The sequence below is a fragment of the Euphorbia lathyris genome, chromosome 3 (genome assembly GCF_963576675.1).
Source record: "Euphorbia lathyris chromosome 3, ddEupLath1.1, whole genome shotgun sequence".
NCBI classification, from domain to species: domain Eukaryota; kingdom Viridiplantae; phylum Streptophyta; class Magnoliopsida; order Malpighiales; family Euphorbiaceae; genus Euphorbia; species Euphorbia lathyris.
Genome location: NC_088912.1, coordinates 23,253,494 through 23,325,582, shown reverse-complemented (window position 1 = coordinate 23,325,582; position 72,089 = coordinate 23,253,494). Strand labels below are relative to the sequence as shown.

The window sequence follows — 72,089 nt, the reverse complement described above, 5'->3', positions numbered from 1 at the left end:
AATGATACTATGATATACATGATTCTTCTTCTTTAGAAAATGGGCGATGATAATCAAAGGCTGAATCTTTTGGATATGGGATGTCAAAACCTTCCATAATGTCTATGTTGATAATTATGAAACATGGAGTTATTGTCAATTGCTGTCAATACGGTTCCTACAATTCGGGATTTAAAAATTTTCAGAATTGTATTTAATAAAGTCAATAGTACAATTCACTTCGGTCCTATAAAATAGTCAACAGTTCAATTTAATTTTGGATCTTTTTATTCAGGTATTCAATCCTGTTCAAGAATCTCCAAAATACACGTTCGGTTCTAACTGCCATCTTCTTGCTACAGCTTGTCCCAAACTCGTGATTTATCATGTGCGGTGGCAAGCTAATTCAGTTGCAGATGAAGCACTGTTTTTTTTAATCAAAACGAGGACTATGCTTGTCGACATTTGTGAACCGATGATTTTTGGATTTGATATTGCGAAATTGGACCATTAATGATCTCAAAATAGAAAATTTCAAGAATGTGATAATATTTTAAACAATTTTAATTCTTCAACTTTTTAGTTATGAAATCATTTAAGTGTTGTTCAAATTCTAAAAATAATGATTTTGAAAAATAAAAAATACGATTCCATAGTAAATATGATACTGCACTACATTAATTCTTAAAAATTTCCATTTTGATATCGTTAACGTTCAAATTTGGCAATATCAACTTAAAAATCTTCGATTGACAAATATTGACGAACACACTCTTTATTTTGACAAAAAGATAAAATACCACTATCCTTATATCCACACGCGGTTTCTTTTGAAATTAACTCTATTATTATTATTATTATGACAGAAGATGGACCATCCTCCCACTGTTCACCTGGTTTGCTATAGATTCATGGTTTTCTTAATCCTGAATTGAGTGGAAGTAACTTTTTTTTTTTTTATAAACAAGGTCCCAATATAATTATAATTATTAGAGCATGCTTTAAAAGGAACAAAATAAATAAATATTTGCTACATATATCTTCCATTGCACAATATTAATTTAAAAAAATTTAGAACTTAAATTAAAAAAATAATTATATTAAGGATGGAGGTGAACACAAGAAAGCCATCCTGCTTTGATATTCCATCTTCATAGTCAATAAGAAAATCAAGAGTGTCGGTAGGTAAGATTTTAATTTAAGGAAAATTCTAGGAACAAAATATTTATTTTAAAAGATAAATCAATGTCCGTTTTGAGTTTATAATATATTTTTAAAAAGATCTTATGGCATAGAATACGTTGATATATTTCAATTTATTCTGAATTTAATTTATTCATTATATATTTAAGACTAAAATTAACAAAAAAAAAAAAATAACAAACCAAAAGTTGTTTATAATTTATTTTGGATATATATAATGTATAAAAATATTTTTAAATTAATTATATATATTTAATATATATAAATATTATTTATTTATTTATTACGTCATCCGGTTCGACCAATCCGAGCCATACGGTCCGACCAAGTGACCTGTGACCCAGTCATCAATCCGGTTTGATGTCCGGTCCTGATAACATTGATATTTTCTTTAGAAATAATATCTCGAATGAAATGGTACTTCACATCAATGTGTTTCGTTCTTTCATGAAACATTTGGTCTTTCATCAAATTATAGCATTTTTGCTATCACTGTTAATGACAATCTTCAGCATATTTGAACTGCGCTTACCAACCAAACCTCGTAATAAAATGGCTTCTTTTACAACTTCAACTACAACCATATAATTTGCGTCAGTAGTGGATAATGCAAGGACAACCTATAAAGTAGATTTCCAACTGATAGCACTACTACCACAGGTAAACACATAACCGTGATATATATATTTTTCTGTCAAGGTTACATGCATAGTTTGAATCAACATAACCAGCCATCATGTTTTTAATCCTTCCAAATTTTAAACAAACATTAATAGTACCTTTAAATATCTCAGAATCCATTTCACATCATTCCAATGATATTTTCCAGGCTTGGACATATATTCTACTAACTATATTGAATGTGCAATGTAAAGACGAGTACAAACCATAATTTACATAATACTACCAACAAACTATAGTAAGGTACATGTGACCTATAGTTAATATCATTTTTGGATCGTGGACATAGAGCAATAGAGAGTTTGAAATGAGCAGCAAGTAGAGTACTTACAAGTTTAACATTTTTGATACCCAGTCGCTCCAACACATTTTCAACGAAACTCCCCTGGTTTAAATAAAGTGTTCATGCAACTCTATCTCTATGCATCTTCATACCAAGTTTAACGTCGCACATCTGTCCAAGGTTTTGACAACAACATCATGCATTTTGATTTTGACGATACCAATACCAAACAACTTTACAAGGATGATCGTTTCCCATCAACAACTCCTTATTTACTGATTCGTAAGAGGAGAACCAATCTACATGGAGATAAATGTGAAATGAGCAAGGAGAAATGATCCATCTTTTTCTTAATTTAGCAGCAACATCGGACACGATATAGACTTTACAATCTAGTTCATCTTCTAGAACACTAGCTTTAGTATGGTTGTATTCTTTATGACTTTTTTCTCTATTTTTCTTTTGTAGCCTCGAACATTTAGTTTTGATGTGCCCTTTCTTTTTATAGTAATTGAATGTCCAATTATTGTATTTAGATTTAGATTTAGATGTGGATCAATTGTTGTTGTTGCTGTGATCTCTTGTAGTCGATCTCCCTCTAATGACCTGACTTTGTACATGACCCTTTTTTTTTGTCATCAAAAAGCTCTTTATCTATTGGATCTTTTAATAGAAACTCTTTAACCTCATCCATAGTTAGAATGTTTTCACTATAGATCACAGTCTTTCGATTTTTTTTGAAAGACGGAGGTTAGAGATCGTAACAAAATAAGAGCTTCATATTCTTCTTCATATTTAATATGTATCAAGATCTAGAAGAATGAAACTGGAATTATCAAGGTATGGCTTTAGGGATGTACCTTTTGCCATGTTGAACATGTAAAGACGATGTTTCACAACAAGTTTGATGTTGAGGTTTTTGGACATATAGAGAGACTCGAGTTTCTTCTACAAACCTTGTGAAATCTTCTCATGGATGACTTCGTGCATGACCTTGTTCAACAAGCATAATTGAATGATAGTCAGAGCTTTTTCCTCCAAATCTTGTTTATTCTCCTCTATTACCGTGGCAAGTAACTCGTGTGATATCACCTTGTATAATCATTCTGTATTAAAATAGCCTTCGATCTGACTTACTATGGAGTAAAACTGATAATATGATCATACATTTTGATATCAAGATACACTAGTTCTATTGAAAATTCATTATTTATATCATAAAAGAAAATAATATAATTAATTGGATTAATATATCAATTCATTCCATAGGACGAAATTCTAATTGGAATATGTATTTAGAAAGAAGCATGCAAGTTACTATTGGAGTAGAGGCTATAGAATTGTTTTTGTTAACCTTTTTAAAATTGCTTAAAATAACTTATTTGTTACCTGACAGTGACTTATAATTAGCTCTCTCAACTTACTTATAGTGATTTATTAGTCCCATGAATGCTTAAAGTGATTAGATTTTAGTTTGTCCAAATTCTATCTTATACTGACATGTAGATTTATGAAGTTAATCATCTCATTTTAAACAAATTAAGAGGACTAACATGATACTCTATAAGTTTAGGACCAATCACTTTTTTAGTTAAGTATAAAAATAAATATCTGTCAAGACATGTGGCCCAATGAGATGCTATCCGGATCCCCTCAAATTAGGACCCTTTATTTTCACATAAGATTAAGGAATCTTAATTCGGGTATATTACTAACTACCTAAAATACGTTAACGACTGAGCATATGACACCTGTTTTTCGTAAAATCTAATTAGAGTTTTAAGCATCGACTAGCAGATCTACCATTGGACTACCTATAAATAGAGTACACCTTCGCTAGTTAAGATAAATATACACATCTATTGTAATTACTTTTAATTACTCATACTTTATCTATACATCGCTAACTTATACATGAGAGTGAGATCGCTTGGCAACGACCTCATGTTGATTATATTTCTATCTTATCTTAAGCATCGTAAAGATCTCTTCAGATAATGGAGTGTTATTTCACAGATTCTCTGATATCAAATATAATAATAATAATAAAAAACGGATGAATCCTCTCAGTTGTTTTAAAAAGTTACAATGTTTCAATATGAAATTAACAATAAGTTAAAATCAAATTCTACCATAAAAATATGTGAAAAATAATAATTTGCACTTGAAATTTCAAGGAAAACAAAAAAAGGTCTAATAGAATAATTTAGCATTATTTAAAAACTATTAATTTTTGAAGTAGTTAGAAGGACATAAAAACTTATATATATTTAAGAAGGCAATATTCTTTAGAAAAAGCAAACAAGCAATACAAACAAGGAAATATCATGAAAACCATAAATGTAACATCATTCTCTCCACTATACGGATAAGAATAATATGAATACCATTCCTCATATATGTGTAAAGAATTTAAGGATCTTCCCTTGTACCAAATTGGAGAAATTACTCTCTATCACTTCTTTTTAGATTCTTTATATAATACCACGGTTTACTATTTGTTGTTGCTAATAGATACTGGATATTAAAATTAATTAAAAATAACCATTTCGTATTTTTTTAATACTTTTTATCTATTGTTTAAAATTAAAAGAAAAAAAAACAGACACTAATATATTTTTTTAATACAACACATAATTTCTTAAATACTGTTTTTTATTTTTTAGAAAATAATGTTCTTATTTATTAGAAAATACTGTTTCTTATTTATTATATCCAAAATACCAAACTTTTTCACTATGGTCAAATCATCTGCACTTAACTATAAAAACTAGGGATAAAGTATCAAAATAAACCTATGATTTTTAGGGAAATATTAATAGGTTCCACGTACAAAATAATATCAATGTAAGCTTAACGTCTAAAAAAGAATATTAATTTAGATATCGATAAAGGAATGTGACACTCCATTTATATTACTCGATTAAGTTCTAATTTCTCTCTCAACGCATAATTGACAGAACTTAACGGAGCAATATGAATAACTGTCACGTTCTATTATTGAGACCTAAATTAGTATCATTTTTTAAATGTTAAACCTATATTAATGCTATTTTATACCTAAAGCCTAAATTAATACTCTTCTAAAAACCATAATATACATTATCCTGAAAACTATAAAGGAAACATAATAAAACTTTTATACGTTTTCTCAAACAAATTTAAGATTATTTTGATACCTTATAGTATTTTTATTTACACCCTGATGTGGTAAGTAACAACTCCTATATTTTCTTTACCGAAACTTTAGCATAGTCATTATTTTATCTTTATTCTAGAAACTCACTTTTCTATCTTAAAAAAGTATTACGTTCGTTTGGGTCCCCAAACTAAAATTTCAAAGTCAATTAGAACCTTAAACTGTTAAAACCATCAACCAGGTTTCTGAACTCATCAATTGAGTTATCATCTTATCCTAAAATCAGAAACTGTGACTATTTGATATAAACTGTAATAATCTCTGTGTTGGTTTAAAATGAGTTTGGGGAAGAGAGTCTGAAACTGTTGAATCAAATGATTTTTAATGAGGTCTTAATTGATGAGTTTTGTTTAAAATGAGGACTCAATTGATGATTTTGATAGTTTAAGGTTATAATTCACTTTGAAGTTTTCGTTAAAAGTAGACCTGTTCATGGGTTGGACTGGACCGGGCCTAGTCGGGTTTACCACATATTTATATTGTCCAAGCCCAGCCCAGCCCGTATTATTTTCACATCGGGCTCGGGCCGGGCTGGGTTGAGTTAAAAAAATGAATTCCCAAGCCCAGCCCAGCCCGTCCAACTAATATATATATTAAAAAAATTAAAAACAAATATTAATTATAATTCTAAGAAATAAAATCATAATGTGTACTGGTAAAATGTAAATTTATATTGAAAAAAACTCACTTTTCTAAATTCTAATTTATACCTTCTTCTCCTTTGAAAGTTTTAGTACCACAAATTTCACTTTCAAATTTTTGTCAATTTATTTGATAAGAGGTCATTCCTAAGACTCGAACCCGTGACCTCTTGATCACACGACAACAACGTTTACCGTGCGACAAGGCTCACCCTGTTAAGAAAATAGGTATGAACAACTCTTTTTCAGCCCTAACATAAAACTTTTACTTTATTGTGTAGAATAAAAAGAAGCACACAATTTGACTAAAGTAAAGAACCAAATGACCACTTATATTATTATTTGTATATAATTATTATTATAATGACATGTGATTAAAATGAGGTTAAAGAATATATATATTCATTAAAAAAGCTATAAATATGTTGAAGCAAATAAGAAACAGTGTGTTTTATCTTTACAATCTCCTTTTCTCCATTTCTATGGGAACCTTAAAACCCAATTCATCAATGTCAATTATTCTGGTTATGTTTTTTGTTTTTGGTTCATCATTGGGCAAGACACTTCACCATAAATGGGAAGTGGCCTACATGTTTGGAGCTCCAGATTGTTTGGAAGACGTAGTCATGGCTATTAACGGTCAGTTTCCCGGTCCGACCATCCGGGCAAAAGCCGGCGACACTGTTATTGTTGAACTTACTAACAACCTTTTTACTGAAGGTGTTGTTATTCACTGGCATGGAATCAGACAGGTTTCTTTCTTTCTTTTTCATGAAATTAAGGAATAAATATATCATTTTTGAGTTAATTAATGTTAATCCTGTTGTTGTGTTGTTTGGTTTTTTACAGATTGGTACACCTTGGGCAGATGGTACTGCTGCAATTTCACAATGTGCTATTAATCCTGGAGAATCCTTCACCTATAAATTTCTTGTTGACAAGGTCAATTCTCTCCCTCTTCTCATTAATGGTTAAACGGACAATTTAAAAATCTTTAGTTTTGCTAACGATGACGATTTCAGTGTTTTTTTACGATAAAAAAACCACATATACTCATTTATAAATCAGCGACAAATATTATGTTTGAAAATTTTCCAATAAAGTATTTACATAATTTCTCTATTTTTAAATAAAATATCTTTTAAGATTTTGACATATAAATTAAAAACTGATTAAAATATCTTAATACGATAAGTGGTACGGAATCAATTGATCCTTAACCATTTAAAAGATGACACATAAATAGTGGTGTCAACATTTGAATGGTTTATTTTCCTTAAATATAAATATATGAAGCAGAGATTCCCTGCTTTTATAAAAATCTACTTTTCAGCTACAAAAAAACAAGCATGAGATGTCTAATCAAACACCTAAAATTTTTATTTTCAAATTGAAAAGATAAACATGAGATCAAAAAGCAGTAACCAAATATCCCATAGTGCTATTTTACTAAAATATTCTTAATATATATATTTTTTGAAATGGAAAACACTTTAATCAAATATTAAATGAGGGGATAAATTTGGAAAATTTTATTTGCAGTTTTATAAAGTAACAAAAAAATTCTTACATTACATTATATCTACATATAGATAATAAAAACTCCTTCCATCCTAGGATTATAAATATAAATTCATCTTTTTAGCATCCTAGGAATAATAAAAATATATTTTGTAGAATTAAATTCTTGGTGTTAATGTGTGTCCTTAATGAAGAAAATAGATTTTTTTTATACTAACAAGATTCATGAATAAAGGTATAAACTATGGTATAAAATTACAAACATTTCTATCCAAAAATGAAAATTACAAGAAAACATAGTGGCCAGCCTGCTCAGTTACATATATATATATAAAAAAAAAGTGTCCATTTACTATAATAATTAAAGTATTGTCATAAGAAGTGGGAGTCCAGCTCAGCTCAATTATGTTATATAAATAGTTTATTAATGTTACTATAAAAAATAAAAAAGTAAAAAATATAGTGGTGTGGTGCAGGCAGGAACATATTTTTACCATGGGCATCTAGGAATGCAAAGATCGGCAGGGTTATATGGGCCATTAATCGTTGACGTGGCAAAAGGAAAGAAAGAAGAATTTCATTACAATGGTGAATTCAATCTTTTGTTGAGTGATTGGTGGCATGAAAATGTTCATCATCAAGAAGTTGGACTTTCTTCTAAGCCTTTTCATTGGATTGGTGAACCTAATGTAAGTTCTTTTTTATTTATTCATCAGTTTCGTTTTGTTTCGGTTTTTCACTTCAAACAGTAAAAACACAAATGTTTTGTTAGAATTAAAAAACTACTGTTTATAGTCGTTAAAAAAGGGGTAAGAGTCCGTTTGTTTGATATGCTGTTTGCTGTTGGAAAAAGTTGATTTTTCAAAAAAGCAGAGATTTTCTACTTTTGTAAAAAGCTACTTTTTTTTTAGGTAAAAGGTAAACATGAAATCACTAACCAAACACGAAAAAATCAACCAAACACCATCTAACTCCTGTTATCTACTAATAATTAATCCGCTCGAGATTTATCAGAAGATTTATCTGAATTTAGTAATTTTGATTGCAGAGCCTTCTATTGAATGGGAGAGGGCAATATAATTGTTCATTAGCTGCAAAATACATGAAAGGTAAAAACTCAGTTGCAGACTGCAATTTTAAAGGGAATGAAGTTTGTGCCCCTTCCATCTTTAGTGTGCAACCAAACAAGACTTACAGGCTACGAATTGCAAGTGTTACTGCCCTAGCTTCCATCCATTTTTCCATTGGGGTAACTTTTCTTTTTCCATTCCTGCTTTTTACTTTTTAATTATTACATAGATATTTTATTTTTATTTTCGGAAAATATAATACACGACAGGTCCAAATTTATTCTTAACATTTTTCGAAAAATACAAATAATATACTTCTGAATCTACGTAACAGTCTCGTTTTTATGAATATATTGAGATTATATTCCAGCTATAAAAGACAAACAAGAAATGTCTAACCAAACACATAATACTCTGTTTTTTAAAGTGAAAAGTATGTAACCAAACATCTCTTAATATGAGTAAGAAAGGTGACAAGTTGTGTATAATATATACTATTTAGTAAAAGATATTCCACTTTTTTCAGCACAAGTCAAGGCATAAAAAATAAATAATTATAATCCGATATTTCTATATTTTTATTGTCCTAAAATTCAGGGAATCAGATTTCTTTTGGGTTGTTATAATTGACCTTTTAAAAAAGTAAATTAGATGGTTAATTAAAATTAATCAATTGTTGATCCTTTCCTTTGAATGAAAGAAATCAGCTTTACACACAATTAATTCCCTCATAATATGTTTTCTTGCTACAATAAGATTAGGAATCGAATAATTATTTTAGTATATGATGTGGTGGGTTTGGTAGGAGATAACACATTTGGGATAAATAATAATTAAATTAGTCAAAAGTATTCAAATTAAAGATAACGTGTGCCCAAATCAAATCCCTTTCTGCCAAATATTTTTATTTATAATAAGTTTCATGATTTGAATTATTTTACCACAACCGATTTATCAATAATTTTATGGGAGTAAGAATTATTTTATCTTTAATATTTACAAGTTGTATCAATTTTAATTTTAAAATAGAATTTAAAAATAGATTATTTTCAATTATTATTAACATAAATGAATAAATAATGAGGAATGTAATGTTATTTTCCATAATGAAATAGGAGCATGCTTGTTGAGATTCATGATCATATCATATAATATAATTAATAAATATAATAATGTAATCCCACTTTCTGGAATTTAATTTTATTAGGTTGTCACTATAGTATCTTCCACTACATACACTACCAAATATAGTGACAGCATTTTGGTGCAATTTCATGTCAGATGGCCATTCTTTCTCCTTTTACTTGTTCAACCATTTTCTATCTCAAGTTTTTTTTTTTTTTTTTTTTCCAATCAATTTTCCAATTCTAAGTTATTTCCATTTTTACATATTGAATTTTTGAATCTTTTAACTTACCACGTTGAATTTTCAATCATAATTACATATTTTGGATAAAGGGTCAGTTTGATGTTTAAAGTTGGCTAAAATTAAATTTAGAAATCAAATTTTGTCATTTAAGGTTTTTTTTTTTTTTTTTTTTTTTTTTTTTTTTTTTATGAAAATGTCTCCATCTTCAAGAAACGAAAAGGGTAAAAAACCTTACAAAATCCACAATGGGACGAAAACGACTACAAAGAGCAATAAAATCCATCAAAGGTACTATAAAACATACACAAAAACAATAACACATATACTTCTTTGAAATCATAATCCGTAGAAAAGCAACTGCAATCGAATCTTCATTATTTAGGCCTTCCGAATATTCAAATTTGAGTTATTTCTTCTGTTGCAACCACGCAGATATATTGATCCACGTATAAAATAAATCGTTTCCGCTCTTGCTAAATCCGAAAAGGGTATAAACAGATAATAGATAGTAGATACAATTCAAACGGATAAAGAGATCTAACAAAATATATAAACACAAACTAATAAAAATACAATAAAAAACAATACAGTAAATCTAACCCGGCGAGAGGAGGAAGAAGGAACTTCCTTCTTCCTCCTTAACGTAGATCCACACAAAAGAAGGCTTGCAAAATAACACAAAATAGTTAGAAAAAGAAGAGAAGAAAGGAAGGAGGCAGTTTTTGTTTGAGAGGGAGCAGTTTGAGCAGTTTTTGCTCTATAATTTTGTCATTTAAGGTTAAATTGGCATAAAATAACACTTGTTAATACTTCATCTGTTTCATATTACATGTCTTTTTAGAGAGTTGTATAGAAATTAAGGATATTGAAAAAAAAAACATTGTTACCCCTTATTTATTGATTCCAATATTTATTTATTCTATAATAAATTCATTATTCTAAATAATTTTCTTAAACCCGTATTTTATAGCAGAAAAAAAGATGACTTAACGTGTACTGATCATATAAAATCATATAAAATGACATGTAATATGAAACAAAAAAAATAATCTCTAAAAAGACATGTAATATGAAACAGAGGTAGTATATAATTAGGAGTTACATGATATGTGTGTTATTTTCATACTTGCATGATACTATTAGCCAACTTTGAAATTATTTCACATAGATTTGGTGCAATATACAAATTTATCCATTTGGCGATTGAGAGAGAAGATGAATTTAGCATTCACTTAGAAAACAATGTAATTTTAAACTTAATATTTACCAGTTCGTGCAATTTCAAATTTAATTGACGAAATTTTTTTTTTCATCCTCAAACTTCTAACGTGTTGGCTACCTAATAATTAAGGTTTAAAACTGCACATCTTCTATTAATGAAAAATATAATTCATCGATTAAACTTGAAAGTACGCCTGTTGATAAATGTTGAAATTAATATTGCACTGTTTTTGGGTGGAGGATAAATTTGTTCTCGCCATTAAAAATAAACTAAATTTATACATTATCTCTATATACTTTGAAGGTAATTCAACATGTAGATTGAATTAGTATCAATTAAATTATACAATTTTGGATATTTCTTTTTATAAGGCCGAGCACAAATCTCGAAGATTCTCAAACTGTAATTAAATATTTGAATAAAAGATCCATAATTAGATTAAATGATTGAGTTTTTCTGTAGGTCTGAACCAAATTGTACCTTTGCTTTTCATTAGATATGCAATTTTAAAATTTTCTACCCGATTGAACCGAAATAATCTCGCTTCTACTCATACTTGAATCCTACTAGTAACTCCTATATCATGTTGTTTATTAGGTGCTATTTCATAACGAGCAACTACATCAATTACATATCTATGATTTTATATAGAATTGACGAAACAATGTGAAATATTTAACACATATACTATGTTCTTACTTGCAGGGTCACAAAATGATGGTAGTAGAAGCAGATGGAAACTATGTGGAACCATTTGAAACTGAAGAACTCTTCATATATTCAGGTGAAACTTACTCCGTCCTAATCAAAACAAACCAAAACCAATCACACAACTACTGGATTTCAACTTCCATAATAGCAAGAAACGCATCCGCCACTCCACAAGGTCTGACAATTCTCAATTACCTCCCAAACCCCTCTCTAAAATTACCAAACTACCCTCCTCCCACACCTCCAATTTGGAACAATTTTAGCAAATTCAAGTCATTTTCAAACAAAATCTTATCCAAAACAGGTACCCCTAAACCTCCAACAACTCCCAACCGTAGGATCTACTTACTCAACACCCAAAATTACATTGATGGTTACATTAAATGGGCACTTAATAATGTTTCATTAGTCCTAACTTCAACACCATACTTAGGAGCAATGAAATTTGGTCTTAAAAATAGTTTTAATCAATCAAATCCACCTGAAAATTTTCCCCCAAATTATGATGTAATGAAGCAAGCAATTAACCCAAATAGTAGCTATGGAAATGGGGTTTATAGGATTAATTTTAATTCAACTGTGGATTTGATTTTGCAAAATGCTAATGCTTTGGCTATGAATGTGAGTGAGCTTCATCCTTGGCATTTACATGGCCATGATTTTTGGGTTTTGGGGCATGGAGAGGGGAAGTTTAGTGAAGGAGATTATGGGAAATTGAATTTGAAGAATCCTCCCGCGAGAAATTCGGCTGTGATTTTTCCATTCGGGTGGACGGTGTTGAGATTTGTGGCGGATAATGCTGGAGTTTGGGCGTTTCATTGTCATCTTGAGCCACATTTGCATATGGGTATGGGTGTGGTTCTTGCGGTCGGGGTTGACCGGGTTAAGACGGTACCTAATGAAGCTATGGCTTGTGGTCATACGGCTAAAAGGTTCATGAATACGAAACACCGGTGAACCTAATTGATCACATCATTTCTTTTTATTGAATTAAGGATAAATTTGGTTTCTGAAGTTAGTTAGAAGAATCAATTTTTTTCGAAATCAAATTTTAGTATCAATTTAACCTTTGAATTTGGAATATAGAGCCAATATGATCCTTGAAGTTGGTAGGTTGGATCGATTCAGTCCAAATCGAATTTTAGGTATCGAACTCAATTGTTAAATAGCAATATTTGACAAACTATTCCAAATACAATTGTAACATTTGGGTTAATTTATCAAATGTTGACAACTTTAGAATTGAATTGAATATATAAAATTCGATTTGAGGTAAATTGGTATTTTCAACGGATTTTAAGGTCTATTTTGACTCTTAATTCATTTAACTTGAATATTAAGTGACATGTCACGGGTTAAATAACATGTTATTTTAGACTTATTTAAATTTAGATACTAAGTTGAAGAGTTAAATTGATACTCAATTTGATTTTGGATTAAATTCATCATGTTAGATAACTTTGAGCAACCAAATTTATCCTTAATTATTATTTTTTATTTGTACCCTAATATTTTGTATTTGTAACATAAAATGAGAAAGGCTTTATTTTTGCTATATGGTTCTAATTGTTAATGTTTGGATGAATAATATGTATTTCATGAGGTTTGAGTAAATTATGTAGTATAGTATCTACTCTTATTTTCATCCTATTATGATTCAATTAATTTAAATGATTATTTTCATGACTTCAATTCAACTAAACTTAACTCAACAATTTTTTTTTTTTTTAGATTTTATGGTTACTTATAAAGTAACCATTACTTTGCAGATTTTTATAATAATTTATATAAAATTAATTCAATAATATAAACACAAAGTATAAACAAAATAGGACTATAATAAATTAAGGGTGTTGTTAAACCCAGCCCCAAATTCCTACCCCTAGCTCCGTGAAAGGACGAAAATACCCTTTCATGGGTTTTGGGGAGGAAAAAGCTATTTTTTTTGCTCTCCCGACACGCGGGCGTGTGGCTATCACGCCTCACCGTGTGGTCGGGCGTGATAGCCCCACGTCTCACCGCGTGTTCGGACGTGTAGCGATCACGCCTGAACACACGGTGAGGCGTGATAGCCACACGCCCGCGTGTCGGGAGAGCAAAAAAATAGCTAGTCCACTATTGAATTAAATCCGTAAATACCTGTTACGTAAAAAAAATTAGTCCGCTGTTGAATTAAACCCGTAAAAAAATTAGTCCGCTATTGAATTTAACCCGTAAATACCTGAATTAACAAAATAAAAATTTAACTAAAATTAACAAAATAAAGATTTAGTTAAACTAAATTAAACAAAATAAAATTTACAACATAAAAATTTAGTTAAACTAAATTAAACAAACTAAAAATTAATTAAATTTAACTAAATTAAAAAAAGTAAATAAATAATTGCTCATAAACTCATCGTCATCCTCACCCTCGCCATCACCACGAGCTGCAGACTGACGAGCTGCAGACTCTCGCAGTACTTGGGCTACCACCTCCAAATAGTCCTCCTCAGAATCGCTATCACGATCTCCGTCATCATAATCCGTCGCCTCCTCTACTCCACGTATATCGGGCTGATCCACAATCGGACCCCTCCGCACCTGTTCCGCCGCAGCCCCTCTCCGCCTACGACTCGATATATCAATATCACGCATTCTCGTATACCGTGGTGTATCCTCCTCCTCGTCCATATCTAGACGACGAGCAGGTGACGAGACAGATTTTCCCCCGATAGTAGGCCGCTCCGTCTACAAAATTACACTAAATTAATCTAAAAATTTAACATATAAATTATAATCAAATTAATATCAAAATTTCACATATAAATTAAACCCCAAATTAATGTAAACATTTAACAATTTAATTAAAACGTAAATATAATTTTTTTTTTTTAAAAAATTTCAAAAACCCCTCGGGCGTATGAACATCACGCCCGAACCATAGGTCGGGCGTGATAGCCTCACGCCCGAACCACAGGTCGGGCGTGATATTCATACGCCGGAACCGTAGGTCGGGCGTGATGTTCATACGCCCGACTGCGATTCCGGCGTTTTTAAAAAATCACCCACAGATTCTGTCACACCCGACCCTAAACTACCTCAATCGGCATCGGGCGTGAAATAGAAAGATTATAATCAATACTTAGAAGTCTCCAATTATCCAAATATCATTATATTTTAATTGCAATACCAAAGTTCTAACCATAATTCTAACAATAAGCAACAACTTCCGATCCTTGCCTAATCGGTCGGTAACCTTCTCTCTATCATGTACTTTCTCACCTAAAAACATTAAAACATTTAAAAAGGTGAGACAAAAATCTCAGTAAGAAACTATCAACTATAAAAACCAACTTTATTTAACATAGCTACATATATACATTTATAAAGGGATTTAATCCAAACCTTATAAAATATACTCAAAACGTAAATTCATAATATAGTCAAAATAGTAAACCAAAACCATAAAAATATATAATCTTGTATCCATTCTTAAGTTCAAAACCTTATAAAACATTGTAATCAAATAAGTGTTTTATCAAACCAACTCGTATTTAATCAAACGTAAAACCTTATATCAAAATCAATCATAACCGAAAACATAATCCAAATGAACTTAAAACATTGTATCCATCCTCGAGTTTCTCCCCTTAAGTATCAATCTATAACCACATATATAGTCGAGACGTCTCTTAACATTGCCTATCCCATATGGTCTTACCCAACACTTCGTTGCCATACCCAATAGGTCTTCAGACTGTGTACACAGGCCATGCCCCTCACTGAACATGGTCTTCAAATATAAAACCACCGATCCGGATAACTCTCGATGGATATAAAATCATAAAATCATAATGTGTTCAAATATCCTTTCACAATCAAATTCCAAACTATTTCATAACCATAAATCATTTGGCTTCAATTAGACCTTTTGTATCAGAAAAAGTATATTTGGACTTCAATCCAAAATAATAACAACAATAACCGCAACAGATTTCTCAATCCAAAAACAATCCGTAAGAAATCAACAAATTCATTTTGTTCAATATAGATATATATTGAAACCAAAAACATATATGTATATATGTAAATCAACCAAATTAAGCCTTAAATCAACATAATCAAGTAAAATCTGAAATTCACATAGAAGCATAGTCAATAGCTTCATTTGAACCATAGTTTCACAATAAAAAGCAAAATCGTGAAAAACCTCAATTTTATAAAATTCCTGCAGAACCTTCAAATATCAATTTCTGAAACTTCTTTGATTATATATATATCTATATACATAAACCTCAAAATATAGTTGATAGTTACTTACCTTGGCTACTAATTGAGGAAAACACAACCGTTCAATTTTTCTCTAAATTCTGTCTAAGACGTTTCCTCCAAACACTGTCGAAACTCAAAAACTCTTCGGTTAGGACTTAGATCTATACATAAGGATGCTATGGTTCCAATTTCGAGTGATTCGGACGGTCGAATCTCCGTAAATTAAAGAAATGGTGGAAAAACGGTTCAAAGAAAACTGATAAATCTAAAAGGAATAATAAAGAAAAGAAAAGGAAATAAAGATAGATAAGGATGGTGATCATCGAGTATCTGCTGGAATATTTGTCAAAATTTTTGACAAATATCACGTTTGATCCTCCATCTTTCTATAATCTTTTAAAAATTATTCTAAACTTTTAATTTACACATAAAACCATCAAATTAACTCCAAACTTTTCTTATAGCACCAAATAAAAATCACCCATTTAATAATTATAATATATATTAATATCAAGGTATAAATTCTTAAAATTTAGACACGGACGTGACAATTCTCTCCATCTTAAGAAATTTCGTCCTCGAAATTCACGTTCTCTACTTTAAATTTTCTTCCTCAAATGATCTCCAAGATCACAAACTTATTTCACATTATCAAGATTCCTCATAATCATCTTAAGACCATAAATTCTAATGTTGCCTTCCATTAACGTCATCATTTATCAATATTGACATCTTTGTAACAATGATTTATACATAACTCTTAGTGACTCTAAACTTCAACCTAGTCAATTCCATCACCAATAAATCCACAATAAAACTTCAAATATCATATATTCAATTTTATATGATATGATACACTTTATATTCGTATTTTCCTAACATATACCAAATCTCACTTTAATAAATTTAAATCACAATTGATTCCATCAATTGCATATATATCAAATATATTTCATCTATCTCCAAGTTCTACAATCATTAGCATCAACATCATCATCACTCTTATAAGAGTCATTTCATAAACCTCAATATCAACATCACCAATATAAACCTCATTAAGATGATACAATTTCCTATCAATAATACTCATTTCCATAAAATCTTAATATCAATATCACTCTTATAATTCTCCATTTAACTCCTCAAAATCAATTAAACTAACATGCTATGTTTTTTTCACCACTATGTATACCATCAATCCAACCAAATAAACTGCAATCGTTTCTCCAAACTATATAATCAATAAATATAGAGTACCTAAATTACGATAATCAATGTTTTTTTTTCTGTCTTCTCCAAACTCCAAATGATATCTTTACCCATATAGAGTCAGTAAAATTTATAATACCATCCAATTTTCTTATTTGACCTGTAAACTCTTAATTTGATCCTCATTATATAAACTTACACTATAATCCTCCAACTTTCAATTAAAATAACTTGACTATGATCAAAGTACCATATAAATTTAAATGTCAATATATGTATCCTCAACTGTGCTTAAGATCAAAAAATTTTATCCTCAATATTCATATCCTAATTATTTCCTCAAACAATATTTAAGCCTACCCACTTTACTTCTCATTCATCACTAACATCGGTATCTCTCTAAACATAATTTATATAACTCTTAATAATTCTAAACCTCAACCCAATGAAGTTCACCAATAAAATAGCAATTTAAATTTCAGATCTCATTTATTTAACTTAAGATTCTATAATACACTAACTTTCTGTTATAATCTCCCAATCATTAATCAACTTCCAAACTCATTCAATGAAACCTCCATATTTTCTCTTCTCGATCTCATATCTATTATCTTCAATTTATCACTTTCTCATTTCCTCAATCTCCTATAGTCCTAAGAAGACCAACTTATCATGTAAACCAGTAGCAATGTCTCTCAAATAAGGAGAAAAATCAAAGCAAAAACCAAATTCTGGTTTAACGCTAAAATGACCAACATATGCCGTTTTCAGCATAACTTTTTCATACGGAGTCCGATTAAGGCGATTCAGAAACCCCTGGAAACGTAAGATAATAATAAAGAACTTTCATGTAGGACTCCATGACAAATTTGGCCTCTATCTGGTCGAAAAATGCATCACAAGATTCAGGTACGAATCTGATTTCCAGCAGCACCTATATATACAATTCTCTATATCTCTAGCTCAAAGCTATGACTTACTCATAACCCATATCACCAAATATCAAATAATTTACTATTTGTCATACACCTAAAGATTGCTAACCATCAAATCTCATTTTTACACCTCATTAGCTAGCTACTTAATCCTCGAATAATTCCAAATTATTTCTTAGCTATCACCAAATATCCATATTCCTCAATTACTCTCGATTATTTCTTAGGTTGTACCAAATATCAATCTTCCTCAATTACTATCAACCTTAGGTCCGAAGAATTTAACCTAGAGCTCTGATACCAAACTGTCACACCCGATCCTAAACTACCTCAATCGGCATCAGGCGTGAAATAGAAAGATTATAATCAATACTTAGAAGTCTCCAATTATCCAAAATAATTATAATATATATTAATATCAAGGTATAAATTCTCGAATATTAGACACGGACGTGACAGATTCAATTTTTAAGCTTAAATAAAAAAACAAGAACGGTAAATCTTATTATTTTCGCTTTCGCTTTCCCTTTACGGTTGTTGTTAGACTCCATGTTTTGGTTCACAAATTAGTCCGGATTTGATCAAAGAGTGTGTAGGGTGTTTGAGAGGTTTTGAGTTTTTTCAAATTTTGGGTAAAGGGTAGTTTGGTCTTTTCACAGGGCTAGGGGTGGAAATTCATGGTTGGGTTTAGTAATCCACTAAATTAATCACATAAAATAATTTTTTTTCAAATAAATAAATAAAAAACATATTTTCTTTTACTTGATAGATAGTCAAATTTCAAACTGATTAATATGTTATAGGTAACATAGTGTATGCACTATAATGGTGTCGGTGGGTTTTCCAATTATTGAAGTTAGTGATCTGGAGTTCTAGTTTTAATGTAAATGGTAAATTTTAAATTGGAAAATATTTTCATCTATAGGACGTCTGATTAGTCTCAAACTAAAATCAAAAAAATAAAATAACGGTGTTAAAGAGTTTATTATAGACATGTTGATTCGCCCAGTGCTCCCGGACAAACTTATTTGACATTAGATACGATCCAACCCGAGCCCATAGATATACACACAAATAAATTGGACTTGAAATTTCTCTAAAAAGTCTGATCATAGTTTTTGATGATATACCCTTCTTTTATTTATAACCCTACAACAATGAATTAATTACGCTAAAATCATAATTAAACTTTTAAATTTTTAAGATTTTAAGAATTAAGGCTCTGATCATTTATTTTTCTAGACCGACATGCTTTTGAACTTTTGCAATATTAGGTCTTGATAAAATTTTCACACACATTAAACTCCTTACTAATGGTTTCATTAGCTAAGTCGTTGGTGAGGGGCTTAATGCGTGTCAAGATTAAGAATCAGGGTTAATAAAGAAAAATTAGAAAAACCAGAAGATTAATTAAGAAAACTTATAAAAGATCAATGAATTATTAATATGATTTTCACCTATAATATTAGTAAGGGTAAATTATAAAAATAGATCAAATGGGAGGCCCATTTACATATTTAACCCATTTACTCAACCTACTACATATCTAGACTGTTTTTATGTGACTTTCCCATAATACCCTCATTATTTACGCGCGTCTATCTCCCTCCTGTCTGACTTCGCAGATTCGATCATATGCGAAGCCTGCGAAGCTAATCAATGAGTTTACTTGATGAATTTAATTAGCATATGGGAAGCTTGGATGTGTTTTGAAGCTAATTCGCGAAGTGGTATATAACAAAAAATGCCAAACAACAACGGATTCTGACATTAAAATCATAACATTATCAAAATTTACAACAAGATTGCCACAATAACAACATTATCAAAATTTACAACAAGATTGTCACAATAAACTCCTAACAAATCACTTTAAAGTGAACCTGACTAATCTAGACGGAAATTTTTCTCTCTACAGGAAGTCCAGACCTTTTGGGATGAGAAATGGAAGTCCATACCTTTTGGGATGGACGTGTCCCATGGTGCACACCAAGATTGGCACAATCTCTCCTAACCAATCATTTCAAAGTCAATGTGTCAATCTTGAGGGAAATTTCTCCATATACAAGAAGGAAAGTCATCTCCCCTGCAACCCAATACGCCGCCTTCCAGAAAGGGATGTTATGTGATCAACCACCTTTAGGAAAAATTAATCGTGTTAGGCAGGGAAAAAGACGATTTTGGCTTCGCAAAATGAGGATTAGCGAAGCATGCGAATGTAAATGTGCAGGGAAAGAGATGATTTTACTTCGCTAATCGATGTTTTCGCGAAGTATGTGAGGTCTGAACCGTGACGATCTACGTCGCATATCGATTCTTTTGCGAAGTCTGCGAGTGAAATCATGAACTTTTCTACCCGCAGACTTCGCGAACTAATCGATTCGCGAAGTAGATCGTCACGTTTCAGGCTCTTTCTCTTTGCAGATCTTCACGAAATCATCGACTATGCGAAGTGTATTCATGGAAAAACACAGAAAAAACAGCAGATACTTACATTTTTCACGCCTTTCACCCTTAAAAGTGACAATAACAATATGATACAACAACAACAACAACAACAAAGCCTTAGTCCCGAAATGATTCGGGGTCGGCTAACATGAACCATCATATAAAACCGTGAAAATCAAGTCGTGTCAGCGACACAGATTCGCTCCCTCCACTCCGTCCTATCCACTACCATATTTTCCTCAATTCCCAATAAACTCATATCACTCTCGATCACCCTCCTCCAAGTTTGCTTAGGTCTTCCCCTACCCCTCACCACTACATCCCTTTGCCACTCTTCGGTTCTCCTAACCGGCGCATCAAGCGCTCTACGTCTCACATGGCCAAACCACCTTAGTCGGTTTTCTCTCATTTTATTCTCAATAGATGTAACCCCTACTTTTGTCCTAATTATTTCATTACGCACCCGGTCCTTTCTCGTGTGACCACACATCCATCTCAACATACGCATCTCCGCCACCGACATCTTATGGATGTGGCAGTGTTTCACTGCCCAACACTCCGTACCATATAACAATGCTGGTCTAATTGCCGTCCGGTAGAATTTTCCCTTCAATCTATTAGGCATGCCGGGATCACAAAGGAAACCCGTAGCACTCTTCCACTTCGACCAACCAGCTTTAATCCTATGGGCAACATCTCCATCTACTTCTCCATCCGTTTGGATAATAGATCCTAAATACCGGAAGCAATCCGAGGCCTGAACAACTCTCCCATCTAGGGTGATTGTCCCTGCCTCCCTACTCCTACGGCCGCTAAACTTACACTCCAAATATTCTGTCTTACTTCGACTCAACTTAAAGCCTCTAGATTCTAGAGTTTGCCTCCATAGTTCCAACTTCATCTCCACTCCTTCTTTCGTCTCATCAACCAACACAATATCATCTGCAAACAGCATGCACCATGGTATACCATCTTGAAGTGAACTTGTTAGTTCATCCATAACGATGGCAAAAAGAAATGGGCTTAGTGCGGAACCTTGATGCACTCCAATCGTAATAGGAAACTCTTCAGTTTTCCCAACACTAGTACGTACACTCGTGCATACTCCCTCATACATGTCCTTTATGATGTCAATATATTTCCGCGAAATGCCTTTCCTTATCAAGGCCCACCAAAGTACTTCCCTTGGTACCTTATCATATGCTTTCTCCAAGTCAATGAAAACCATATGCAAGTCTTTCTTCTTATTTCGATAGTGCTCCATTAATTGTCTCATTAGATGGATGGCTTCCATAGTTGATCTTCCCGGCATAAAGCCAAACTGGTTTTCCGAGATCTTCACCGTCCTCCTTAGCCTTTGTTCAATCACTCGCTCCCAAAGTTTCATAGTGTGACTCATTAATTTGATTCCCCGATAGTTGGCACAATCTTGGACATCGCCTTTGTTCTTATACAAAGGGATTAAGGTACTTTTCCTCCATTCTGATGGCATCTTATTGTTTCTCCAAATTTTGTTGAAGAACGTCGTCAACCATTCGATTCCTCTTTCTCCCAAACATCTCCAAATCTCAATAGGGATGCCATCAGGTCCTACTGCTTTCTTCAACTTCATCTTACTTAATGCCATTTTGACTTCACCCTTTTGAATTCTCCGCAGGCATTCATGATTTATCACATCGTGATGGATACTTATATCTCCAACATCTTGTTGGCGATCTCCATTAAATAAGTCATCAAAATAGGACCTCCATCGTTCCTTGATATCCTTATCTCCAACTAGGACTTTCTGGTCCACATCCTTCACACATTTAACTTTTCCGAGATCTCGCGTCTTCCTATCTCTCATCCGAGCAATTCTATATATGTCTCTTTCCCCTTCTTTCGTATCCAATCTTGTATACAGATCCCGATTCACCTTTGCTCTAGCATCTCGTATGACCTTCTTTACTTCCCTTTTAGCCTCTTTGTATTTTTCGTAGTTCTCGTCACTCCTACATTTCCCCAATAGTTTATAGGATTCTCTCTTACTCTTTACTGCTTGTCGTACTTCTTCTGTCCACCAAGATGTGTCCTTACCCGGTGGCATGCTACCTTTAGATTCCCCTAGAACTTCCTTCGCTACTTCCCTTATACTATGCTCCATCTTATTCCATATTGAATCTATATCTGAATCCATATTGCAAGTCCAAATATCTTTTTTGGTCATCTCATCCACAAATTTTTGTTGATTCTCCCCTTGCAATTTCCACCACTTAATCTTAGTCTCTACTTGAGGTGTTTGTTTTCTTATACATTTCCTACTTCGAAAATCTAGCACCACTACTCTATGTTGGGTTGTCGTACTCTCACCAGGGATCACCTTACAATCAATATAACTCTTTCTCCAAGCACTCCTTACTAAGAAGAAGTCAATTTGGCTCGCATTACCGCCACTCCGATAAGTCACTAAGTGGGATGTTCTCTTCATAAACCATGTGTTCATGATACTCAAGTCATAGGCTGATGCGAATTCCAAAATATCATTTCCTGCTTCATTCTTATCTCCAAAACCATACCCTCCATGAACACTCTCAAACCCATCTCGCCTAGAACCCACGTGTCCATTGAGATCACCCCCTAGTACCATTTTTTCATCCCTAGGAACCTGTTGCACCACTTCCTCTAAGTCATCCCAAAAAGCTTGTCTTATAGACACATCTAATCCTATTTGTGGCGCATATGCACTAATGACATTCACAACCTCATCCCCTATCACTAGCTTAACACTCATAATTCTATCGCTCTTCCTAGACACCGCTACTACCTCATCAATATACTCCCTATCAATAAGAATACCTACTCCATTTCTACCCTTATCCTTTCCTGAGTACCAAAGCTTATAACCCCAAGGAGCTATCTCTCTAGCCTTGGCTCCAACCCACTTGGTTTCTTGTAGGCATAATATATTTATTCTCCTCCTCTTCATAACATCTACAATTTCAGCTAATCTTCCTGTCAAAGAACCTATGTTCCATGTCCCAAAGCGTAACCTACTACCCTTACCCCTACCCCTACCATTACCGTGGACTAGCTTATTTACCCGCAACCCTTGCATATTTGACACCACCCCCGGGTCCTGGGGTGGCGCGCCGCTTCGGGGCGACGACCTAGCAACCCTTGCACATTTATCACTACACCCGGGTCTAGGAAGTGCAGCGCGTCGCTGAGTAGGGAACGCCCCAACGGTATTTATATTATGGTTCATGTCATAAGATGTGGCTAAGTTTTACGCTGGCCGCCACAAACCTACCGCAACCCTCCTCCTTTGTCCGGGCTTGGGACCGGCTGTAAAGGCCACCAAGTGACCCTCACAGGCGGAGTTAATAACAATATGATAAATTGGGAAAAATGATGGAAATAACGTAGAATCACCATTTCTTTGATGGTAATAAGAGGAAAGAAACCAAGTAACGAGCATGAATAGGAAGATGAAGAACCATGACTTAGTTTTATAGGATTAGGAAGTTGCAGAATCAAGAGATGAAGAGAGGAAAACGAGAAATACATTGTGATTTGGAGAAATGGTGCAGATTTCGTGCAATTTAAAGAAAGATAGAAAGATCAAAAGTCTTGGAATCATTAGTGGAGGAGCCAACATCCGTTTCGCGCACCCAAGGAGAAGAGGGGAGAGAACGTTCGCGTAAGGGGAAGTGGGAAGGTTAGGGGTATTATGAAAAAGTCACACAAAAAAAGTCTAGATATGTAGTATGTTGAGTAAATGGGTTAAATATGTAAATGACCCTCCTACTTGACTCATTTTTGTAATTTTTCCTATTAATAATACAAAATGAGTATAAATTGTAAAGACTCAATTTATTATAAGTTAACTAATATATCGCATTAATTAGTATAATCATTTTTACCAATATATTATTGTTGTTGTTGGCCCACAAAATAAATTTTTGTTTTGTTTTATGTAGATAAAAAGCATATAATATAAGTTAAATAAGTCTGGTGGCACACCGTGTGAGAGGTGACACGCCGTGTCAGGCTGCTCCTGGACTTTACTCGTCTTGGCTTTTTTAGTGGAACACCGTGTGGAATATGGCTTGGCGTGCCATATGACTTCTGCCCCCTTCTTCTCTTCAGCTCCCTTGGTGACTATGGTGGTAGAGATGTCCTCATCAGTTTAAAGTCAGAAACACACCTGGATGATTTATTTTTCACTTTAATTTCTTTAATGGTAAATTCCAAAAAAAAACCCATGTGGTTTCATATTTTTCAAAAATAAATCATGTGGTTTGTTTTTACAAAAAAAGGACCGTGTCATACGCCGTTACAAGAATTATGGAAAATGACATAACACTGTTTAACTTGATGACGTGGCAAAGGGTAAAATGGTCCGAATATAAGCACCAGATCGTCTTCTTCTTCCCCCCAAATTGGTCGTTCCTCCTGGTACTAACTCTTCCGCCGACGCTGGAAATGTTTCTCCGTCCTCCTTTTCCACTACTTCCTTGTCCAAACCACTTAACGAATCAACAATTCCAACTTCACCGGACAAACCTCTCGAAGTCCTTCCTCGGAAAGAGGACAACACATGCGCTGACGGTGGGCCCCCTTCTTCAACTACGAGTTCAATGGAGTTTAATGAATCAGCGTCGACGCTAGATGAAGAGGAGGAGGAGGAGGTTATCGAATTAGTGACCGTCAAAGAAGAGATCAAGGATGATCACGAGGTGGAGGAGGAGGTTACTGGAGTTAGTACTGTTGATTCTTACGGTTTTGGTACTAAAACGTTGTCGTCTTCATCTTCTTTAGTGTATTTTTTCTTTAGTGTATTTTCCTAAACCAATTGAGGGTTTACATGAGACCTGTCCCCCGCCGTTTCTAAAGAAGACGTTCGAGATGGTGGAGGATCCGGAGACCAATTCAATTGTGTCGTAGAACGAAAATGGCGATAGTTTTGTAGTCTGGGATGCCTATGAATTTTCGAAGCAATTGCTTCCTAAATATTTCAAGCATTCTAATTTCTCCAGCTTCATTCGTCAGCTGAATACCTATGTGAGTTCTCTATTTCGATTGTTTTTCCTCTTTTAATCCAATTTACATGACTGCCTCCGATCGTTTTTTTCTCTTTAATTCCAATTTATATAACTGCCGACATCAGAAGTTGCTTTCTATGTGTTTGATAATATGTTTGAATGGTCTGGACTTCGTTTCTTATGGTGCGTAAATGGTTTGAGGGCTTTATAGAAAGAAATGGTAATTTGGGGGGGAAGAAGAATAAGATTTGGTGCTTATATACGTCCCCCAACTAATTCGGACCATTTTACCCTTTGCCACATCATCAAGTTAAAAGGTGTTATGTCATTTTCCGTAATTCTTATAACGACGTATGACACAGTGTTTTTTTTGTAAAAACAAACCACATGATTTATTTTTGAAAAACATAAAACCAATCGTTGGCCATAAATTTATATATTCAAAATTAAGAAAGAAAAAAAACTTCAAGATTAAAGGCAGTGAACTTTTGTAACTTTAAGAATTAACTCACTGGTCTTTAATTTTCACACACCTGGATTCGTTTACTAATGGTTTCGTCTTAGTTTTTTTTTAAGAATGAAATCCTTAGTTAAGGGTTCACTGTTGTGAACATTAAAGAATATGAGCTTAATTCTTAAAGTTGTAAATGTTTAGTTCCCTCTGACTCAAAAGAAAGCCAAAAATCAGAGTCACAACCAAAATAATGAACCAGAAGTTCCTAAAGACTTCGTGGCCGAGATGGTGGGCAACATTGAATGGGCCAATCGGCCTCCACCGCAGGAGTCGACCCCAATCGATTTTGATACGGCTCTACGAAACATGGAAAAATACATGAACATGATGATGCAAACACGTATGGCTAACAACGAGGGCATTAAAAAGGAAAATAAAGTGTCAGTCCTATAGGAGAGAATCGTTGATCTCACCAGTGAGGTTACTAAGATTCTAGAGAAATGTGCTGAGATTCTCTCTCAAAAGTCAACATCCCAAGCAGCAGCAGTTAACGTGAGAGGAGTCTCAATTGCCTACGCCGGTGAAAAGTGTATCCCACATTCGGCTCGTGAAGAAAACATAAGGTGTAACGAACGAGGAGACAAGATTAGCCCTGAGCGCGTTCTAGTGCCACCACCATAACAACACTTTAGGTCTTATGTCGGACCTAGTAATCACACAGAGCACTACCAAGAAAACCATATTCGTAATGTGGGGGCAATAGAAGAGGAGGTGGTTTCAACATACACAGAACGACGAATGCACGGGTGGAGCCGATGCACAATACGAATAAAGAACGTCGTTTGAAAGAGCTACGGACAAACTGGGAGAGAGGTGTACCATTCTGAGTTCCAGAAGCCATACTCGACAATATGACCATCCATGTCTATATTACCATATAATACAATTAAATCAATAAATAGGACTGTCATGAATCGAATCTTAGACTACTTAGTTAAATTGGCTCTGATACCATTATTATGAAACCAATTCAGGGTAAATTACATACGTGGTGTACAACCTTTACCTGTTTTCACAATTTGGTGTACAACCTTTAATTTTGCACACTAAAGTGTACAAACTTCAGGTGACCTCCCACTAAAGTGTACAGTCGGTAATTATGACCGGTCAACCCAAAGTCAACATGCCACATCATCATTTTCATCCTATCCATTATAAAAAGTGGGGCCAACTCCTTATGAAAGTACAAAAACACTCTTTACTCTTGTATAATTACTAAAATGTCATTGTCTTCTTCCTTCCTCCAATTTTTCTCCATCTTTCTCTTTCCCTTTCTCTCTCTAAATCTTCTCTCTCTAACTCTTCTCTCTAAGTCTCTCTCCTCTCTCTGTCTTCGATCATCACAACCTGAAGTTTATTACCATTCATATGCCAAAAGGTGAAACCTTTCATATGCACTTATGTAATTGTTCCTACACAAATTAATGAATTCAATCTAATTTATTACAATCCTTCACATTCAATTAATTTATTTCATACTTTTGGAATTCTGCATTTAGCTTACCAACATGTAATTTTACCCACCAAAATTGGAAAACTATTATTATTATTATTATTGAGCCCAAAAAGTAAATATTTACTGCAAAAGCCCATGAATTTGAATAATTATGAGTAAATATTTTCTTGTTTAGTGGAAACCGATAGCACATTATCATTGCCCTCAACATATGGCCAATATTAATTTAATTTAATTATCTTTATAGTGAATTTGTAACCAATTTTTAATGGGAGGGCGACCCTATATTGTATGAGAAGAATATTATAAGTTAGTATATATACATGTATGTATGTATCTGTTTTAATATATATGTCCTATATCAAATAAACAACTGAGTATGTCTTGATTAATTAATGATAGATAAATATACTTTTATTTGAACGATTAGCTTATTTTGCGTAACTATGCTACTCTCATCATCATACCACTAATACAAGATCAATTAATAATATGAGACGATTAAATTAATAAATCAAAGAATTTTAATAGGGGACGATTTTCGTCGGTAAATCTGTAAGTATGGTCATTTTTTAGCGACAAATTTGGAGAAACGGTACGTAAAAATTAGTAGAAAATTTTTTTGTCGCTAAAAGATTTGATGTGATATTTTATAGTTGAGGTGACATGTGAGGTGAAGATATTGCGCTATTAGTACCATCATCAATGTATTTAGCTGTTTATTTGATATATAGACATATATACAAAAGCATATATACGTATTAATCCAATATTATAATAAGAAGAATATTATAATGAGAAGATGTTACACTCATACTTTAATTAGGATTGATTCCGTATAAATACTTTTCTTAGCCTAATTAAATAATTTTTGATTTTTTTTTGTTTTGGAAGAAATTGATTTTTGATTAATTAGGCTAATTTTTGATTAATTAATTAATTAATTTAATTGAGTTAGTACATGTAGAATTAGTTTGGGAAAAATTGGTAGGAGATTATGTTGGATGTGAGTTTGGTTGAAGTTGGTGGTTTGGAGAGCAGTTAGCCATATCTCATAGCATTCTTGAGAGATGTGGATAGTGGAGTCAAAGTGTTACTTAATATATTTTTCCACTTGAATGAATTTTTTTTTTTTAACGAAGGGCAACCTTATTCACTATACGATAGATAAAAGAAATTTTAAAAGTGTGATTTTGGACTAGGATAGCCCAATAACCCTGAATCAAAGAATCAAATTCAGACAAGTCTAAGGTAGATGAATTGATGCCATCCACTACGAGTTTAGTATCCGTTTCAAATTCAATTCGATTAAAGTTCTGGCTACTCAACCAAAGCAAGCTGGTATGTACCACAAGGGCCTCAAGAATTTTAGAGTCTTTGATCCCATGGATGACACTGTTCCTGTTTGGTTTACATGTGGTTTGCTGTTGAAAAAAATGATTTCATGTATAAAACAACAACATAGTTCCTCAACTATACACTTAAAACTCTCATTTTTAATATAAAAAGATAAATAATAATAGAAAATGGAGTAAACAAATATCCCCTAAATTTCTATCTGAAGTCAACACATTAGTAGTATATCGAGGGGGCAGAAGGTATGCTAACCTAGCAATGTATAGGTAACGCTTGAAGTTCTGTTAAAGGACTAGGCCTATTCTGTAAGAAAGAATTTTAGGTTACAGAAAAACTTATCTGAAATCGAACTGTGCCGTGGGTAGTACCACTGCCTTGAAAGCGATTTCGGCAGACGGAGGTGTAATCTGATAGTCCGTTCACTCCCCAAGGTTAACACAGAAGGGTTTGAAACTTGTGCACTCAAAGTTCAAACCAGTGGAACAGCAAAGAAGTTTTAATTGCCCAGAAAAGTGATTGAGAGAAGAAGAAGGATAGGAAAAAACCGTGTCTCACTTCTGAGATAAAAAATCAGATTTATAATATTTGTGGAGAAAGAATAGGAGGAAAAATCTCTGACTAAATCATTCTGATTTTGTTTGTTAGATAAAATTAATAAGTTGAGGAAGTAGTCAAAAGGGTAAATTAATTATGAGAAAAGATAAAATTCGGGCTCGGTCAGGACGGGCCGACGTCGCATGAACGAGCGAGTCCGTGTGGTATATATGCCAAAACCCACTAAACACAATTTAAAAGCTCATAAGGCCCAAGACAATATAAACCCCTTTATTCTTTCATTTCAATCCGAGGTGGGATAGAAAAGAGCTTTAAAACCAATAAAGAGTTGTTTCACACCAAAGGCAAAAACCATAAGCCATTTCCAACAATCCCCCACAAATGGCTTTATAGAAAACATTTTAAATAAGAATAAGGAAGATATTTTCTGGGCAAATAAAAAGAATAGGATAAGGTTATGGAAAACTTAAGTATCAATGTCTTTCGATTGAATTGATACGTAGTGAGATGAGGCAACATAATGACGTTTTAGAAGTGAATTGCTCTTGAACTTCTAAAACTTCATCTGAGACCCCCACAACACGTAAATAACCTTAAAAACTTTTGCTGTTCCGCGATAAAAGATTATAACGCTTTTGAAGGCCATGCATACACCTTGGGTCTCATGAGTGCTCTAGAAAGACTGCCCAAGTCTTTCATAGAAGGCGGCCCACCTCCACACTCAAGTAGGTGATCTCAAAATGAGATCATTAAGAGTTTCTCGTAACTCAACCTTCAAGACACATCCATCAAGTCCATGATCATGAACCACCAGTTAACGGGCTATGGATTACACACGCACTATTATTTGCCATAGGAATAGGAGAAGTATAGTGCATACCAAGGACAATATGGCTTCGTTTGACCACAAGTGGTGCCCACCATATTTCCTTTAGTCAATGGGCTTTAGTCCCATTCCCCTCAACGACTCAAGTACGACTCTTCTAGGTAACCCTTTGGTAAAAGAATCTGCTAGATTCTTTTCCGATCTCACATAGTCTAAGGCAATGACCCCATTCTTCAAGAGTTGTTTCAAAATTCCATGTCTAATACGAATAGGTCTTCTCTTTCCATTGTAGACACTATTCTTTGCAGTACCAATAACTGCATGTGAATCACAATGCATTGAAATAGGTGCAGAAGAATTCCCCCACAACGGAACATCTGCCACTAGAGCCCTCAACCAATCTGCTTCTTGACTAGCCAGTTCAAGAGCTATAAATTCAGATTCCATGGTTGATCGAGCAATACAGGTTTGCTTGGATGATTTCCAAAACACTAGAACAAAAACATAGCCACTGGTGGAATTCACCTTATCATTGTTATATACCCAATTTGCATCAGTATATCCTTCTAAAGCAGCAGGAAATTTAGTAAAGTGCAAACAATAATTCATGGTACCTCTTAAGTATTTCAGTAAGTGATAAAGTGCATTCTAGTGTTCATCATTGGGACATTGAGTATATCTACTAACGACATAGGGTATGTCAGGTCTAGTATGGTTCATTAGGAACATAACACTACTTTATGATCTTAAAATATTCTTCTTGAGAAATATTGTTTCCTCCCTTATAAGTTGTGATATTTACGCTAGGATCATAAGGAGTTCTGGCTGGAACCACATAAAAACTGTTAAACCTTATCAACAATTTTTCAACATAATGTGACTTCCCTAATGAGAACCATTTTCTGTTTTAGTAATTTTGATGCCAAAAATCACATCTGCTAAAGGACATATAATATCTCTAACTACCTTTGCTAACAGAATTTTTGAAATCAGCCAAGTCATAATTAATTAAACCAAGCAATTCTGTACTTCTACTCTCAACGGGTAAAAAAGAAAAAGAAAAAAAAAAGTTTCTTTGCAAATTTTGCTTCCACACCCACACAGAGCATTTGGACTTATTTTCACAATTAACAACATCAATAACATGCACATTTTCCAACCCTTTGATGGAAGCAAATTTATGTGTCCTAATCTACCATGCCTCACATCCATAGATTCACACAAGTAAGCAGAAGCAGAGGTATTAGCGTTATTTTTAACAAAGTTCACAAAATAGTGTTCATAAAAAAAGATCATCAACTAGATACCATTTTCCCACAAAAAAGTCTCATTCCTAGTAAGAACAACAGTGGGATGGAGTTATAGTAATGATCTGATCTACTATAGTTGCTCTCTGCATCATTGCAAATAATTTACTTTTTATTAACCTTGTATGCAAGGTGGTTGATCATAACATCTGAAAAGAATTACAAATCAGATAAGCAAGACCATCACAACACTATAATGTTTGCAATATATTATCTTAGGTACAGATTGTATTTCATCAAACAAATAACTGACACCAGAAAATTATAACTCCCAGTAGCAACTATTGACCTTGATTGTTTACAAAGCAAAAACTAATCCTTTGCCAGAAACTGCATCTAGATCAAGCATTAAGAGTATTAAAAAACATCACAATCTACATAAGCAAATAAATCTAAGATAGAATACCACATATTCTTTTTCAGGATACTTGACATATTTCTTTTAAGCACCGTTTCGTCGATTTTGAAAAAAAAAATTAATAATAATAAAATTTACAGAAACCGTGAGATCAATGGGTCAGCCAAAAGAATTCTGCATTGCAGTACAATTTAGGAAAAGATTTTTTCTTTTTTTACTTGCACTTTCCAGGTTATGGATACTGCTTCCTCAAGCAATAATTCAACCATAAAAAGGAGGTAATCTATTAAAGGTCAATTTTGGCTCTTTAACTTGATATAATTGTCAAGTAGCACAATATGAACTTTTTGGTTTCAACAGTTTCAGCATGGATTAACATGCATTCAACTTCAATGCAATGGTCTATTTGGCCGAAAAGTGTTGTTGAACAATTTGAGTCGAAGCTTGTCATTTCTTTGACATCTCATGTCAGCTCTTCTAGACATGTTGGTTTGTAATTCATGAAAAGTGGAGACACACCAGCATGTAATATCATTTTGAGCTGAGAAATACAAGTTTCCACCCAAATTGAGATGAAAAAGTTCATGTTGGGCCAAATTTTACCACAAACTAATAATTGAAGGGCCAAATGGCTTTTAACCTGTTTCTATGCAATCCCCTTTCAATTTTTAATTGAAAACTAGGAGGTATATAGGTTGACAACAAGCACAAAGAACATCAAAACAAAGTTTTTTGTATTTTTAAATCATTAGACACATAAAATAGTGGATAGTTACATCTCACGCAAAATTAAGATTGGAAATGCCACAATAAGTTACAATGCACAGAAGGACCAACTAATCCATAAACAATTTGAACTCAAATTTGGCACATTGAACATAGATTTTTTCAATGTTCAAAAGCAGCAATATTTACAAGTATGCTATGAACCAATAAAACCCTAAAATAATCCACATAGAAAATAGACCACTCAATTTTGGGCAAAGTTTCAACTAACATAAGCATTGTCTCATAAATTTCGCTAACTTTACCACCCTGAAACAAGGTTTCCTAACCATATTGGAACCACTAATATTTAATTCTGAAATTGAAAGCCTATTTATTATCCAAAGACTCACTTGGATGCTTAGAGTCTTACAGGTATTTTGTAACACACTAGTCCACCTAAGAATGATGCTCTTCACCTTATGTAGAGTAGATTTGGAAAAAGGCAGTGCAAAATTATGAAAGCAGCACCAACCAATTCGGGTTACAGAATGTTGAACCACCCACATTAACATGCACTGTTTCTAACTCTATCAATAACCAAGCTCAACCAAGTAATGAAAAATCCAAATTAACTCCTGATAATATTGAAACCATATAAAATAAATTATGGGGAAAATAAAATTCATAGGTGTAAACAACTGACCAGTATATACAGATAACAACAATGCAATTTCAAGTGCTTTAGGATCTTGAAATGTAACGATTGCAGTTTTGACCCCCATTTTCTCTATAGATCCCAATATGTTCGATTTGGCCAGAGAAAGAAAAGAAATCGTGAATCTCTCTCTCTCTCTCACTTGCTAGATTTGACAGTCGTTTAACTTGAACCAATCTTGTCTGTCAAGAAGAAAAATTAATCACAGCGGAATAAAAAATTAACTCTAAAATCAGAGATTTGATTTTCACGAGCAGACATAATTAGAAGAAAAGAGGTCGCTTTCAAATTGTAAGAAAGAATTTTAGGTTACAGAAAAACTTATCTGAAATCGAACTGTGCCGTGGGTAGTACCACTGCCTTGAAAGCGATTTCGGCAGACAGAGGTGCAATCTGATAGTCCGTTCGCTCCCCAAGGTTAACACAGAAGGGTTTGAAACTTGTGCACTCAAAGTTCAAACCAGTGGAACAACAAAGAAGTTTTAATTGCCCAGAAAAGTGATTGAGAGAAGAAGAAGGATAGGAAAAAACCGTGTCTCACTTCTGAGATAAAAAATCAGATTTATAATATTTGTGGAGAAAGAATAGGAGGAAAAATCTCTGACTAAATCATTCTGATTTTGTTTGTTAGACAAAATTAATAAGTTGAGGAAGTAGTCAAAAGGGTAAATTAATTATGAGAAAAGATAAAATTCGGGCTCGGTCAGGACGGACCGACGTCGCGTGAACGAGCGAGTCCGTGTGGTATATATGCCAAAACCCACTAAACATAATTTAAAAGCTCATAAGGCCCAAGACAATATAAACCCCTTTATTCTTTCATTTCAATCCGATGTGGGATAGAAAAGAGCTTTAAAACCAATAAAGAGTTGTTTCACACCAAAGGCAAAAACCATAAGCCATCCAACATATTCAACCCTCTATATGCTTTATATGATCTAGGGGTGGGCATGGTTCGGTTAACCGGTCTATTAGGCAAAAAAATTAATCGAACCATTATCAACGGTTTTTTAACCATCCAAACCGAAACCGGTCCATATCACTCGGTTAACCATACAACCGGTTAACCATTAATTTCGGTTAGGTTTTTCGGTTAACGGGTTTTAACCAATTCTCACCAATTAACCAAAAATCAACGGTTAACCATAATTTTTACCCAAACCTAAATTTTTAAACAATATTAAAATACACATTTCAAAAATTCAAACGAAACGAATTCATATAAAAGTTCAAATTCAAACATAAGTACCGAACTAAAAAACAATCCATCAAATTTACATTTAAAACATAAAGAAATGTAAATAATATTTCGTTAAAGTGCTTATTACAATATTAATCCATCAAGTTTACATTCAAGTATAATCTATGTTATATATTTATATTAATATAGGTTATAATCTATGTTAAAGACTTTTTTTTAATCTTATAATCTATGTTATATAATATATGTTATATAATTATATATTAATTTTTTTAAAAAAATTGGTTATATTTATTAAACGGTTCGGTTAACCGTTAACCGCGGTTTTTGAAACTCTAACCCAAAACCGAAACTGAAACCGGTACCAATATATTTTTTTAACCATTAAGAAAACCACCAGTTCGGTTAACTGTTTTTTCCGATTTAGATTACCGGTTTTCGGTTCGGTTACCGGTTTGATCGGTTTTTTTGCCCACCCCTAATATGATCCCATAAGTATTATTGTGGCTCCCCTCAATGATAGATACAAAGAGGGTTAGAGGGAGCACTAGATGTCTGAAACTTCATATAAAAACCGTGTACAAAACTTTAATAGTTTTGCAAGAACATTTAAAAAGTATCAATTGAACACTCATAAATCATCGTATAGCACCTTAAATACATTGTGAGTGAATTCTAAATCCGTCATTAATCAGCCCTGCATCACATAATATGTATATATCTATGAAAAAATATTAAAAAAAAGATAATTGATTACAGATAAGAAAGAAAGAAAAAATAAAAAAGGAACATGTATTAAAAACCACAAATCCAAAGTACTAAAAAAGTGGAATAACAATGTGACATCAAGTGGAGTCCAACACTTTATGATGTTCAAAAAAAAAAAAAAAAAAAAAATTCCAACATGTAAGGATTATTATTATTAATTTATCCAAAAACAAATCTGATAATTTGGTAACCATAGTTACTATAAAACTAAGTAGTGAGTCTGGGAGTAGTAGTTAGAACTAGCAATTTTCACAGATGAGAAAGTGGGTGAAACTGGTTCTTATGTTATTCATGTGTTTGAAAGAAACATGTTTTTGTTTTGGATCAGATAAGTTGAGACATTTTTACAAGTGGGAAGTAGAGTATATGTTCTGGTCTCCAGATTGTGTGGAGAACATTGTCATAGGAATCAATGGAAGATTCCCTGGACCTACCATTAGAGCTAGAGCTGGTGATACCATTCATCTTCAACTTACCAACAAGCTTCTTACTGAAGGTGTTGTTATTCATTGGCATGGAATCAGACAGGTTTTTTTTCTTTGATTCTGTCTTTTTTTTTCATTTTATTATGACAGCTGGATTTAGGGCTGTAAAGCCAAGCTGCTCATGAGCGGTTCGTCGTTCAGTGTTCGGTTCGATTTATAAACGAGTCGAGTTTGAGCATTCGACTCAAAAGCTCGTGAACAAGCTTGGTTATAGGCTTATGAACAAGCTCGATTATAACATTTATGAACATGCTCGTTAAGCTTAGTTTAATTATTATTTTTAAATAAAGGTATTCATATTTCTATAAATTGAAAAATGTAAAACTAAGTAGTTGTAGGTTTTTAAAACTACGTAGTTTTGTGTTAAAAAAAGTAAATAATTTATTAATTCTCTTCTTTTTATCTAACACACTGTTTAGTCTTTTATTTTGAAAAACACACTATAATGTCTCTATTCTTTTATCAGTGTTAACTCTTTTTTCATTCTGTCTATTTTTTTTTTAGTTATTTAACCATTATATTTTGGATAAACAAAAGGGTAGAAAAGTATCATGTTAATTCTGTATCTAACATTAAGTATAGGGGTTATAAATTACTCTCTTCTGAAAACCTTAATTAGATTTGAAGCTACTGATCAATTGAAGAAAGAAGCCAGAGTAGAGACTCCAATACCATTTCTATAAATATTTAAATTTAACGGTCGAGTTTATATAAATTATAAGCAAGTTGTGAACAATAAAAAAGTAAATAAATTATAATTAACATCAAGTGTATATATATTTATACATTGAAACAGACATTGTGCATGGCATGTGATCAATATCAGTGTTTTGTTTTATTCATGATATCTGGATCTACAAAATTATATTAATTTTAGTAGAAATTTGATAAAATAAAAATAATTTTTTTTTTTTTTTTGCGTATGAATTTTTATTTTTTTGAGTTTTGAACAGTTAGGTACACCGTGGGCGGATGGCACAATTTCAATATCACAATGTGCGATAAATCCAGGAGAAACTTTTACTTATCGGTTCTTACTTGATAAGGTCAATCTTAATCTTCTCATCTCCTTAATTAATTTCTGTTTTAATTGTGTTTCAATGAATTTATAAAATATATTTCTGCCTAAACAATACTAATATACTAAAAGTCTTGTGAAAAACTCTACCTTAGGATTTTTAAGAAACATTAATTTTTAGGTCTATTGACCTGTTCACGGGTCGGGGTACCCGACCGGTCCGTCCAGGCCAATGTCCCTTAAGTGGGGTTAGGACAATGAAAATTGATCTAAGGTCCAAACTGGTCCAGACCCGCTAAAGTCCGTCTATATTTTGGACGAGTTTGAGATTGATAAAAATAGCACGAGCCGGTCCAGTCCGGTCCGCTTATTAATATTAATCAATAAATTAATGAATTTATATATTAAATATCTACTTTTAGGTATAAATTTTATTTTATTTAATTAAAAATTATGTAAATATTCCTAGGTGGGTTTATATGAACCGGGCTTGAGATTTGATGTTTAAATCCGGTCCAAACCCGCTTAAATTAATAGCGGGCTGAGCTGGACTTGGACTAAGTTTTTTTGCCTAAAAACCCGTTAGGTCCGGTCCAGCCCGGCCCATACATGTCTATATAAGGATTAAATAATAGGGAAAATTACACAGAAATTCATGTTTTAGAAATTATTTACAACTATGTCAAGTCATAATTTTGGATTATGTCAAACTAGTAAAATCAGTACTTTTAATATATTTTAAAGATTCGAATTTATAAATTAGAAGTCTAGAATATATTTTTTAGGGTTTATGATTTATAAATTGGACTCTAGAATTTTTAAATTACGGTGTAAACATAATATATAGAGAATAATGACATATTAATAATTAAGTTTGGTAATATGACTTAATTGTAATTTTGTACTTAATTATGATATTCATGTAATTGACCCAATAATAATAAGCTTGCGGAGAAAGTTTAAAGAGAAATTTACACAAAATTACAAGTTTTAAAGAGTATTTAAAATTAAATCAGCCTTATTTTTTAATATTATCAATTGGATTAATTCTCTTTTCATTTTATCAAATTGAATACCCACGTTTTTATTTGTTAATAGTTAATATTTTGTTTTTTGAATCAATAGTTAATATATTTTTTCCACCATTTTCTCTTTTTATAAATCCTAATTGATTAGTTTTTTTTTGGTAGGAATTGATTAGTTTTTTTTAAATACTGATTAATTACTTATTCACAAATATATATATATATATTAAAATTCATACTTTATTTATTTTTTTTGAAAATTTGATTCTTTATTTAACTTATTCAAATTCATACCTATTTTTTTTGAAAGGGGTTCAAATTCATACTTATTCATCTAAAAAAAATTTGGCATTTTTTTTTTTGTTGAGAAGATTACTTTTTTGACAGTTAAACATCACGACAATTTGACATATATATATATAAAATAGTAAAAAAAATCAGTAACCGATTCCTAAAAAAAATCAGTAACTGTTTGACATTTGTGGAATAAATTGTGATGTTTTGATTAGACCTCGGCATGGGTCGGGCTGGGCCAGGCTCGGGCCGGGCCTATGATAAAACCTGATAAGCCCAAGCTCAGCCCAAGCCCACACTAATTAGATTCGGGCTCGGGCCGGGCCGGGCTTGGGCCTAAACAAGGAATCCCAAGCCCGCACATCCAAGCCCATATCTATATTAAAAAAAATCAATTAAAATAAAATACTAACTTTTTTTTAATAAAAAATAATAAACATAATAGTTAATAAGTCTTAGAAAAATATAACAAACTAATAGTTATGTTCGAAATAAAATTACAACATAACAATAAAAAATAACTATCTAAAATTACAACATAACACTAAAATATAGCTATCTAAAATTTATATAATTAAATTTATAAATATATATATAACGGGTCGAGCCGGGCCAGGCCCACCGGGTATTTACATAGTCCAGGCCCGCCCATTTACGAGGCGGGCTTAATCGAGCTTGGACCGGGCCGGGCCTGACACTAATTTTATGTGTCCAGGCCCGGCTAAATAGGCCTGGACTCGGGCCGGGCGGGCGGGCTCATCGGCCCATGGCAAGGTCTACTTTTGATACATGAAGGATCAATTTATTGTTAGTATATATGACTTCTATCTAAAGAACCCAAGTTTAAATCAAATAACCTTTAAGGTTTTTCAGAGAAAAAAAAAGCCCTTTAAGGTTCGACCTTTTAATTAGAGATTATAAATTAATTATCTTTAAGATATAGTGCAGGCGGGAACATACTTTTACCATGGACACTACGGAATGCAAAGATCAGCCGGGCTTTATGGGATGCTGATTGTAGACGTGGCAGAAGGAGAGAGTGAGCCGTTCCATTATAATGACGAGATTAACCTTCTATTGAGTGATTGGTGGCACCAAAGTTCTCATCATCAAGAAGTGGGTCTTTCCTCCAATCCTATGCGTTGGATTGGTGAACCTCAGGTCAGGTCCCTCCTTAATTTTTAATTTTATGATAATCCACCTACTAATTAAATTAACCACAGCTTTTTAATATACATTATTTTATTTAATATTTAAAATATGTTGGGTGCCATGTGCACAACTTGATGTATTAAATTATTAATTATCCAATCAATTGCATTTTATTGTTTAATTTCATAGTTTTAGAGCTAATTGCATTCAGTTTTCTGTGCCTTCTATTGTTACTTTGTTTTTGACAAAGTAACATTATTTGGTGTGTTTTCACCATTGGATGATGGATTAGAAAATTAATCTAATGGTGAAAACATACAAAGTAAGGCTTACTTTGTTAAAAACAAAATAAGCATAGCCTTTACCATTTCTTATTATCAGAAATAGCACAAAAATTTCATAAATGAGAATGTTATTACATTTTTTTTAAAATATATTTTTCCACTAAAAATTTAGCCATATAAAAATAAATACATTTTGCTTCAAAAAAAATAAAAATAAATAAATACATTATAATGCGGCAAAATTTTGATGACATAATATGTGTAGTATTTTCGCAAATGTTTTGTTTGTTTTCGGACAATAGAACTAGATATGTCCATGGGCCGGATTGGACCGGATTCGCCCGGTGGACCTATGGGCTTTTATGTCAAAATTCTCATCTCAAATCCAGTCATATCCACTATTAATTTAGACGGGTTCAGGTTTAAAAATCAAATTTCAAACCCTACCTATATAAGACTCCTAACAAAAAATGTACATTATTTTTAGTTATAAAAAATAAAATTCATACTTAAAAGTAAATATTTAATTATAAAAATATAAAATCTCTAATTAATATTAATAAGGTGGGTCGGCTGTGCTATTTTTATCAATCACAAATTCGTTCAAAATATAGACGGGTTTTAATGGATTTAAGCCGGACTTGACCTAAGATCAGTTTTCATTATATAAACCCGGTCTAAGAGACACGGGTCTAGATGGGTCGGACGGATATTTAGACCATTTGGACATATCTAAATAGGACTACAAGTGAAATTAAAGTTAAACAACCATGACTTTCTTGTTAAGAATTTACGCATTTTTTGTTTTATTTTAAATGAGTGGAGGTGATCCATGGATGTAATTAAGGATAAATTATATTTATGGCCCCTCAATTTTTTCTCTACTTTCATTACTGTCCTTAACTTGAAATTGGATTTTATAGCTCCTGAATTTTGCATTTCCTTAACATAATAAATTTTTTTTTTATCATTGACCAAGTAAAAATAACCAATAACCAATGACGATCTCAATTTTAAGAAGTTTAAAAATTAAAATTGCTGAAAATCATATTTTCCGTGAAACCAACATTTTCGATTTTTCTAATCACAATTCTTTTTAAAAAAATCTCTTTAAACAACCATTTTATCTCTTCTAAGAAAAAAACACCTAAATAATTTTACATACCAAAAATTCAAAAATTAAAGTTGTTTAGAATGTAATTTTCATCACCAAAATGTCCGGTTTGAAGAACGAAAAATAAAGATAAGCACTATGAATTTATTATTCACTTGAAAATTAAATAATTCTAAATATTATTTGAATGATTAAATTTCAGAGCCTTCTTATAAATGGAAGAGGACAATATAATTGTTCTATAGCTCCTAAATTCAGCAAGCAAAAATGCCATTTAAAAGGGGGTGAGCAATGTGCACCACCAATCCTCAATGTGCAAAGAAATAAAATTTACAGGCTCAGAATTGCTAGTACCACTGCCCTTGCTTCTCTCAACTTTGCCATTTCTGTAAGTAATATATTTTTTTTTAATTACATGTCGCTTTCGTGTCATATTATCGATTTGGGGCGTGCATAATTTTGTCACCTCTAGACTTACAACTTGTGATCAATTTGTAGGGACACAAGATGGTGGTGGTAGAAGCTGATGGAAATTACGTGAAACCATTTGAAACCAATGATTTGTACATATATTCCGGCGAGAGCTACTCCGTACTAATTACCACAAATCAAACGATAGGCAATTATTGGGTTTCAGTAGGCCAAGTGGCAAGAAATTCCAATACAACTCAAGCCCTAACCCTTTTAAACTACCATAAAACTCCTCTTCAAAACCCGCCTTTTTTACCCCCTCCCATCACCCCCAAATGGGATGACTTTCAACGTGCAAAAACGTTTTCGGGTCGAATCTTTGCTCGGATAGGGACTCCACAACCTCCGAAAAAACACGACCGTCGGATTATCCTACTAAACACCCAAAATAGGATTCACGGTTATACAAAGTGGGCTATCAACAATGTTTCCCTTGTATTACCTACAACTCCATACTTAGGTTCAATGAAGTATCGTCTTAAAGACGCTTTTGATCAAGCAAATCCGCCAGAGAAATTTGCTGAAAATTATAATGTGATGGAACCACCGCCAAACCCTAACACCACTACCGGAAGTGGCATTTATAGGTAACGCTATCAACTTTTTATACGATAATATGAGAGACAATTTGTTTGACGTTATTTTTATTTTTTTATTGTATTTATATTGCATATAATAATGTGGTATATATAAATCACATGATAACTAGGGGTGAGCATAGATAAGTATCGATTTGAACAAAATTAAACTGAAATGTGCATATTTTTGGAACTTATTCGAACTGAATTATATTTCTGTTTGGTTTGATTCAACCGAACTAAATCGGTTTGATTTGGGTAAAAAAGCGAACATAATTTTTTTTAAGAAAAATAATTTTTCTTTCAATTTTGTATTCCAATATTAATAATACTAATACATTTAAATTGTTCACTTTTAAACATATTACTTTTACTAATACTAATATTCATTATATTTATAACCATAATGATACTAATGATATTATTTTACAAGGGTAAATTACATACGTAGATGGTGTATAGCCTTGTCATTTTTCACATTTTGGTGTACAACTTTCAATTTTGCACATAAAATAAAACTGTACAACCTTTTGGTGACTTTCCACTAAAGTGTATAACCCGTAATTGTGACCGATCAACGCACCACGTCAGCAATTTGACCTCTCTAAAAGTCAAAATTGCTGACGTTTCACATTGACTTCGTGTTGACCAACAACTTTTGATTTTTAAGGAGGTCAAATTGCTGACGTGGCATATTGATCGGTCACAATTACCGGTTGTACACTTTAGTGGAAAGTCACTGAAAGGTTATACAGTTTTATATGGAAAATTGAAAGTTATATACTAAATTGTGAAATAGGGTAAAATTGTACACCACGTATATAATTTATCCTATTTTACAACTATAATAATACTAAAAAACTTGTTATATAGTGATTTTGATAATACTTTTTTCTGTAGTACTTATATATAAAATGTATTAGCAGGATTATCTAGCTAGTTTGGTTCGGTTCAGTTTTTCCTTTTTTATAGAAAAAACCCGAATCCAAAAACAAATTATTTCATAGCAAAAATGATAACATAACCAAACCAAACCGAACTATAATTTCATTTTTTTCCCTGATTTTGCTCACTCTTAACGATAACCCGTTTTGACACTAATATTTACAGGCTCGATTACAAGTCGACGGTGGATGTGATACTACAAAATGCAAACATGTTAAAGAATGGTGCAAGTGAAGTTCATCCATGGCATTTACATGGGCATGATTTTTGGGTGTTAGGATATGGAGAAGGAAAATTCAGAGAAGAAGATGAGATTAAATTTAATTTGAAAAATCCAGCATTGAGAAACACAGCTATGGTATTTCCACATGGATGGACTGCTTTGAGATTTGTAGCAGATAATCCAGGAGTTTGGGCATTTCATTGTCATATTGAACCACATTTACATTTGGGTATGGGTGTGGTTTTTGCTGAAGGGGTTCAACATGTTGGTGGGATACCTAATGAGGCTCTTGCTTGTGGTTTAATTGGGAGAAGATTTATGGATTTTGAGAAGCATTAATTTAATTAATTAAGGTTCTCAAATTATACCTCTGGGGTGTTTGCTTCAGTTTTTCGGATGAACATTTAACGTTTCACTTCAAACTGCAGGAAATATAGCGTTTTGATTATGTCTATAAAACCATAGTATTTAACATTTTCTCTGAAAACTGCAGCGTTTTGGAGCTTTTCACGAACAACTGTTTGTAGTTATTTGTTATTGATAAAATTATCCTTCTTATTTCCACACGGTATATTTGTTCTTTAACATTAGTTCTATTTCTATAACATAATTATCGAGCAAACAATATTTTGTTGTGTTCAATAAAATTTTTATTTAGATTACTTTTATTAATTTGTATAATACATTTTTTATTTTGTAATTTATTTGTTGATTAATTTAAAACATGCTCATTTTAAACATTTTAAATAGTAACGGCAACAGTTCATTACAATTTTACCAAACACTAATAATTAAACAACTAATAACAAACGGCTTACTGCAACTGCAAATCGTTAATATCAACAACAACAACGGTTAGCTAACAGCTCAGCCAAACAGGCCTGATATGTAGCATATTTGCCATGCAAAATAGTATTAGGTTAATGTTGCTCAAGGGTTAGTAACTATTTGATTTACATTTAATAGCATTGTGAATGAGTTAAGTTGCTCAAGAGCAGTTTGGGGTTCGATTTGATTGTGTTCAGTTTGATTTATAAACGAGGTGAGTTTGAACATGGAGAAACTCGGCTCAAAGGTTTATGAGCAGACTCGATTATAGCTACACTTATGTAAATTTTAATTTTATAGGTTTCATAACTATATAGTTTTGTGATAAAATTAACGAGTTGCTTACAAACAGCTTACGAGCATGATTTTAAGCTCAAGCTCATGCTTGTCAATTTTTCAACAAGCCAAGCATGAGGAGGCTATAACTCGGCTCCGGGTTACAACCCTAATATTTAATGGATTCAAAAACCATTTTGAATATTTTTTTCTATATCCTCAAATTTGGCTATTCTTTAAGAATCATTGTGTGCCGCTGATCTCCCACCGTCTCATCTCTAGCAAATTGCTAATTTTAATTTAAATGTTTTGGTTATTCGGTTAGTAATTGAACCGAATCGAACCTAATTTTTTCTGTTTTTATAATATTCAGTTAATAATTATATTCAGTTTGGCTAAAACTCCGCGGGCGCCTCGACTCTCCCTCAAGTGTCGGTCAGCGAACTCCTAACGAAGGGATCTATCCCCTTATAAGCGTCTCGTCAATACGTCTGTCGTTATTCCGTCTTGGAGGGTCTCCTTGTGGTTAAACCTCGCCCTAGAATGAGGACGCACTATGGCCATTCGCCGACCCCATAATGTCCGTAGAGTTTCCCTCTACGGAGACATCCGTCTCCCTTCACGTATAGTGTTGCTTATACCAACTCGACCTCTACCATTAGCGTACGTTGATATGTTCCATTCGACACTCCACGCTGAAACCTTCTCGTAGCTTTACCAATGCTTGGGGGTTGAGTTTGTCTATGGTCAAACTCCCCCCTTACACCGAGCTGCCGGCGGTGGATACCCTTACGAACCAAAAAGAAATCACACCGAACCAATTTTCACCTCTAATTTGTAGCCATTAACAATTTGCTGATATATTACCAAACAGACACAAGTTTCAATATGTGTTGCCTGGTTTGATGAAGAAGGAGTTCCTTTCGGATAGGAACTTGTCAATAATACAACTTACCACTTTGAGAAAATGTATTTCAACATCCTGCATTCTGTAACCTAAACTATTCACGTGAGCCTATGGAATATGATATTGACACGTGTATCTGACAACATTGACCAATGACTTTAATCAATCACCAGACAACAATATCAAAAATCAAAAGGATTATAACATGAAAATGAATAAAAAATGTGGAAAATATGAACAACCACAAACACAGAAACAAGAAAAAAGAAGGTAGTGGGTTATATCTGAAATTCTGAATGTTCACATTCATCGTTCATCGAATCTTGATTGGCTTTTGTTTTTAACCTGCTGTACTAGGATGTTGATTGCAACATTGTTCATTCATTACAGCATACCAAAACAAAATTATATACTGTGAACTCACATTGAACTGTGATTCTGATACTATGTAAACAAAGGTCTAACTTATAAAATGGTACAAATTTGCATATATAGTTTTTGGAGCAGTATAGATTTATAATGAAATTGTAAGTACAAGTTTGTCCTTCTAATGAAGATCAATTTTACATTGTTCGACTGTCATATCAAACCTTTAATAAGTTTTAGTAATAGACTGAAATAGTTTCGTACACTTTGACTAGTGTAAATGTGTTACTAACGCAATTAAAGTTTGATATTTTCTTTTTTTGTGATTAATTTATAAGTGCGGACTTAGTTGTTAGAGCACTCCTAGTGGTTTATAAAAGGGACTGATCTGCAAATAAAAAAGAATGAAAGTGTGTATCTAACCATTAGGATAGAAAAAATATGAGTATCTATATTTGGACAGTATTCTTAAATTTGAAGAGTGTGAAACAAAAGAGCAGTTCAATGGAAGAAGGGAAACAACGCACTGATGTGTCGCATAGGGAGAGGAGGACGTCACATTTAGTTGCTCAACTGCGCGTTGCTCATCTTTTCTGCGAATTTCAAGACACACAATCATAGAAAATACAAACCCAAGTGTTCCATAAATTGAAGTTTTTATTATTATTTATTACTCAATTTTATCTTCTCGGCAAAATTTGTTTTCTAATATGGGATGGATTTCAAAATTAATTATAATTTTATTCTAAAAATCAAGATTTAACATATAAATTAAATTATTAGATTTTTTTTGTATTATTTAATTGGTTAGGCTATACTTACTTTGGTTTTTCAAAGTAAGCCTTATTTTGTTTTTTCCACCATTGGATGGTGATGAATTTTGACAAAGTAAGCTAATCCTATGGTAGAAAAAACAAAATAAAACTTACTTTGTCAAAAACAAAATAAAACTTACTTAAGAGAGTGTTATAATATGGAGAGTGTTTTGTAATAGTGTATATTGATGAGGTGGCAGTGGTTGGATACACCCACCACTAGAGATGCTCTTAGGGTTTTCACAAATTATTTGTAACATTGTTATATAGTAAATATTTGAGATATAATTGATATTTAAAAAGTTTGATGTAACTGTGTTGTTAACATAGTAAATATTTTAGATATAATTGGTATTTGAAAAATCTGATGTAACAATTAAACAACAGTCAAATTAGCCCGTCCAAATTTTCCATTATGTATGGATAAAATTCATCTTATTTGAAAACGTCATGGGTCGATATACAATTTTATACATCAAGAATAAATTTGCAGTTCCAAAACCGAATAGGGACAAATTTCGGCATTATCTCATAATAATAAGTGCAAATTCCAAAAATAACCTTTATAGTTTCACTATTTTGCAAATGAGTGTCTATAAAAAAAAATTTATTGCAAAAAGAGGACTGAGGTCCTCGGTGTTAGCAAAATCAATGATTTTTAGGTTAATACTGTCAATTTGGCCGTGATGACTTAAAAACAGAAAGTTCAATTGATCACTGTCAGTTTAACCGTTGATATTTACAAATGGGTGTCTAAACATTCACTTTCCATCTCGCAACAAAACATCTAAAAGGACATCAAAACTAAAAACTTGAAGAATTAAAGTTGCTTATAATATTATAAATTTTGATAATTTTTTTTATTTTGAGATCGTTAACATTAAACTGACAGTGTCAATCTAAAAGTCGTTCGTTCTTCTAACCACAAACACACCAATCCTCTTTTTACAGCATAAAAAAACCACAAGCACTCATTTACAAATCCGCAAAACCACGGGCTTGTATTTAATTATTATAAGGAGAACATGTATTTTAGAAGGAGCCAAAGAAATGGTGATGAGCTAACATGTTTTTTGGTAGTATAAATATATGATGTGTAAGACTATTACACAGACAACTTCAACACCATGAAAACAATCATCTCTTCTTCTTCAATACTAACTTTCATTCTTCTCTTTTTCTCTTTCAACAAAACATCATGTTTCAAGTACAGACATTATTACAAATGGGACATTGAGTATATGTTCTGGTGTCCAGATTGTGTTGAAAACGTTGTTATCGGAATCAATGGCGAGTTCCCTGGTCCCACTATCCGGGCAAGAGCCGGTGATACCGTTCATATTGATGTCACTAACAAGCTACATACTGAAGGTGTTGTTATTCATTGGCACGGAATCCAACAGGTTTGAGTTTGTTCTGTTAATTTTAGGATTTGTTTGTTCAACCGTTACTGTGTGTATATTAAGAAAATATTCTCTTTTTGAACAGAAAGGTACGCCCTGGGCGGATGGCACAGCTTCGATATCACAATGTGCGATAAATCCAGGAGAAACTTTTACTTATAGGTTCACACTTGACAAGGTTAATTTTTACTCCCTTCTCCTTTATGAAATGTCACAAATTTTTAACCGAAATTAATAATGTTCGTTACAAACTAGAAATTCAATTTATGTAATTATAATTGAGCTTAATGTATGTTTATTGCACTCGATCTAGTTAATAACTTCTTTTGATATCGTCTTGTAATCTTTAATTAGTTATTTTTAAAGGGTATAAGAGCATCTCTAATATTATTAGTGCACTTTTTAGAAATAATATAAATAATTAATTCTTAGTGATTAAAACATATCATCTTCAACAATACTTTTCGTATTCACTCCTTATTTATTATTTTATTATTAAAATTATTAGTTATTGTTATATTTACCAATAGTGAAATGAAAGACTCTTCAATAATAAATTATTAATAAAAAAATGAAATAAGGAAACAGTAACTAACAGGTGGAGAGACTCTCTATTAACAGAGATGATGAGAAGGCTCTTAGAACACTGAGAATTGTTGGAATTGATTTTAACTCTTTCTCCTTAAATTTTGACTTAAGAATTAAAATAATCGTTCAGTAGAGATGCTCTAAGAGGATAGTGATAAAAATATTATTCTTAAACTTTAGCTACAAAATTTAGTTTATCTATTCTAATGATACCACGTTAATCCAATTATTAATCTAATATTATCTGAGTAGAAGTACTGATCCTCGCCCGGAATAAAACTTCTCCATCCTCACAGTTTTTTAAAAAATTGACAAAACGGGTCATCAAAATGAGGTTAATAGTATATATATGGTGCAGGCAGGAACATACTTTTACCATGGGCATTATGGAATGCAAAGATCTGCGGGACTCTATGGGTTTGTGATTGTAGACGTGGCAGAAGGAAAGAGTGAGTCATTCCCTTATGATGATGAAATCAACCTTTTATTGAGTGATTGGTGGCACCAAAGTTCCCATCACCAAGAAGTCCGCCTTTCCTCCAATCCCATGCGTTGGATTGGTGAACCTCAGGTCATTTTATTTTTGCTCATCTTTCAAACACATGGGAATTATAAGGATCAATTTGTTACTTAAAGTTTGATACTAACATCAATTTCATTCGAAATTAAATTTGATATCAAAATTTGAGAATAAAATGACAGGTTACTGATACATCTTAAATAAATGTCAATCATATGACAGCAACATGTGTTATTTTAGATTGATTCGATCCTAGATACCAAATTGAAGGACTAAACTGATACTTAAACTTAATATTAAACTATATTGATTCTATTGAAGAGCCAAAAAAAAATTGAGGAAACTCAGTTAAAAGGTTTTATTATTATTATTAAGATTTATTTTTTCTCTTGTTTTGTAGAGTTTGATGAGTTTCGTGTGCTTAGTTATAGCTTTCCCTGAATCATAAATTTCGAAAGAGAAAGAGAAAGAAAAGAAACAAGGAGAGAAAAAGCAAATGGGGAGAGAGAAGAGAGACAGAGATGACGATGAAATTGGTTAAAAATAGTAAAATAAAAATTAAAAAATTGGAATGACAAAAATACCTTTTGATTATTTGACTAAAAATTTCCAGATTAGAATTTTCTAACGGTGTTAATAGTTTGTACATTCTCTACTAATATATTGTCACTTTTAAAACACGAGGATTGTATTTACAAATCGGTTAAACCACAAGAGTTATTTTTGTAACTTTCCATTCAAAGTAATAGAATCAATTTATATAAATTAAACCACCAAGTGTGGGGTATTTCATAGTTTGAGGTTAGACCTGTTCACATATTCGAAAATATATCCAGTCTGTCTAGGTTGCGTTTAATAAATCAGACTTAGATATTGTTCATAAAATTGAAAATTAAGTGTAGAAGAAATAAGTATTCTCCCGATTTCATTATATAAGTCATTCCAAAGTGTTTCAAGCAAATTAAGAAATACAATTAATATATAGTCAAATTAATGAATTTACATTAGTTAACTTAAAAAAAATCGCTCTCCCATGGTTGGAGAATGAGTGTTGAAATGTTAAAAAACATATACTAAGACAAAAAAAAATCAATACTTAAACCAAAAAACTAAACTAAATTTTTAAAAAAAACTAGATTGACTTATGTTTTGGAAAAATATTTACTTTTTATAATGTCTTATATAATGGAATGTACAACGTTTAAATATTATCAATGATCTTGCTTCATTAATTTTGGAACTTTATTTTTTGAATGAATTTTCAGAGCCTTCTAATAAATGGAAGAGGACAATACAATTCCACAGAATATAGCAAACCTTCTCTCACGTGCCAGTTGCAATGCACACGTGCAATCCTCAAAGTCGAACCAAACAAGACTTACAGGCTAAGAATTGCTAGTACCACCACCCTTGCTTCTCTCAACTTAGCCATTGCTGTAAGCACATTTATTAACTTCTTTATTTAGTCTGGTTTGTTTCTGTTAGCGGTTTGCTGTTACAGTTTCAAAAAATAGAAACAAACTGATATTAATCTAAATGAATTAACTTCCATCTTCACAATCAACAATGTTTTGATTTGCAGGGTCACAAAATGCGAGTGGTAGAAGCAGATGGGAATTATGTGAAGGAATTCGATACGGATGATTTGTACATCTATTCGGGTGAAAGCTACTCTGTGCTACTTACTACCAACCATAAGCCACGCAATTACGCAATTTCCATAACCCAAGTAGCAAGGGATTCCAAGACTAGCCCGGCTATTACCATTTTAAATTATAAAGGTGTTCATGTTGACGAACATTTCTTATCCCCCTCTAGTGCTCCGAAATGGAATGACTATGCCCGTGCCAAAATGTTTTCTAATAAAATTGTTGCTCGGGATCGAACTCCACGGCCTCCGAGTAAATATCATCGTCGGATCATCCTACTAAACACGCAAAATACGATGAACGGTTTTACGAAATGGGCTATCAACAATGTTTCCCTTGTATTACCCGCAACTCCGTACTTAGGTGCCATAAAGTACGGTGTGCGAGATGCTTTTGATCAAACAAGTCCGCCGGAGAATTTCCCATATAATTATGATGTGATGAAGCCACCACTGAACCCTAATACAACAGTCGGAAATGGGGTTTACGAGCTTGGATATATGACTGTAGTTGATGTTATACTTCAAAATGCTAACATGATTAATAAAGATACAAGTGAGGTTCATCCATGGCACTTGCACGGCCACGATTTTTGGGTATTAGGATACGGAGAAGGGAAATTTACGGAGAAAGATGAGGCGAAATTCAATAGAAAGAACCCACCATTGAGAAATACAATAGTGGTATTCCCTCATGGATGGACTGCATTGAGATTTGTAGCTGATAATCCAGGAGTTTGGGCATTCCATTGCCATATTGAGCCACATTTGCATTTGGGCATGGGTGTTATTTTCGCAGAAGCAGTTCACCGTGTTCATCATATACCGAGTCAGGCTATTTCGTGTGGTTTGATCGGAAGGAAATACGTAGAAATGACAATTCTAAAGGGTAGTAATGTATCCACCATCCCCGTCCCTGTCCCTGCACCAATTGACCATAGCAAGTCTCAGTCTCAGTCATCACTGGCACCGGCACCGACCCCATGATAGATGGACATAAAAATCTCCATCATAAATAGTATTGATGTGCTTTTTTGTTGGTGTATTATATAACTAGCTTTACTTTCCATGTACACTTTATGCTTCTAATCCAATTCTAACTACAAGAGGTTGGATATAATCATATAATTTGAAGTGTTTAGAATTAATTTAAAGTAAATGTCGTGTTTTAGTTGCGAAGCCAAGATTTCATACCCGAGAGCTAATTTTAAGACTGTGGTTAGGGTAGTTTTTCAAGCAAAATTTTTTAGCCTACAGTATAATAAAACAAATTCGATTTTGGATGTTGACTATAAAATTAAAAGTGTCCAACATAATCATACATTAAAATCCCTAAATTAAATTTTCAAATCAAAGCCTCTAAATTAAATCCTCAATTTGACGGACCGTGGAAAAAAATTTAACCTACAATATGATAGAATTTCTTCGTTTTGGTGTGTAGATTATAAAATTGAAAGTGTCAAACATAAAAAAAAACATAAACATATTTAATTTTCTAAGTTGAATACTAATTTTCTAAAATTAAATTCTCAAATCAAAACCTTTAAATTAAATTCTCAATTTAAAACCCTTAAATTGAATATGTAACATAACACTTTGATTAAACGAAGTAAAAAATAATATATACTTAGATAATAGTATTGACGAGGAAATGTTGTTTGTTGAATCATTAAAACAGATGAGCTTGGATAACAATTACCACAACACTATATAAACACGAGGACATATAAAATTGCTACGAAGTGATGTTCACAGCTACCTAATGTAATGCCAACTATAAATTTAATGGGCTTAATATATCATTTGCCCCTTGAACTTGTTCAAAAAGCTTGATTGGCCCCCTGAAATTTCAAAATGTCCCGATAGCTCCCTGAACTTGCATAAAATGTTCAGTTAGCTCCCTGATCTTGCGTCAAATGTAATCAATTAATCACTCGGTTGTAAAAAAGTAAGTTAAATGCGGAAGATATGTTGCACGCATCTTAAAAAAAAGTAAAACGACCAAGATCATGGTATGCGATTCTAATATTAGAGAAGAAAAAGTTTTATAATTGAACAAGAACTTTTTTTAATATGTTTTAATCTATTTTCTGAATTATGTAATAACATTCTAAGACACGTGCAACACATCTTCCGCATTTAACTTACTTTTTTTACAGCCGAGTGATTAATTGATTACATTTTACTTAAGTTCAGGGGGCTTACTAAACATTTTATGCAAGTTCAGGAGGCTATCGGCACATTTTGAAAGTTCAGGGAGACAATCAAGCTTTTAGGACAAGTTCAGGGGCAAACGATGTATTAAGCCAATTTAATGAAATAAATAACTAGTTCCACTTGCATGCCTGATTAATTCCAGAATTCCTTTATGCATATTTTGGTTCATCTTAGACATTCTACACAGAGAGAACCAAATTGCCATATAAGCTACACTCTTTTTTTCTAGTGTTGAAAAACTTACTTGATGCAAGCATGAACAACTGTTAGGACTGAATGTCGAACAATCATTTGTTTCAAATCTTGCCCAAGCTCTTCGGCAACCCTTTGAGGCAACTTTTGGATAAGGGAAAACCAGAGTCAATGGCAACCTGGAAAAAACAAAACCCAATCAGATCACAAGAATTAACTTCAATACCTGGGAAAATAAGCAGTTATTCAAATTTATCTTTTACTTTAGAGCTCAGCAATTGACTTTGAAGTCGAGTATTCATCCCAAAAGTACCCATCAGGTTGACAAAATGAGCTCGTAAGTACATGGCCTTTAAACACATTCTGCTAAAGCCAACCAAGCACAAGCAGATTAGCATTTGAAAGAACGGAACAATAAAGGAGATTCCTTTTAAGGTGTAGCCAATTCGTTTGAAATACAACATTTTCATACACCTCCAAATTAATCTTATATATCTTGTCAGCAACCATATAAGAGGCTTCAACAACGTCCATACACTCTCGTCATTAGTCTGATCTAGTTGACAGAAACATGCTGCGAGTTGGTAAATCTAAATAGGGATAAGGTGCAAAAATACCCCCTAAACGTTTAGGGCCAGCAGCAATTTTACCCCTAACGTCTAAAATGGTGCAATTTTATCCCTAACATTGGCAGCCAAGATCAATTTTACCCCCTAACGTTGGCAAATCGGATCAATTTGAAAAATAATTCATCAAATTGTCTTCTCGGTCATGAATCTTGTCATTTACATTTCACATGTGAGTTATTTTATAACAGATTAAATATATGATTAGACGTGAAAAAAATTAAAAATAAAAAATATACTGTCTTTTGTACGAGTTGGATAAAAAAATTAAAAACATTTCACCGAATTTATAAATATTAATCCCCAATTTATTATTAAATCACAGAAAATAGGAAATCTTTTTTTTTAAAACAAACTGACATGACATGCAATTGGTGTAGAATAAGAAACAAAATGTGTTTTATAATAATGTTTGAAGTTGATCCAACTTGCCAATGTTAGGGGTAAAATTGCTCTTGGCTGCCTAGGGGTAAAAATTTCACCGTTTTAGGCGTCTGGGGTAAAATTGTTCCTGGCGGTAAACGTTAGTGATATTTTTGCACCTTATTCTATCTAAATAAGTAAAGCAAACAGATTTTGTAAAGCATATCCGAATTGCAGCAGCAAGTTTGAGCAAGAAAGATCAATTGAAAAACATCTGTAAACAATATCAGTTTTGTCTGTAACTGAAGCCAGGTAATTTAGCAGGATTGCTATTTGCACACAAAAGCTTAGCATATCAAGAAGATAGATAATTTGAATTAGGTCCCATAAGATGGAAATCATTTCAGTGTAGGGCCTAGTTCATACTAACATGTTCCTGTCAATTAGATCAAATAAGATTAGGTGATTGTAAAAGCAATCAAGTCCTATCGAACAGAGTGCGCCCAGAAATAGACTTTGAATGGTAATAGTAACAACAGTACCAAAGCCATTGAGTGTGATGAGCAACTTGTGGCATAGTTAGATTTGAAAAAATATAAATATTGAGATGGCTTTATGTGATAAGATTAGATCAGAATAAGTAGTATAGCAACTAAGACAGATTCAAAGACCATTATAGAATTGATGATAAGAAGTAAACCCATTTTATTCAACTGTAGTAAAAGAACATTAAAACTGAACAAAATACAGGTTGAGGCATTGAGTATAACACAGAGAAGAATGGCATCAAAAAGTTTATTTACATAAACCTGTATTAACTTGAGGCAGTATTTAGATAGCATGTCATCAAGAATTTCAGCATACTCGATTGGTGTTGATTCTGTACAAAATATTTCATCCCATATCTGTTCAGAATGTAGTCAAGTCCCTGTCAATCAACTTACCCAATTTCCTTTCCATCCACAATGTAACTTATCTTTTCCCCGTCACTTGCACGTAAGTGTACAAGCATATAAGCAGTATTTTGTAAACTTAAAAGGAGATTGTTGAAACCAAGATTTGCTTGCAGTAAATACTAGATAAAATTAAGGAACATTGAGTGCTAAAAAAAATAGCAAATCAAATCAAAAACAGTATCATGAAAGATAGACAACATAGTTCCTTGTACTCAAATTTTATATTCAGTCTAAATTAGACAAATTAGCTTTAAAAAAGGAAAGAAATTGACTGAACTTATTAGATCGACCTAATAAAGTACAAATGATAATAAACGTATCTTCACACAATATTTTTATACCTAAGCAAATGCAATTAACAACCTTATCTTCAGACAATAGTTTTATACATAAGAAAATTCACTGATTTCTTTTAATAGACGCTTCTTCCTTTTCTTGAATGTTGCTTTTCTTACTGAATCATTAGCTATCAAGGCAAGTTTCAACTTCTTTCTTGTCATTTCTTTTCCTAGAATAAAACTATGTGAATTTCAGAAAATGGAAGTTTTCTTTGAGCGTGTGTTTCGAGTCGGATAGCATTCTATTTATACCAGGGTTGTTATTGGGATAATTATCATTTAATATACAAGATTATGATACTCATATCTTGGTATTTTTAACATATAAAAATATTATATTATCATCATATTCATATATATAAAAAATGTCAACCAAAATATGGGTATCATAGGCTTGTATATTAAATGATAATCATCCCAATAACATCCCCCTGTATAAATAGAATGGTCCCCGACCAAAAACACACACCGAAAGAAAACTGAAACTCACTTAATTTTATTCTAGGAAAAGAAATGACAAGAAATAAGGTAAAACTTGCCTTAACAGCCAATGATTCAGTAAGAGAAGGAAGAAGGATCTATTGAAGAAAATCAATGAATTAACTACATACACTTAGTGAAATTCAGACTTGTGGAATCATTTTCAGACCTTATGATTCTCCGAATTGCAGCAGGTAAAAGAGAAATTAGGAAAAATGAATACCAAATTTTAGACTTGCTATGTTTAGATTAAAAGCATTAATGTTAAGATTTTGTGGAACTGCTCTGCAATAAATACTGCCACACCAAAAAGCTATTTCAATCACAAGACCTAAAGTTTTTCTCCTCACATTCTTGTTTCCTCTTTTCTTGAAGCCCTTTTTTCTGTTACTAATACTTCCATTCAAAAATCAAAGACACTACCCGAGAAGGTGATTATCTTTATACTTTATACATGTTCTAAAGAGAGATTGTGATTCTCTTCCATTTTGTATTCGGAGAGTGCTAAATACCAAAATGGAAGACAATGACACTCTCTTTAGAACATGTATAAAGAAAAATGATAATCACGGGTAGTGTCTTTCATTTTTTAATGAAAATATTACTAGGAAACAAGAATGCGAGGAGAAAAACTTTAGGTCTTGAAATTAAAATAGACCAGGTGTGGCAATATTTATAGTAGAGCAGTTCCACAAAATCTTAACATTAATGCTTTCAATCTACACATAGCAAGTCTAAAATTCGGGATTTCTTCTTTGGTATTCAGTTTGCTTTTGTAAAGCATATCCGATTGACGACATATTTCACTTAGGTGCTAATTCCCTACAAGTAATTTCATGAGTAAAAGTATCAATTTCCTTAATCTATTCTCTTCTATACTCTATGATATGAGTGAGGTTCACAAGATGTTATGTCTAGAGCTCCTAATTTAGTTCCCCATCTTTCAAGATTTGATGATTATCATGTATCCATAACGGCAACGGTAACCAAACTTCACCCTACTATGCCAGTGTACCTTTAGAAAAGAGATTCATACCTAACAAGGAAATTGTAGATGGGGTTTTTGAAGATACATCTGAGTTCAAGTTTGTTCCTGCAATGAAAATGTGAAAGCAATCAGGCAAGCCTAAACGAGTAAAAAGCATAATGAAACATTTATTAGTTCAAGCAATTTGCTTTTAAAAAGAGGTTAATCCGGTGGAAGGACAGAACTTTTGAATGCAAATAATCAAATGGGAAATTTAATTTGGTTATATTGTAAAAGATCCCTATTAATATATCCAATGTTCAGGATCTGTATTTTCCACAAATAGTTAAGGCTGAATCTTGAACCAGAGAAATTGCACTCAGACTGAAAAGCAAACAACTTATATGCATTATCTTACAAATAAATCATGCCATCCACAGACAATTGTAGAATTGATGGTAAGAAGTAAACCCAATTAATTCAACTGTAGTAAAAGAACATTAAAACTGCACAAAATACAGGTTGAGGCATTGAGTATAACACAGGAGAAACAGAGAAGAATGGCATCAAAACGTGTAATAACTTGAGGCAGTATTTAGATCGCAGGTCATCAAGAGCTTAAGCATTGGTGTTGATTCAGTACAAAATATATCATGCCATATCTTCACAATATCTGCTCAGATTGATTCAAGTGACATTCATAAGCCCCTGTCAATCATCTTGCCCTAAGGTGTTCTGCAATTTCTGTTTCATCCACAATGTAAATTTCAAGAAAGAAATTTCAACAATATTACTATAGAAGCAGGCTACCTTTTAAAATTAAAAGATAAGCGAAATCATATTACAGATTTCCAGTAAGAATGACTTACAAGTACATCATGTTTTCCATGTTTAGAACTTTCCCCACAGGAGGTCACTTACCCCCCTGTATATTTTACGAAAATATTGTAACAGAGCTGCTTAATCTGCGGTGATGGTGATGATTGTTCTAATCAGTAAGCGATATTCATGTTCCGGCAGTATCTCAGCATCTAAACAAAGCCACAAATAATTTCACAATAACAAAAAATTAGAGAGAAGAACTATATAAATGCAATATTGCGTGCACTGCACATATATTACGACAAGTGAAATTGAACTTCAAGCAACAAGTTACGAGTAACATATGGTAATTCAGAAAAGGAGAAAAGGAGAAAAGGACGAGGAAGAGAGTGAGAAGGAAAGAAAAGGAAACAGAGAGGGGATCAGGTAGACTTTAAAAGACAAACTAACCTGCAAACAGACAAGTTTGGAGTCACCTTGAACACGAATTTTTGTATAGCCCTTTTCAAGAGCACATTTCAATCCTAAAATCACAGCTCTATATTCAGCCACATTATTTGTTATGCCCAATCCCTCTCTCAATCTGCAGATCTACAAGAAGTGGAGGTTCAGAAAGATGGATAAAAAAATATAAAAAAAAGGGCGGCCCGGTCGCACTACGCCCCGTGACCTCTTGGTCACACGACAACAACGTTTACCGTTGCGCCAAGGCTCGCCCTCTAGGTTCAGAAAGATGGATATGCTAATAAAATACATGAGGATACAGTAAAAGGCAAAATGAATACCAGACTTCCATCGGCAGCCCGCAACAAAGCTCTCTGGTCTAGGATTTCCAAGACAAACGTTATTAATAAGAAATAATATCTAAGCTCATGGATTCATTTCCTCAGAGCCATTAAAGAACACAGACAATGTTCTCACACACACAGAGAGACATAGAAGATCAACATTGATGGCCAAAGATGTTTCCTATGGTAACGAATAGAATAAATTGATCTTATTCCATGGGTTAAATTTTATTGATAAGTTATTTCTTATATCTAAGCTCTAAACTTACCATAGTCCATGACCCCAGCGACTCATGTGATCTCTGTTACTACTCTTGAAGAAACAATATCCAAGTAGAGCAATCCCATGAGAAAGCAGAAAATGCAACCATTGAAATAACAAAAGAATGTATTAAATTATATGCATTTGTCATTAAGAAAATAGGATAATATGTTGAAGAGCTGAATTCAGTGGCTGTTGTGCAACATTCCCATCCTTGATTATTTATAATATACCTGACCTTCATCAATTAAATTACAATGAATTAACATGGAATTTATTTTATGATTCTAGCCCTTATGTCAAATGCCATCTACAATAGGGATAAGGTACCAAAATAGGCCTATGGTTTTTGGGGAAGTATCAATTTAGGCTCCACGTACAAAATAGCACCAGTACAAAATAGCACCAATATAAGCTTAACTTTAAAAAAGTACCAATTTAGGCCTTCATATTCATAACCGAACGAGACACTGTCATTGATATTACTCCGTTAAAGTAATGTCAATTGTGGAGTAATAAGAATGATGTGTCCAATCCGTTATCAAGCTCTAAATTGATAACCCTAAATTGATACTTTTTTAAGGTTAAACCTATATTGATACTTCACCAAAAACCATTGATACTTCACCAAAAACAATAGGCATGTTTTGATAGCTTATCCCTTTATAATAATATCTGAAATTCATAAATTTAATATAGAAGAAACACACGCAATAAGATTATTTGCAGTAAATGTACTTATACACATGAAATAGTACACTTTGAACTGATCTAAACCTATTAAGAGCAAATAAGCAATGACGGAATCAATGAATTCAAGTTTGCAATAGCTGATATATGATAATACCATTGTTTACAGAAACACAAGTTCGATTCAGAAGAACAGAACAGGGGCCTATTTGCATTTTTTTCATATTGGCTAATAAAACAGAACAGGAAATTAAATTAATCCAAACAAACCGTCTCTTGAGCGCCGCAACAGAAACCTCCTTCAAGTTTCGTTCTATTAACAATCAAAGATCATTCAAATCGAGCAACAACTTGTTGAACGGTGACGGCCAAACTTCCTGACGACAATCATAAGGGGCGGGCACAAGAATGAATTTCACAAGGATGCTTAATTCACTGATTTTGTTCGATAGACCATTCAGTGAATTAAGCACCCTTTGTGAAATTCAGGATTGCACCTTTGTGAAATTCAGGATTCTGCAATCCTTCAACGAGTTCTTGCTCAGTTCAGGTTAGGGAACGTAGCTTTAGTAGCCCTAATCTCTTGTTAGCCTCACTACAACGCAAAAGGTTTATATTTAAACGAGAGATAGAGGTGTAAAAATACCGTAACGGAGCAATTTTTCCTTCAAAATATGGTGCAATAGTACTTGAAAAAGTTGATTTAATAATAGAATTAAAGATTAATATTTATAAATTCGATGAACTTTTTTGAAATTTTTTTATCCAACTCGTACAATAGACAAGTATATTTTTTTTTAAGTTTTTTTAAGTTTTTTTCACATCTAATCATAAGCTTATGATTTATTACTAATGAGTGATAAAAATGAGTCATATGTGAAATTTTAATGTCAAGATGCCAAGATTCATGATCGAGAAGCCAGGTTAGTAAATTATTTCTCAAAATTTTTTTTTTTTGGTTAGGTTATTTCTCAAATTGACCAAACTTAACAACGTTAGGAGTAAAATTATTTTTCGCTACCAACGTTAGAGGTAAAATTGCATCATTTTACACGTTGGGGTAAAATTACTTCTCGCGGTAAACGTTAAGGGTATCTTACCATATCCCTTTTACACTATTATCCTTGTCCTTTAGCTTCAGTTTTAAGTTGACTGCTTCAATGTAAAAGCTTTATATGAAGAGCTTTGCAATTTTTGTTAAATTTTTTCTAATGGTTTAATGGTTTAAGATGCATCTTTTTATACACAAGGTTGTGTTCGAATCCTATCAATCACTTTTTTATTTTTTATTTTTTTTGGTAGGAACATGAAAAGAAAAAACAAAAAACCCAACCAACTAACCCGGGATTAGCCTAGGAAAGCTAACCCCCACAAGATCATATGAGAGTAAGAACGGGGGAAGTCTGGAGGAAGCGAGAATGTTGAGACCCCCAGCATCCTCGCATGGCCCTCTGCAGCCAGGCGGTCAGCAACCCTGTTCTGCTCTCTGTAGACATGTCTAAAGATGATGGACTCGAAGAAAGGGCATAATCTTTTGATCCTTTTTACTAAATTTTGATTACCCAAACACACAGCTCTGTTATTCGTGATGAAATTAACCGCCTCAATGTTATCAGATTCCACCAGAAGTTTTTTCACACCCAGACTCTTGGCAAGCCTAATCCCAGAGAAAATCCCCCAGAGCTCGGCGATGAAAGTAGAGCCCACTCCTAAGTTCTGAGCAAAGCCAGACACCCAGGCACCACCATCGTCTCTTAAGACACCACCAGCCGCAATTCTGCCGTCCATAAGACACGAGCCATCAGTGTTCAGCTTTATAATCCCTTCCCCAGGTCTACTCCAACCCACTAGATGAATCACATTCCTCTGGACCGTACTAGAAGAATTATCCTCCCTGAAGCTATTAATAATAGTATTGGTTTTCTTAGAGAAAAAAGCAAGTAAATTAGGAGAAATAATAGCTCCTTCTCCAATATTATCAGCATTTCTCCAATGTCACAGCTGATGACAGACGACCGCAAAGAAGATAGCACCATGCTCAAGCTCAGGCAATAACAAACCCCTAACTCCATCAATAAACCAATCATGATCAAAATAAGCCAAGAATTTAGGGAGCAGATGGACCGGAAGAATTTCCTTCCACACATTCAAACTCTTCACACAATCTCTAAGCACATGGCAGATAGTTTCTGCCTGAATTCTGCATCTGCTACAAGTATCCTCCTCCACTAAATGGCATCTTTTCCTTTCCACATTCGTAAGCAACCTATCTTTTGCTCCAAGCCACAGGAAGCTCCTTATGCGATAGGAAACTTTCAAGGCCCAAATGTTCTTCCAAGTGACTGAAGGAGGATCCAAATTGAGATAGAACGCCTCGTAAGCAGATTTGCAAGAATAAGCTCTGTTGTTCGTAAGGGACCAACAGTGAATATCCTCATCTTCCTCCTTACTGCTAACTTTAACTCCCTGAATCTTTAGGAGAGTTTCCAGATTAAGAAAGGCTTCAAATCTTGACCAAATCCAATCCCCATCCGAGTCAACCACATCAGAAATACTCCAACTTTGAGTATCCAGAGGTGGCGGAAAATTACACATCTCTAATAAAGGTTTATTCCCCAGCCAGGTGTCCTTCCAAAAGCTAATAGATCTGCCATTGCCCACCGACCAACCAATCCCAGAGCAGAATTCAGAGAACACGGCATTAACCCCTTTCCAAAGGAAGGAACAATTAAGAACTCTCTCTTTAGGGCCTCCAAAAACCCTATCCTTTCTGTATTTACCACACAAAAGACGAACCCAAAGGGCAGACGGGGATTGCCACATTCTCCAAAGAAGCTTCATTAACAGGACTTTATTATTATCCCTGGCTTGTCTAATCCCCAAACCCCCCATATTCTTAGGTTGGCAAACTTCCTTCCAAGGAACCAGATGAACTTTCTTCCCCTCTTCTGAGTTCCTCCACAGGAACCGACGATTGATTTTATCAAGGCCATTAAGAACTGGCTCCGGCAGTTTACAAGCTTGCATTAAGTGATTGGGCACCGCACAGTTCACCGATTGGATCAAAGTAAGACGGCCAGCAAGAGATAGGGTATTAGCCTTCCAATTTGCACATTTAATGTTGGTTTTATCAAAGATCTCTTTAAAAAAAAAGCTTTCGAAACCCTATCACTATGGAGAGGAACCCCTAGATAGTTACCAAAAGCCTTGGTGAGAGGAATACCAGAAACCTCACTCAACTTCTTACAGATCCTTTGGTCCATATTTTTAGAGACAACATCCTAGACTTTTGAATGTTTAGCTTTTGACCAGAAGCAGAACAGAAGTTATTCATAATATTCATAATCACACCAATCTGCTCCTCACTCCCTTCAACAAAGATCATCACATCATCAGCAAAAAAAACAAATGAGTGACTGGGGGACAGAATTTATTAATGGACACAGGATGAAGCCTCCCAGTGCTAACAGCATCTTGGATCAGATGAGTAAGCCTCTCCATAGCAATAGCAAAAAGGAACGGGCTCATAGGGTCCCGTTGACGGATACCCCGGGAGGGAGTAAACTCCTCAGACATATCCCCATTAATCAAAACTTGGAAGACATGGGAAGAGATACAAGCCTCAATTAACTTCCTCCAATTATCCGGAATCCCAGCTTTCTCCAAGCTATCAATAAGAAATTTCCAATTAATCCTATCATAGGCTTTTTCCAGATCCAGCTTCAGGGCCACAATACCACGCTTCCCCTTTTTGACCTTCATCGAATGGACCATCTCCTGAGCGATAACAATATTGTCCATCATCTGTCTCCTCGTAACAAAACTACCTTGATTCTGGCTAATGATCTCAGGAAGAATACACCGAAGTCTATTAGCCATAATTTTGGTAACCACTTTATAAATCACATTACAAAGACTAATCGGTCTCATCTATAAGAAAGAGGAAGGCTTCTCCACTTTAGGAATCAGGACTAGAAGAGTTTTGTTCACAGACCTAATATCCTCAGTCCCTTCAAAAACCCCTTTAATAAAACTGAACATTCCTTCCTTCACAATATCCCAATGTTTATGAAAAAAGCCGGCTGGGAGCCCATCAACCCCAGGAGCTTTAGTAGCACCAATGCTAAACACAGCATGGCTAATCTCTTTCTGATCAATAGGGTGAAACGCTTCAATAATCTTATCCTCAGAAACAGTTGGAAACGTAGACCTGGAAAGAGCTCCATCTAAGTCCACCGGGTCTTCTTTAAATAAATCTTTGTAAAAATTGAGAGCCAAGAGCCGGATCTCTTCATCCTCATAAACCCAATCACCATTAGGCTCTTTGATAACATCAATCTGATTTCTCTGTCTTCTAATAACCGTAGATGGATGAAAATACCTGGTATTGCGATCTCCATCTTTAATCCAATCTTTCCTAGATTTTTGGAACCAAAGTAACTCTTCCTACCTTAACACAACTTCCAACTCCTTCTGGAGAGTTCTAAGAAGACCATCCAAACTATGATCAAACCTAGCCTCCAAAATACGGTGGATGCCTTCAATCCTGCTCAAAAGTTTATTCTTTCTTCTAATAATGTGGCCAAAGATGTTTTTATTCCAACTCACCACATTGCTTCTAAAGCCCTCAGCTGCTTGTAAAACATTAGAATAAGGCTTCCAATTATCATGAACAAAGCTTTTAAACTCAGGATGAGATTCCCATGCCACCTGATACCTAAAATTCTATCCCCTCTAGGACGATGGCCTCTCACCAACTTTACTAAGATAGGACAATGATCAGAGTGACAGAAAGGAAGATTAAGCACTGACACTTCAGGAAATCTACACTGAGCCGAAATGTTAGCATAAACCTTGTCTAAACGAACAAAAGTACTATTACGCTTCCAAGTAAACTTATGACCCGCGGCACTTAGATCAGAAAGCCCACACAAATCCATACTTTGTTTATGATTGAGACACCGGTTCACATAGTGATTCCCCCCCCCCCCCCCCCCCCCCTCTTTGATTGCTCATCAGGGCAGTATCATTGAAGTCACCAGCCACAAACCAAGCATCCGTCATACTCGTACTCAACCTCCCATAGCCGTTTACGATTGGCCAGGATAGGATCAGCATACACAACAGTGGTAAAGAAAGGTTCATTCCCATGATAGATAACCTTACAGTGAATAAATTTTTTATCCATACTAATAATATCAAAATGAACACGATCTGGCTTCCAAAACAGCCAAATACCTCCAGCCCGGCCAGTAGCCTCCGATCTGACACACTTCCAATTCCTAAACATTCTAACCACTGATCTTAGTTTCCAATAAAGCAAAACAAGAAGGGTTAAACTGTTTAATTAACTCTTTAACATGGATACGGGTAGCCTTGCTAGCCGCTCCTCTAACATTCCAAACAAACAAATCCATAAGAAAGAAGACTACTGACTCCAGGCCCAACTCCCTAAACCAGGTATTTATTAGGGGCTCCTAAGAGCCTAGAAGAGGTACCTGCAGGTCCCCTTTTCTCCAAAAACTCCAAAGAGCTTTGGTTATTTTTATGATTACCCTTAAGTTTTTTCATATTTATCTTATTAACCCCTATAGCCTTTCCATTTCTAGGCTCAACATTGATATTAGGGATACTGACCTCTTTATGCACCTCTTTCACTTGTGTTGCCTAGGCCTGGGAGCAACCCTAGACAACTTCTTTGGCTTCAAAGAGAGGATTAACTACCTCCACATTATTACTTGTCGGCTCAGCAGATTCTAAACCCGGCATGCTTGACTCAATTTGCTCGTTAGAGTGGTCAGAGTCTTGATCCTCCTCTAAAGTAAGAGCCCCAAATCTAGATCCAGAACTCACTGCCGCAGCCTTACTGGTACCTTCTTTCTCCTTCGGGACATGCCTCTCCTTAATTCCCGGACCACTTTGAACCAGAACATGATCCTTAATAATATCAGGAGGCCGATTCTGGACCACTGACGCACGTGTCCTTCTTCTCCCCGACCTCTTAGCAACCATCCAAGGGCCAAAGTTCCTACCATCTCCTTGAAACACCTCTTCTCTAGACTTAACAGCTTCAACTACCTCTTCAACCACCTTCTTCCGTTTAGAACAACCCTCAAAAGTATGACCAAACATACCACACTCATAACAAATGTCATGGATTCCTTCATACTCAATAAAATAAACTGTATTCTGTAAACAGAATTTAGACAAAAGGGGTTTAGCAAGATCAATATCGATACAAACTCTTGCAAACTTACCTCTAACTGCTCCAATGGTAGTTTTGTCCACATGGTGAACTTTGCCAACAAGCCCACCAATCTTTTTAAGGAAACTCTCATTATAATATTCAATTGGGAGGCTCGGGAATCTAACCCATGTCAGAATTCTATTCACCGAACAATCATGTGGATTAAAATTAGGGACCCATGGCCTTAAGTCCAGAACATGATTGGAGATAATATAAGGGCCCCCATTAATCACAGCATTATAGTCTTTAGCTTGGGTAAATTTAATTACATAATAATCATTTTCCAAGTCAGTGATACTGACTTTCCCTTTTTTAGCCCACTGTGCCTGGATTCTCTGGGCAAAATAGTTAAAACTAATTCTTTTTCCAAGCACTGTCACTATTAGAGACAACTTCCAATTGTCCCGGAGGTTACGTTTATCAGCCGAAGAAAGCCGAATCACATGACAAAGAGGATCATCTTGTTCCCCTTATTCCACATCTGAGTTGGAAAATACCTCCTCCAAATCATCTTCCATCAGGCTCTCATTTAAAACTGGCTCCTCCTCGACAACTCCCATAACCGTATCTTTCCATGAGATTTTTCCCAAACATTGATCAAAATTATTTTTAATTTCCCCCTTACTGTCAGACCTATAAACCATAGTTGAAACTGCGGAGGCCTTGATGGCCATCTCGGCCATTTTGGCAAAAATTTCCCTATCGGCAACAACTGCCGTAGCCATCCCCGTCCCCTCCGCCCTCAGGCTCCCTATCCCATGGCCAAAGCACACGCCCCCTGCCTTTTACCTAAAACCTCCGCCACTTCCACCCTAGTACCACTACGCACACCCTGGGTGCCCCCCTCTGCCTCCTGCCTAGTCTCACGTCTGGATCCCCCTCCCTAGTCGCCCAAAAAGTCATCCACCAAAACCCCTCGCCTCGCCACCCTCTCATCTCCTAAATCAGAACCAGTCAACCCGCTCAACCCACTCCCAGTCGCACCCATATCTCCCACCTCCTTTGCCCCTTCCGCCCCCAAAAACACCCCGCCTCCTAAGCCCCCGGTCGGATCTGGCCTTTCCACCCCAACCCGCGCCAAACCGTCGTCGAACGCCGGCCTCTCCCTATCCCTAGATCTCTCCCTCACCCTGCCGCCCTCTTTCGCTTCTCTCGTTTTCTCACGCATCTCATTTCTTTGTCTATTCGAATATTTTGTCTTTAATATTTAGCTTCTTTTTACTTTTTTATTTATTTCAATAATTTTTATTAAAACGATTTTTAATCATTATAATTATTTTTTATATTATAAATAACTTTTCACAAGGAGATCTTTAATTATTATAATTAATATTTAATAAGAAGATTTTTAATATATTAAAATTGAAAATATAATAATAACATGACGATGACTTAGAGGGAAGTAAGAATGTCTATTTATTGAAGTTAATAAGAAGTTTTATCATTGTTGATGAGAAGTCGATGTCGACGATGTAAACGCCCCGTGCCTGCACCGAGAGAGATCCTTGTGGTATAATCTGACAGTTAAGTTATAGATTGTAAAGACAAAATAGAGTTTTTTATTTATTTCAATAATTTTTACTAAAACGACTTTTAATCATTATAATTATTTTTTATATTATAAATAACTTTTCACAAGATTTTTAATATATTAAAATTGAAAATATAATAATAACATGACGATGGTTTAGAGGGAAGTGAGAATGTCTCGCTATTGAAGTTAATAAGAAGTTTTATCATTGTTGATGAGAAGTCGAGGTCGAGTGCACCGGGAGAGATCCTTGTGGTACAATCTCACAGTTAAGTTAGAGATAGTAAAGACAAAATAGAGAGAATGCAGAGAGAGAAATTATCATCCCCAACCATGGGGTATAATGGTTCTATTTATAGGTATTCGGCCCAGGGAGACATAATAATCATAATGTCTATAGGGTGCCATTTTGTTAGTGGGCATCCTCCAGGCATGTCTGGTTGCAATGTGTCTTGTGACGTCGAAATGATTCATGTGCTTCATCAATTGTTAATAATTTTTAATAAGACCTCGGGGTACCATATCATGTTGAGGATAAGGGGGCATACTGGACACAATCACTCCCTTGGTTGGGGGCTGTGCCGCCCTTCCTTTCGATCGATACACAGTTGAGTAGGCCGATCACGAACGTTATAGGTGTGGGAGTGATCCGGGTCAGGGAAGGCTAAGACGGAGCCTCGCATATGGGTAGCAAGAGGGCACTTATGCCCCTACGGTAGGGTCGTATGGGGCAGGGCCCCGACAGTTTCTTCTATTGATTTTCTTTATGCATGTAATCACAAATGGGAATTGCTTATATTTTATATTGGTGGATACTACTACATACTTTGCTTTGTAACGTTGTTAGGTTAGAATAGCAGCTAGCTACTACTAGAGTTACAGGAACTACATCTGAAATTGTAACACGCATAATAACTGGTTCAGCAGTTAATCGGCACTCGCCCTAACAAAAGAACTCTTAGCTTCTTTTATCTACTAATTGAAAGTTCTAAGCTGGGGTCTCCTCATCACTGTCGTCTATTAACTCTTTCCCTCGTAACTTGACCGACCGTTGGGAGTGATTCATTTGAAATGAAAGGATATAGCGGGGTTGGTGAGGGATAAAATTTCTTCTTTAGCAAAATAAACTATAGCAATAGACACATTAGCATCAGTAGCCGGTAGACCCGGTAAAGCAACTTCTCATACTTCTATTAGTTGCACGAAATTGTGAAGTAGCTAAGGAAGTGGTTGGTCATGTCTGACGTGATTGACTTGATGAGTGTAACTCTTAGGGATAAGAATTTACTCTTACGTCCTTGGAGGCGAGTTTCGATTCTTCCTATCGTTAATGATGAGTGTCGAATTCACCAAAAATAAAATACCTACTCTTGGAACTAGAAAACTGTAGTAAATGTGGAGTAGGGTCCAATCCACAGAGACTGGTCGAATTATAACTTTTTGAAACTAACAATTAAAAGTAAAGAGGGGGGTTTAGTTTGTGGAAGGAATTGAATATAAGATAACAAGTAAAAATTAAAGATCAATAATTAAATAAATGAGAAATATGTATGAGAAAGATTCTAGCCAGAGATTAGGTTCGAGTCTTGAATTGAACAAATTGATCATCGATCACAGAAAAAGATATGTTTCAGCCATTCAAATAAATTAGCTAGTTATTAAAAAGCATTAACAACTAATCTCATATACAGTTTAGATAATCAGGAAACGTTCACTAATTACCTCTATTCAATCAAACAGTTCTAAACAAGCTTTAGAATTTAATTTGATTGAAAGCATTAAATATAAAAGAGATGCTAATTCTACTCAACAATCACACAAGCGGGATTATTTAAAACATATCAATCTCAATTCACAACATAGGTTAAAAGTTTGTCCACAATCAACTATGTTATTTGCTACTTGTATCAGATGATTTAAACGATTACAAGTTTGTCCACAATCAACTATGTTATTTGCTACTTGTATCAGATGATTTAAACGATTACGTATTTAAATATCTAATTAGCAAAACGATTGCAAGTAAATAATTAAATCAAGGATTCAATTAAATCACGCAATACGAATAAGAACAGAATGGAAATCAATTACTTGAAATAGATGAAAAAGATGAAGTACAGAATGATCTCATAATTCCATTGTTCAAGATCTAAATCCTCTAGCTAGAAGTTGAAATTTAGTTCACCATGGAAGAGAGAATAAAACGGCAAAGATGAAAAAGCTTGAAGAAGAATGATGTTGCCGGAAGAAAAAGATGTTGATGATGAAAGATGATGTTTCGATGTTCTCGCTTGTCTCTTAAAAACGTAAAAATCCACTCTTCCCACCTTTTCACTTTCCACATTTTTCTCTTAGGAGAAAACTAAATAACTCCTATAAAAATCTAATAATAAAAATCATATATAGAATTAAACTCCCATTAGGATTCTGTATTTTGAAATCCTAATAGAATTAAATCCTATAATAATGTTTTAACATAATGAAAATTAATAATGAAAATTACAAATAGTAAAAATCATGAAATAAAAGTCTTCCAATCATAATCTAACTCTTAAATTCGAACTGGTCCTTACCCATGGGCATGGGTTATGACAAATCAGTTTTTTAGTGAATAATTTCCTTCTTCAGCATGGCCTAAGCCATGAGCATGGGTTAGGACCTGACAGATTTCTCCGATTTCACATTAAGCTCCATAAAATTAGTATTTTAATCTCCAATTTGAATTGAATCTCCAAAAACACCTATAAAACACAAAACAAGATAAATAAGCACTAATAAAGTAAAACTAACATTAAACTAAAGAGAATTAAGATATAAAGATGTACATAAATATGGACACATCAAATCAATATCATTCATACATTCTCATCATTAGTCTGATCTAGCTGACGGAAACATGTTGCGAGTTGGTAAATCTAAATAGGGATAAGGTGCAAAAATACCCCTAACATTATAGCCAGAAGCAATTTCACCACTTTTATCCCTAACGTTGGCACCCAAGAGCAATTTTACCTCTAACGTTGTCAAAAGACAGTATATTTTTTATTTTTTATTTTTTTCACATCTAATCATATATATGATCAGTTACTAATAAGTGATAAAATGATTCGCATGCGAAGTGTAAATGATAAGATTCATGACCGAGAAGACAGTTTGATGAATTATTTCTCAAATTGACCCAATTTGACAACGTTAGGGGTAAAATTGTTTTTGGCTGCCAACATTAGGGATAAAATTTTACCATTTTAGACGTTAAGGGTAAAATTGTTCCCGGCTGTGAACGTTAGGGATATTTTTGCACCTTATCCCATCTAAATAAGTAAAGCAAACAGATTTTGTAAAGCATATCTGAATTGCAGCAGCAAGTTTGAGCAAGAAAGATCAATTGAAAAACGTCTGTAAACATTATCAGTTTTGTCTGTAACTGAAGCCAGGTAATTTCAGTGTAAAAACAGTGTTAGCAGGATTGATACTTGCACACAAAAGCTTAGCATATCAAGAAGATAGATAATTTGAATTAGGTCCCTTAAGATGGAAATCATTTCAATGTAGGGCCTAATTCATACTAACATGTTTCTGTCAATTAGATAAAATCAGATTAGGTGATTGTAAAAGCAATCAAGTCCTATTGAACGGAGTGCGCCCTGAAATAGACTTTGAATTGTAATAGTAACAACAGTACCAAAGCCATTGAGTGTGATGAGCAACTTGGCATAGTTAGATTTGAAAAAATATAAATATAGGAGATGGCTTTATGTGATAGGATTAGATCAGAATAAGTAGTATAGCAACTAAGACAGATTCAAAGACCATTATAGAATTGATGATAAGAAGTAATCCCATTTAATTCAACTGTAGTAAAAGAACATTAAAACTGAACAAAATACAGGTTGAGGCATTAAGTATAACACAGAAGAAACAGAGAAGAATGGCATCAAAATGTTCAATAAACATGTCATAACTTGAGGCAGTATTTCGATCGCAGGTCATCAAGAATTTCTGCATACACAATTGGTGTTGATTCACAATGTAAATTACCTTTTCCCTGTCACTTTCACTTAAGTGTACCAGCATATAAGCAGTATTTTGTAAACTTAAAAGGAGAGTTGTTGAAACCAAGATTTGCTTGCAGTAAATACTTGATAAAATTAAGGAACATGAGTGCTCACTAAAAATAGGAAATCAAATTAAAAACAGTATCATGAAAGATTTTGTGGAACTGCATTTTCCATGTTCAGGCTCTGTGCTTTCCACAAATAGCATTTTCTTTTTCATTTTTAATCTAACTGCCACACTGGAAATTTCCCTTCTTAATATTTACTTAAGGCTGAATCTTTGAACCATAGAAATTGCACTCAGACTGAAAAGCAAACAAGTTATATGCATTATCTTACAAATACATCACGCCATCCATATAGACAATTGTAGAATTGATGACAAGAAGTGAACCATTTAATTCAACTGTAGTAAAGAACATAAAACTGCACTAAATGCAGGTTGAGGCGTTGAGTATAACACAAGAGAAACAGAGAAGAATGACATCAAAACCTTTATATAAACCTGTCAGTATTTAGATCGCAGGTTATCAAGAGTTTCTGCATACTCGATTGGTGTTGATTCAGTAAAAAATATTTCATCCAATATCCAAAAATAATTTCAGTATCATGTTCCGGCAGTATCTCAACATCTAAACAAAGCCACAAATAATTTCACAATAACAAACAATTAGAGAGAAGAACTATGTAAATGCAATATTGCGTGCATTGCACATATATTACTACAAGTGAAATTAAACTTCAAGCAACAAGTAACATATGGTAATTCAGAAAAGAAGAAAAGGAAGAGAGAGAGAGAGAAGGAAAGAATGGGAAACAGAGAGGGGATCAGGTAGACTTAAAAAGACAAACTAACCTGCAAACAGCCAAGTTTGGAGTCACCTTGAACACGAATTTTTGTATAGCCCTTTTCAAGAGCATATTTCAATCCTAAAATCATAGCTCTATATCCAGCCACATTATTTGTTATGCCCAATCCTTCTCGCAATCTGCAGATCTACAAGAAGTGGAGGTTCAGAAAGATGGATATGCTAATAAAAAACATGAGGATACAGTAAAAGGCAAAATGAATACCACACTTCCATCGGCAGGCCCACAACAA

At 33.6% G+C, this 72,089-nt stretch overlaps 4 protein-coding genes and 1 long non-coding RNA gene across 15 annotated transcripts in view; 3 read left to right on the top strand and 2 right to left on the bottom strand.

Annotated features, from left to right (window-relative positions):
* Positions 1-6,430: 6,430 nt before the first annotated feature.
* LOC136224931 (L-ascorbate oxidase-like) lies at positions 6,431-13,434 on the top strand. The gene is made up of 5 exons (XM_066013358.1): positions 6,431-6,738; positions 6,836-6,928; positions 7,984-8,196; positions 8,556-8,756; positions 11,874-13,434. Exons 1-5 carry the CDS (start codon positions 6,469-6,471, stop codon positions 12,834-12,836), a joined length of 1,740 nt encoding a protein of 579 aa, XP_065869430.1. The 5' UTR covers positions 6,431-6,468; the 3' UTR covers positions 12,837-13,434.
* A 22,266-nt stretch (positions 13,435-35,700) lies between these two features.
* On the top strand, positions 35,701-43,714 carry LOC136221859 (L-ascorbate oxidase-like). Its single transcript, XM_066009314.1, has 6 exons — positions 35,701-36,041; positions 36,952-37,044; positions 39,284-39,496; positions 41,088-41,273; positions 41,384-41,943; positions 43,045-43,714. Exons 1-6 carry the CDS (start codon positions 35,769-35,771, stop codon positions 43,439-43,441), a joined length of 1,722 nt encoding a protein of 573 aa, XP_065865386.1. The 5' UTR covers positions 35,701-35,768; the 3' UTR covers positions 43,442-43,714.
* A 3,626-nt stretch (positions 43,715-47,340) lies between these two features.
* LOC136221802 (L-ascorbate oxidase-like) lies at positions 47,341-51,638 on the top strand. The gene is made up of 5 exons (XM_066009228.1): positions 47,341-47,697; positions 47,783-47,875; positions 48,644-48,856; positions 50,071-50,241; positions 50,388-51,638. The coding sequence occupies exons 1-5, from the start codon at positions 47,422-47,424 to the stop codon at positions 51,438-51,440; spliced, it is 1,806 nt and encodes a 601-aa protein (XP_065865300.1). The 5' UTR covers positions 47,341-47,421; the 3' UTR covers positions 51,441-51,638.
* A 525-nt stretch (positions 51,639-52,163) lies between these two features.
* On the bottom strand, positions 52,164-58,517 carry LOC136221967 (uncharacterized). 4 transcript variants are annotated; one of them, XR_010685423.1, is made up of 4 exons: positions 57,865-58,517; positions 56,662-57,623; positions 53,126-54,756; positions 52,164-53,041 (listed from the first exon to the last, which is right to left on the bottom strand). It is a non-coding gene; the product is annotated as an uncharacterized lncRNA (long non-coding RNA). The 4 variants fall into 4 exon arrangements; XR_010685422.1 differs by having other exon boundaries at positions 53,126-56,718; positions 57,176-57,623; XR_010685424.1 differs by having other exon boundaries at positions 53,126-56,718; positions 57,462-57,623.
* Positions 58,518-69,006: 10,489 nt separating this feature from the next.
* The window catches only part of LOC136224288 (uncharacterized), a 4,343-nt gene continuing 1,260 nt past the window's right edge, over positions 69,007-72,089 (bottom strand). For 3 of the 8 annotated variants that reach the window (XR_010686363.1, XM_066012574.1, XM_066012575.1), the window contains exons 3-5: positions 72,062-72,089; positions 71,844-71,984; positions 69,007-69,673 (exon numbers count right to left, since the gene is read on the bottom strand). The exon at positions 72,062-72,089 is cut by the window's right edge and continues 14 nt beyond it. Coding sequence is in view for 4 of the 8 variants with exons in the window: in XM_066012574.1 (XP_065868646.1) it covers positions 69,611-69,673; positions 71,844-71,984; positions 72,062-72,089 (232 nt within the window). In the remaining 4 variants the exon portion in view is untranslated. Of the gene's footprint in view, positions 71,620-71,843 lie in introns of all 8 variants that reach the window. The other 5 variants (XR_010686361.1, XR_010686360.1, XR_010686362.1 and 2 more) reach the window with 3 other exon arrangements.

Excerpts from the sequence above, each read along its gene's own strand:
- LOC136224931 (XM_066013358.1), top strand. The coding sequence starts at position 6,469 with ATGGGAACCTTAAAACCCAATTCATCAATGTCAATTATTCTGGTTATG. Across the intron at positions 8,197-8,555 it reads ATTGGATTGGTGAACCTAAT|AGCCTTCTATTGAATGGGAG; the intron begins GTAAGTTCTTTT and ends TTTTGATTGCAG. Across the intron at positions 8,757-11,873 it reads CCATCCATTTTTCCATTGGG|GGTCACAAAATGATGGTAGT; the intron begins GTAACTTTTCTT and ends TCTTACTTGCAG.
- LOC136221802 (XM_066009228.1), top strand. The coding sequence starts at position 47,422 with ATGAAAACAATCATCTCTTCTTCTTCAATACTAACTTTCATTCTTCTC. Across the intron at positions 47,876-48,643 it reads ATAGGTTCACACTTGACAAG|GCAGGAACATACTTTTACCA; the intron begins GTTAATTTTTAC and ends TATATGGTGCAG. Across the intron at positions 50,242-50,387 it reads CTCTCAACTTAGCCATTGCT|GGTCACAAAATGCGAGTGGT; the intron begins GTAAGCACATTT and ends TTTGATTTGCAG.
- LOC136221859 (XM_066009314.1), top strand. The coding sequence starts at position 35,769 with ATGAGAAAGTGGGTGAAACTGGTTCTTATGTTATTCATGTGTTTGAAA. Across the intron at positions 36,042-36,951 it reads ATTGGCATGGAATCAGACAG|TTAGGTACACCGTGGGCGGA; the intron begins GTTTTTTTTCTT and ends AGTTTTGAACAG. Across the intron at positions 41,944-43,044 it reads ACCGGAAGTGGCATTTATAG|GCTCGATTACAAGTCGACGG; the intron begins GTAACGCTATCA and ends TAATATTTACAG.